General features: G+C 37.2%; 2 protein-coding genes across 3 annotated transcripts; both read left to right on the forward strand.

Annotated features, from left to right (window-relative positions):
• Positions 1 to 22,696: 22,696 nt before the first annotated feature.
• Positions 22,697 to 38,654, forward strand: ppp5c (protein phosphatase 5, catalytic subunit). Its single transcript, XM_030152854.1, has 13 exons — positions 22,697 to 22,796; positions 25,632 to 25,873; positions 28,616 to 28,763; positions 29,109 to 29,230; positions 31,801 to 31,866; positions 32,146 to 32,244; positions 33,493 to 33,598; positions 33,681 to 33,823; positions 34,938 to 35,025; positions 35,122 to 35,162; positions 35,506 to 35,684; positions 35,775 to 35,856; positions 38,356 to 38,654. The coding sequence occupies exons 1-13, from the start codon at positions 22,700 to 22,702 to the stop codon at positions 38,416 to 38,418; spliced, it is 1,476 nt and encodes a 491-aa protein (XP_030008714.1). The 5' UTR covers positions 22,697 to 22,699; the 3' UTR covers positions 38,419 to 38,654.
• A 6,134-nt stretch (positions 38,655 to 44,788) lies between these two features.
• On the forward strand, positions 44,789 to 59,870 carry LOC115432277 (THAP domain-containing protein 5-like). 2 transcript variants are annotated; one of them, XM_030153173.1, is made up of 6 exons: positions 44,789 to 44,953; positions 51,175 to 51,358; positions 53,391 to 53,600; positions 56,116 to 56,609; positions 57,454 to 57,640; positions 59,285 to 59,870. In XM_030153173.1, exons 1-6 carry the CDS (start codon positions 44,871 to 44,873, stop codon positions 59,390 to 59,392), a joined length of 1,266 nt encoding a protein of 421 aa, XP_030009033.1. In that variant the 5' UTR covers positions 44,789 to 44,870; the 3' UTR covers positions 59,393 to 59,870. The 2 variants fall into 2 exon arrangements, with proteins under 2 accessions (XP_030009033.1, XP_030009034.1); XM_030153174.1 differs by having other exon boundaries at positions 53,391 to 53,593; positions 56,121 to 56,609.
• The last annotated feature ends 1,078 nt before the right edge of the window (positions 59,871 to 60,948 follow it).

Consider the following 60,948-nt stretch of genomic DNA (forward strand, 5'->3'; position numbering starts at 1 on the left):
CATATGATGTGAAAATGCCCATAAATGTAAGCAAAAATGTTCAAAAGCCAATATGTAGCATAGTTCAGAAAGTTGAACTGACTGAGCAAAATGACTATGATTTTTGGATTCAGCACACCAAAATTATCCTAAATCAGCTCAAAAAACTTAAACAATAAATTTGTTGTTGACCAGTGTAATTCGGCTTTGTTCAACCTGTCGGCTCAACCACGTGCAGCCACATCGAGTGTGGTCCTCGTACGGTTGCAGATACACCCGCTGTAAATTGGTACAAAGCAGCCGTCTGCAGTAAAGAGTACCTAGATCTGACACTGCCTCCCTTCCCTGGCCACCCAAGTGTACAGGATGTGAACTAATACCTTACAGTGAAGAATCATTCTCCCTAGAGATAAAAAAAAAGAGCTAATAGATGAGTCTGGAAGTCACCCAAAGGTCTGTCAGTAGAGTTAATGCTAACTGACAGGAAAGTCCAAATGGTAAGAGCAACAGGAAGAGGAAACTCTCCCCCACAACATCCTGGATGGCCCGTCTATGTGTGACTGGATATTTTCAGACACAGGTTTTTTAGTCTGTATTTGTACTTCACAGCTGGTATTGACATGGCAGCGTTTTATGTCTCATTACTGACTCAAAAAGTGTCTGTGTTTCAGTTTCAGGGGTGTTTAAAGTGTTTGTGAGCAGCGGTTGGGAAAGTTGTGTTGTTGCCCTGGCAGATATTTACAGTCGCTCCTGAATACTTGTGACATGGTTGTCTGTCTGCCTCCTGTTTGTTTGTTATTGCCGTCTCACCACATCAGATCTCAGTTACTTATTCACGCCACTTGAGACCGTTTGGCCCCAACGGAGAAAACTGGGGTGGTTTCCTCAACAATCTTTCTTCACCTTGTTTTTGCCCGAGCCCTGTTGAGGTCTTCCTTCCCTTTTAAGTCCCGTAGTCATCTAATGGTCAGAGTTTGAGCACCCAGACATCCTGAGTCACTTATGATGCGGGTTCCTTTCTGTGGGAAAACCTGACCATGTGCGCCGTCCTCGATCGTTCATTGCTCATAAACAGTAGGAGCGCAGCCCGAGATGTAAAATAAACTAGCCGCCACAACATGTCGACACCGCCGTTAACTACCGTGAAAACAACAACCGCACTGGCAGATGAAAGGGCTGCAGAGGGTCACACGACGGCGCTGCCTGTGCACTGCTGTCCCTTTGATAGATAATCCCAGGGCTCTGTCTTGTTTTATGAGCTTAACTGTTAGGGTGCTGCCATCAAAGTGTGGCATGGGGCAGAGCCTGTCATTAAACCGGTCTTAGTCCAGTGTTTTTCAACCTTGGGGTCGGGACTGCACGTGGGGTCGCCTGGAATTCAAACTGGGGTCGCCTGAAATTTCTAGTAATTGATAAAAAGAAAAAGAAAAACTTACTAATAAAAAATATATAGTGAGTTGACAGAGACAATCCCAATCCATAAAAGACATGACAAACTGTGAGTCTGAAACTGCAGCACTGTGGTTCTGTTTATCTGTCAAATGTTCATTGTGGTCGGTTTCAGATGCTGCAGCTCTTTCATAATTCATAGTTTGAATTATTGTTTGTCCAGTATTAATTGTCAGCCTTGTAAATCCAAGCTGGACTGACTGCACATATCCTGACCATGGAAAATCAAATTCTCCCTTTATGCAGTACACTCTCAAAAACAGAGGTACGAGATCAGAACATTTATGTACCTGTAAGTACATTTTTTATTTAAGAATGTTCTCTCCAAAGTACAGTATTGGTCTTTAGGAGGCCCTGTCATTAAACTAGTCTTAGTCCAGCGTTTTTCAACCTTGGGGTCGGGACTCCACGTGGGGTCGCCTGAAATTTCTAGTAATTTATAAGAAGAAAAATAAAAACTTACTAATAAAAAATATATGGTGAGTTGACAGAGACAATCCCAATCCATAAAAAACATGACAAACTGTGGGTCTGAAACTGCAGCACTGTGGTTCTGTTTATCTGTCAAATGTTCATTGTGGTCGGTTTCAGATGCTGCAGCTCTTTCATAATTCATAGTTTGAGTTCTTGTTTGTTCAGTATTAATTGTCAGCCTTGGAAATCCAAGCTGGACTGACTGCACATATCCTGACCATGGAAAATCAAATTCTCCCTTTATGCAGTACACTCTCAAAAACAGAGGTACGAGATCAGAACATTTATGTACCTGTAAGTACATTTTTTATTTAAGAATGTTCTCTCCAAAGTACAGTATTGGTCTTTAGGAGGCCCTGTCATTAAACTAGTCTTAGTCCAGCGTTTTTCAACCTTGGGGTCGGGACTCCACGTGGGGTCGCCTGAAATTTCTAGTAATTTATAAGAAGAAAAATAAAAACTTACTAATAAAAAATATATGGTGAGTTGACAGAGACAATCCTAATCCATAAAAAACATGACAAACTGTGAGTCTGAAACTGCAGCACTGTGGTTCTATTTATCTGTCAAATGTTCATTGTGGTCGGTTTCAGATGCTGCAGCTCTTTCATAATTCATAGTTTGAGTTCTTGTTTGTTCAGTATTAATTGTCAGCCTTGGAAATCCAAGCTGGACTGACTGTACATATCCTGACCATGGAAAATCAAATTCTCCCTTTGTCCAGTACACTCTCAAAAATAGAGGTACAAGATCAGAACATTTATGTACCTGTAAGTACATTTTTTAAGACTGTTCTCTCCAAAGTACAATATTGGTCTTTAGGAGGCCCTGTCATTAAACTAGTCTTAGTCCAGTGTTTTTCAACCTTGGGGTCGGGACTGCACGTGGGGTCGCCTGGAATTCAAACTGGGGTCGCCTGAAATTTCTAGTAATTGATAAAAACAAAAAGAAAAATTTACTAATAAAAAATATATGGTGAGTTGACAGAGACAATCCCAATCCATAAAAAACATGACAAACTGTGAGTCTGAAACTGCAGCACTGTGGTTCTGTTTATCTGTCAAATGTTCATTGTGGTCAGTTTCAGATGCTGCAGCTCTTTCATAATTCATAGTTTGAGTTCTTGTTTGTTCAGTATTAATTGTCAGCCTTGTAAATCCAAGCTGGACTGACTGTACATATCCTGACCAAGGAAAATCAAATTCTCCCTTTGTGCAGTACACTCTCAAAAATAGAGGTACAAGATCAGAACATTTATGTACCTATAAGTACATTTTTTAAGAATGTTCTCTCCAAAGTACAATATTAGTCTTTAGGAGGCCAGAATTGCACCTTTAGACTATGAAAAAGGGTCCAATATTATGTGAAGTACAAATTTGTACTATAAGATACCCTGCAGCGTTAAAAACTGTGTGTAGACCATGAGAATAGACTATAGGCTAGGAGAACTGAACAGTAGGCCTAATTATAGTTAAAACATTAGACTTAGCGCATTATTTATTATATATCATACTGTAATTACTCTATATTATATTTAATAATAATTTGTGTTTTAATTTAATAGCCCAATTAGCTCAATGATAATAGCCTAATCATTTATTTAGGTTATTAGAACCTCTGATTATTGCCATAATCTCTGTTTCATCAAGTTTTGATTCACACCTCCATGTCTTGATGTCGTAGGTTGCCTATGCCGTTTTTTTTTTCTCCATTAGGCCACCAGTTCAAACTTTAAACATCATGGCATTATCAACGATACCAGAGTCTTCTTTCTATGTAAAGTACTTATGGTACAAAAATGGACCATTTCAAAAAGGTACAAAAATGTCTGTCAAAAAAGTACACCCCCAGCGACCAGCATTTGTACCCTTTTAGGTACAAGCTGGTACCTCTGTTTTTGAGTGTGTAATCTACACCTGGTTTTTCTGCCTCCGTCCATAATAATATACATTATATAGACTAAATGTCAGCTAAAATTAACGTTTATTTGGAACATAGTATAGCAAACTATTACACAATCAAAAACAAATTAATTTTAGCCCAAAAAAAAAAAGTCACCATTTTGAATGTCTGGGGTTGCCAGAAATTTGTGATGTTAAAATGGGGTCACGAACCAAAAAAGGTTTGAAACCACTGTCTTAGTCACTAGTTAAAGGAGGAAAAATAGGACCAATAGACCTGGGTTTTACCGGCATGTTCTATCATGACTCACAATACTCTCACTAACAAGTTGATTTTACCAGGTTGTCAATGTCAGAGTCCTGTGGTGTTGATGTCGGAGATCAATCTCCCAATAGAAGTTGGTGAAATTTTCACTGGAGGAGAGCTCAACTAATTCAATAAAAGTCCATATATGCCTTCCTATCAGTGATGAAGAGTAACTATATTGATATCTCTAACCATTTTGATTTTATCAGCCTTTAAAATATGGACCATTATGAGTAAAGGCAAATTTTTTTATGTTTCTTTTTTTGACATTTAGTTTTTATTCGTTATTTATATTTTGGCATACAGAACAAACAGAACATAACAAACAACAGTCGGCAACAGATATAAACATAATCTAATAACAAAGAAATTCAGGTTACATCAGCGAAATAACGATCAAGTTACACAATTAAATGTTGAGAGCAGCAGTCTACACTTCATTCCACAGGACTGTGAGACAAACCACACATCAACTGTCCTTAAAGAAATCGATCCATTTGTTCCACCTTCTCATGTAAAGTGTAGCTCGCAGCTTCAGCATAAATGTCAATCTCTCCATTTTGTGAATTTCATCTACTATTTTTATCCAGTCCTCTAGCACCGGTGGATCAAGTGGAAGCCATTTTCAAGTGATTGTTTTTTTTTTGCTGCAGCACCAAAAATTTTTAAGAGGTATTTGTCATTTATTGTCAAGTCGTCAGGAAGATCTCCTAACAAAAGTGGAAGAGTGGGTTGTTGTAATTAAAAATCCATAAAAAAATTTTTGTTATGTTTCAAAAAAATTTTTTAAATCTACATTTCTCAAAATTCTCAAATCAAATGTTATTTATATTATATATATACAGTGGCCAAGTCACAACACAAATTATCAGATGGCACCATATTTAGAGCTGGTCTAACCCAGACTCTCAGCTCAAACTCTTAATACTATTGCTGCGTTCCAGGCCAGTTTTTGAGCCCATAAGTCACAACTTCAAACCATGACTCACGACTTTGTAACGTTCCAGGCAAGTCACGCCAAACTGCTTGAGCACAGGGAATTGTGGTATCTAGATGTAAACAAACCAGCATGGTGGACCGTACTTCATGCTCATTTACAATCATTTCTATTGCCAAAGCTGCTTGTTTTTTGCTTATTTTAGGGAAACAGAGGAGGAAAAACGGCGCATAAGGCAAGAGAAGCTGTTCTACCTTTTAATTAATGTTATTTGTATATTTGGATACATATTTGGTTATTAATTTATTCTTGTCCTCAATGGACTGAAAACTAGCTAATGCTAGAGCAGCTGCTGATTATGCAGAACATTTGCAGATAAATAACGTCAGAGCAATACCTTGTTTTAATAAACAATTTGCATAAACACTGCATCCATGGGGGCCTACATTGTCATTTCACAGGCTATGTGATGTCAGAGCTCGGAACTGGGAGTACGTTGATCTAGTACAAGTTCATGGGTGGGAGGTCACAGGTTTGACTGACATTCCAGTGCATTTTCACTGGTAGAAGGTTGGAAAAACACGAGTTAAGGGTCGCCTGGAACGCAGCATACGAACAAACTTGGCAGACATTGTCCCAAGGATGCTACATATAAAAATTAAATTAATCCGACCAGTTTCGTTGGAGAAAATGTTTGAAGAAATTGCTAACGAAGATGATGGCAACAAAGACGATGATGGCGAAGACAACGCCAAACGCAGCACCTTCACAATAGCTCATTTCCTGTTGGCCGGTGTGGCTGTTACCCTGCTTTCAACCAAGGAAGCTCCAGAGTTGAATCAGAGATGATGTTTAATGTAAAACATGCTTCAAAGAACATAAAAACCTTCTCTGAGTCACGAAAATTGGGTCCATATCTGAACAAACAGCTATAACTGGTTAGATCAGGGCTGGGATTATCATGACCAAAAAGATCGACAAAAGCAGTTAAAAAACAGCTGGAGTTTAACGAAACCAAAGAGGAAGAAAAACCAGAGAGACATCTCAGACATTGAAACGGTATTAAACAGTCGATCAAATGATTAAGTTGTTTATGAAGAAAATACGTACATTTATGAGTTTCTTTCGTCACACTGTTGCACTTTTTTGCTGTGTTTCCCTCCATCTTGCTGATAATTTGAACAGAATTATGGGAGATTTCTCCCACCCCTCCATCTGTAGTGTGGTCCTGAAAAATCTCCACTTCGAGGCCCAACCAGCCTTCCCCCTTAGCCCTTCCCCTCCAACTCATTGAGAATCGGGACACCCCCACCCCTTCATGTGAATGTGCAAAATGGAGGGGGAGGGGTAAGGGGGAGGGGCCAAGGGGTGAATTGGGATTTGACCTTAGTATTTGTGTTTCATGATACTGTCTCATGTTACTTGTTTTATTTGCTCTATACATTGATTATTATTTTATATTATTTTATGCTTGTATGTATTTGAACCTATAATAATAATAATAATAATAATAATAATAATAATAATAAGAAGAAGAAGAAGAAGAAGAAGAAGAAGAAGAAGATCTATATTTATATAGCACCTTTAAAAATGAAGTTTACAAAATGCTTTGACAGACAAAGCAGAAGGGCACAACAGCAGGATACAGGATGCATGTAAAGACACTAAAACAGAAACAAAACAATAAAAGTGATACGTACAGCAAATGCAAAAACATGACACTTCGAATAAATTAAGTGAATCGGAGTAAAGAGGGCAAGGATAACATGATGCTGTCAAATCAATGTAAAAATGACAGAGTGAGATAAAACAACATCATGTACGAGAATATAAATCAGAAACTAAACAGGATGAAATTCAAATTTAAAAAAAATTGAATTAAAATTAAAAAGGGACAGACGTCACATAAAGGCAAGTCTATAAAAATGTGTTTTAAGAAGTGATTTAAAAGACGGGTTAAGTGTCTTGGAGAATTTTGAAAAGACATTTTATTATTACTAGCGGCATTGTACCCATGGTGCCATTGTATGATAACGCCTTCCCGTGGTGCAACAGCGGCATTGCACCCGTACACCCTCCCGTGCTGCAACATTGGGACATCGATTGGACAAACACACGCCAGACACAGAAACGTCCATTATAGTAGGATTATTATTAATATTATTACTATTAATATTATATAAAGTTGGTTTTCCAGAAGCAAACCACTTCTTTAAAGGTCCAGGAGTTGAATCTGAACCCACACTAGAACCATCCCAGTACCAGCATTAGATTCATGTTCTCTTAAACAGGCAAATTAAATCCTGTCGTCTTTTAAATGAACACTGGAAATCCACTGTTGCCAAAAATAAAATGAACTGTGACTGGGTAAGATTCCACTGTAAACTGTATAAAGAAGTGGACAGAGCTACCGTGACGTCACCCCTTGGGTTTTGGACGCTTGTTCTGTGGAGTTATGACTGTCACCATGTTGGCGTTTTGGATCCAGAAGTGACCATACCCAGACGAGTGAGTAAAGTTTATTTATACAGCACTTTCACAGAAGAAAATCACAAAAATACAGTCACCAGTGTTTGTCCTCGAAGATACATCTGATCCACGGTTGTTTTCTGTTGGATCCCACGTCCTCTCGGGTGGCGAGTGTTTGCCATTCATGATGGAGTGACATCACAGGGCGATTCAGAGCATTTGGGGTGGTCACTGTCTATAAATATCAGACCCAGGGTGTTCCTCTTCACCCACCAGTACGCTACAACCTTTTCACCCAGACGTTTACAGCCTTTTGATTCACTGTGTCTATTCTACATCCCTCGCAGTCTGACATACTTTATCTATCTACATTCCTCTCTGAGAGCGCCTGTCTTTTTCTCTACTGCTCTCAGACGTCGGTCTATTTGCCTGAATTCCTCATTTCCTGTTTGGGGTGTGTATCCGATTCCCTTGTTCTTGTGCCCAACACACATCAAACACTAAAGCTGCAGAAAACGACAAAAAGAGGCAGAACGGACGATACGCAGAAAGCATATAAATGAGGCTGTGATGGCAAAATAGATGGGAATGGGAGAGGGAGGTGTCTGGAGAAAATTAGGATGAACACGACAGAGCAGAGTGGAAGGGAAAATCCTGACTGATGACACGACACAGACACAGTGAAAGGAAAACAGAGTAGGAAATACAAAGTGGTTAATTATCATCCAATCCACAGATACAGCCAAATAAGGCCAGACTCGTGCCAAACGCTGAGCTCACGCTGCAACATCGTTTTTCATCTTAATCTAATTTTAAGGAATCTGGGCTTGTTTTCACTTCCCCCGGCAATTTGTTTTTATTTATTCTAATTATCTGTTTAGACAGTCATTTTCGAAATTTCCTTTAACAAGCCTTCGGTGCCACTCGATCACAAAGGGGGGTTGGGGGTTTGACGAGTATGAGCCATTAAAAAAACTCCCCCATCCCAAGTCAGGGAGGGATTCCAATTAATCTGTGTGTGGCCTCGCACCGAATGGAGGAACAGTTTTAGTGGATAATGCAACAGCCTTATGGGGGATGTTATAGGAACGGTATGGTACTAAATATTTTAACATTAAAACATCTGGAAATACAGTATATGGCACAGGTGTCAAACATGCGGCCCGGGGGCCAAAACTGGCCCGCCAAAGGGTCCAATCTGCCCTCTAGGAGGAATTTATGAAATGCAAAAATTACACTGAAAATATGAATAATCAAGGATGTTAAAATCATTTTAGGTCAATTCAATCTAAAGTGGATCAGACTAGTAAAATATTATCATAATAACCCCCCTTATCGACTGATCAGCTGTAGCGAGTACCACATTACGTTCTAGTTGTTGTTGATTTGACCAAACAATGAAACTGTGACTGTTTTTACTCGGCAAGAAACAACGTCGATTTTAACTGAATGGGTAAAACTGCAAATTTTCCTCTTTGTTTTAGTATGAAAAAAGTAAAAACAAATTTTTTAAAAAGTTACATTTACAGACTATGCTTTAACAAAAAATATGAATATCCTGAACAAATATGAACAATCTGAAATGTCTTAAGAGAAATCTGTGGAATTTTAACAATATTCTGCCTGTTACTAAATCTTTAAGTTGTGATGCACATGTATAAATGACCAACTTAGGTGTAATATTGTTAACATTGCACTTTTTTTCTGAATAATTTTCAGGTTGTTCATATTTATTCATGTTAGGTTAAGTACAGTTCGTAGGTGTAAACATTTTCATAATGGAATTTTACTTTTTTCAGTCAAAAACATAGAGAAAACTTTGGAGTTGACATTATTTATCAGTTCTTATCCTATTATTTATATCATTTTACTGGTGCGGCCAACTTCAGATCATATTCGGCTGTATGTGGCCCCTGAACTGAAATGAGTTTGACACCCCTGGTATATGGGTTTATATTATATATTTGATTGACATTATATGAAGTATTTCATCTGAAATATGGAATTTTGTTCATTGTTTTGCTTTTTTTTTTTTTTTTTTTTTTTTTTTTACTACATACAGTCGTGGAAAAAATTATTAGACCATCAAAAGTCGTCACAAACAATGGTTATGCAATCAAGTACTAACTCCTGTGTGTATCATGTGACTAAAACAGACAGAAAAGAAAACATGGAATGCCTAAAAGCACTGTTTTTGTCAGTACAATGGTACAGTTTTGGTATGGTACTTAACATTTTACCATTAAAAATCCGGAAATACAGTATATGGGCTTATGTTATATATTTTATTGACATTATGTGAAGTATTTCCTCTGAAATATGGAATTTTGTTCAATGTATTGCTGTTTTTTCCGCTACTTACAGTCGCAGAAAAAATTGTTAGACCATCAAAAGTCATCAAAAAACATGGTTAAGCAATCCAGTACCAACTCCTGTGTGTATCATGTGACTAAAACAGACAGAAAAGAAAACATGGAATGCCTAAAAGCGTTGTTTTTGTCAGTACAATGCCATAAATATTGATGTAAGAACTGAAGTGATTTTGGTTATTATCAAGAAAACATGGAAAATGGATAGATATCAGCTCTGAAATTAAACTACTATGAGATATTTTTGTTGTTACTATTGTATTTGTCCAAACAAATTTATTAAAATAAATAAGAAATTGAAGAAAACAAGGGGTGGTCTAATAATTTTTTATGCAACTGTAGCTTTGAAATTTTCATTAATTTAGACATACAACTAAATATCTTTGGTTTTTGATTCAGTTTTGCTGTTATTTGTAACTGAAAGACCACTTATATGATTTTATTTTGAGGAAATGAGTAGTTTGGATTAATGGTTTTAGTTTTATTTTTGTCTTACTGTGACTTATGGGCTGCTTTCACTTCTTGTTTTGCCCAGACTTTCCAGTTTGAACCAAGTTTTTATGTGTGAAACCTCCTCCAGTCCATGGTCTCAACCAAAGACATGGTTTCAGTCTGGATTAAACTGAATCATTCAGACTTTTGGACCAGTCACAGGAAATTAGATCAGTAACTGAAGACACTGACCCCCATAGACCTAGATGGAAATACTTAATATCTTCTAAATGACTAAACTTATCATTCTATGTAAATAATTGGTGCAAATTACAGTTTGTCATCTTTTCATGGTCATCAGGTATGACCCATTTGGACGTTCAGAGGCTCCGTTGTGAACGTAGAAACACTGTAATCTTGTACAACATTGACTCATCAGTAAAAGCGGTGAAGTTTGATAAATGACAGTGGATGGAGATTAAGCTAATGATAGATTTTTCTTAAAAATGACGTTTTCTTCCTTTTTTTCTGTTTTTGATGTAATAACCTTTGAATGTACTCTGAGCCTTAATCAACATCTACATGATCAGTGAATTAAATAAAAGAAAATGCACGACTTTCACTGAAAAAAATCAAAGTACAGAGGATCATATGATAATAAATGGTGATAAATCACTCATAGCAAAATAGCGAAATGATCACTTGGGAACTGCAACAAAAGTAGCACTAGGTCTTTATGAGTTAAGTGGTGTTGTTTCTTTTTTTTTCTTAGTTTTTGAGAACTTTACTTTACTTTACTCTACCTACTGGGAGACTCCTCGCAGTAGAAATAATCAGTGGTGCATTTAATCATCATATGGGCCTGTAAGAAAAGGAAATGTAAATACTGATTGTTCAAAGAGTCACTTTGACAGTCAGGTCATTTCTGTTCTGTTTTAACTCATAAAGACCCAGAGCTACTTTTGCATCGGTTCCCAAATGAAGTTTTCTCTCTATTTAACCTTTCTGATTTAACACCATTTATTAAAATATTATACTCTGTATTTTGCATTTTTCACAATAAATCACGCATTTTCCCCTTTTTTATTTATTATATTCATTTAGATGTTCATGAAAACTCAGAGTAAATCCAAAGGTCATTATATCACAACAGAGGAAACTGAAGAAAAAATAACTTTTCCAGTAAATTATATCATTAACTGAACATAAACCCAGTGTGTCCATCCACTGTCATTGATCCAACTCCATGGGTTTTACTGGTGAATCAATGTTGTAGAAGATGACGGTGTTTCCATGGTAACTACAGAGGCTCTGAACGTCCAAATGGGTCATACCTGATGACCATGAAAAGATGAAAAACTGTATTTTACACTAAATATTTACATGGATTGAAAGGATTACTGAATCAATAATCCATAAGGACCCAGTGTCACTTTTGTGGCAGTTCCCAAATGATTCTCTCTCTCTCTCTCTCTCTCTCTCTTTATATATATATATATATATATATATATATATATATATATATATATATATATATATATATATATACATATATATATATACACACACACACACACACACACACACACACATATATAATATATATATACACACACACACACACACACACACACACACACACACACATATATATATATATATATATATATATATATATATATATATATATTTTTTTTTTTTTTTTTTTTTTTTTTTTTTTGTCTCTAACTTTCCTTAAGTGATTTATCACCATTCATTGATTGTAATATTATCTTCTGTATTTTGTGTTTTTTCAGTGAAAATTTGGTATTATTATAATCTGGTATTATATTTAATTCACTGTTTGTGTAAATGTTCATTATAGCTCAGAATAAAGTTGAGGGTTTTTAAATCAAAAACAGAGAAAACTAATGAAAAAGTAACTTTTTCAGCAAATCTATCACAAACTGAACATAAACCCAATGTGTCCATCCACTGTCATTGATCCAACTCCATGGGTTTTACTGGTGAACCAATGTTGTATAAGATGACAGTGTTTCCATGGTAACTACGGAGCCTCTGAATGTCCAAAATGGGTCATATCTGATGACCATGAAAAGATGAAAAACTGCATTTTACACCAATTATTTACATGTATTGATAGGATTAGTGGATCAACAGGTGTTAAACAGTTTAGATCAGTAGATGGTTTTAGTCAGTGGTGGATGTTTGGATCTTCATGGGTTAAAAAAACATAAAAGAAGGAGTTCTCCCAAAAAGAGTAGTTTTCTAGGCCCAGACAAAAAAAAAAGTCTGTCTCTGTCTCTATAAAAAAAATAAAAAGTCTCATACTGCAGCAGATTTCTTTGCAGGCAAGGGTAACAAGGAGGGTAACAAGCTTACTTTATGCTTAAAACATCCCTGCGAGAGATGTAAACAGACGCTCAACAAAATATAAACACAATTGCTTTCTATACCCTCCTCCAGCCCTCACCTCCAGCCTCCATGGATACAAGTCCAAGAAACACAGGGGGAAAAAAACAGTTGAGGTTTTAATGTGGAAAGGTAAAGGCAGCGGCAGACGTTTCAGGTAGGTATGCATCACGTTTCTTTTTCCACTTACATGGACTTTCCGACTCCTCACTCCCCCTGCAGTGCAAGTGAACATGCAATGTGTCATTTCAGGATGTTGATTTGCACGCCGCCTGATGGATACTCATTATTAGTGATCAACTGGAGGCTCTTCTGGGATACGGAGGGATGACTTTGTAAGGCCGGTGTATCATGTGAGCAATCCCCGCGATTTACAGATGACTCAGGACGTCTATCAGCAAAAACCAGCAGCTTAGAGGAAGTAAATGTCTAAACCTAGAGTAAGCAACGCAACCGGGAAAGAAGAAACAGAAGAGGAAGAGGATGAGTTTTAGTTTTCTGGATTTATCTTTTATTTTGGTTAAAGTCCTTAAAGCTCCTGCTCGTTACAAAAACATATGGTTCAAATAAGCGCGACCCCCCACAGACCCCCCGAAGCCAAGCTCTCATTAGTGAATTATTTGCACAGAGAGCAGCAGAGGAGGGGAAATGAGACTCCGGCAAGGAAATATTGGCAAAGTCTGACATGACAGTTAAAGGGGAGGAGCCTACGAGTCAACAGACGGCGTTCAAAACATTCCGGGCCCAACAGTGTTACATACAGGGTCATAAATAGTAAGAAGGTCTGGATTAGGCCTGTGTAACATATACTGGACTCGCTCAGAGGCCTCATCATTCATTGGCTCTGGGCCCAGGAATGTCACTCACTTTCCCTCTGACCTTCATCTGTCTCTTTCTCTGGTTGCTCGTATATCTCCTGGCTCCTCCGTTTGTGTTTGTTTTAACTTTCTCAGGACCCCTCCGAAGCCCACGCTCATGCATCGTGCACCCAAGAGGACAGCAATTTCCCTCCTCCGCCTTCGCAAAACAGCGAAATTTCTCTCTACCTCTGTTTCCCTCCCACACAGCGTCTCTCCCACTCACTGTCTGCGCTCATACGGGGCTCGGACTGGAACTGTCAGCTCATTCCTGCCCCCCTGTTATTCCCTCCAGTGCTACTACTAAAACCATCACGGGGGCTAGACGTGTTATGGCTGACGGCGAGGTACGAGTCATCGGTAATCTTGCTAAGAGAAAGTGAACTCACACTTTGAGGTTAGTTTGTGTTCAGCAGGGGTCACAGTGAGTCACCGGCTGCTCGGCCTCCTACTCTTTTACTGTGGGATGTCACTAATGAGTCAGGCCCACAGACTGGACTGGGCCGTATCCTTTGTGTCACACGCTACTCCTAAATGTCACTTATTCCTCTTGAACTTCTAACCCTAACCATTTAAAAACCCAAACACGCCAAACCACAAACCATTATCTTAACCCTTTAATGTCATCACCGAGAAAAAAGAAATGGAGACTTTGCCTTGATTTTTTTTTTCTATTGTTGGGGCAATAAGAACAAGGCAAGGCAAGTTTATTTGTATAGCACATTTCAGCAACAAGGCAATTCAAGGTGCTTCACACCGGACATTGAAATACAACGACAGGGAAAAAGAAACATTTAAAACATTATAAAAGAAACATGTAAAAGGTGATTAAAAACAGCAAGTAAGAAAACAACACAGAAAATCCCCAACAAATAAATAAATAAATAAATAAAAACATATATTAAAGTAAGAGTTGCAGTGCAGAGTTTCAAAAGAGAATATAAAATTTAAAAAGTCAAAAGCCTTTTAGTCAAAAGCAGCAGTGAACAGGTGAGTCTTTAACCTGGACTTAAAAGAACTCAGACTCTCAGCAGACCTGATATTTTCTGGTAGTTTGTTCCAGATATACAGAGCATAGAAACTGAATGCTGATTCTCCATGTTTAGTTCTGACTTTGGGAACACAGAGCAGACCTGCACCAGACCACCTGAGTGGTCTGGATGGTTCATACTGAACCAGAAGGTCTCTGATGGATTTTGGGCCTAAACCATTCAGTGCTTTATATGCTAGCAAGAGAATTTTAAAGTCTATTCTCTGAGAGACAGGGAGCCAGTGTAGAGACCTCAGAACTGGACTGATGTGGTCCACTCTCTTGGTCTTAGTGAGGACTGGAGCAGCAGCATTCTGGATCAGCTGCAGTTGTCGGATAGACTTTTTAGGCAGATTTTTTAGAACACTGTTTTTACATATCACTCATATAGATGTAGATTAGGGCTGCTGGTATTGTTAAAAAACTGACATTGCGATTTTTTTTTAACCCTGTGATATATATTGGAGGATATAGTACAGTGGTTCCCAACCTTTTTTGGCTCATGACCCCATTTTAACATCACAAATTTCTGGCGACTCCAGACATTCAAAACTGAGACATTTTTCTCTTGGAGATGTCTTAGCGGGGCCAGGTGGGTGAAGAAATCTTTCCATTCTCTGTTCAGTCCGGTTTCGACTGTGCCCGGGCAGGTTGAAGCGTACAGTTACATGTGGGCGGTTACATGATCGGGTCAATCAAGATATGCCGTCTCAGATGTTTTATCCTGCATTTTATTTGAACTTGATTTTTATTAGGAAAAATGTGTGGTGTTTTAATTAGAATGAAATATATATAAATTAGAATGAAATATATACTGAATCATTAAAAAGATCATTCAAAAATATTTTTATCTTACAATATTACTTTTTTTTTTTTTATCAATTACTGGAAATTTCAGGCGACCCCATATGAATTCCAGGCGATCCCACATGGAGTCCCGACCCAAAGGTTGAAAAACACTGATATAATAGCTGTGTGGTGCCGACATAAATGGTCAAGCAAATTAGTTGTGTTTCCTCTCGTTGTGTCAACAGGTGTAAGGCACTGCCGACACAGAACACGTGTTTCAACATCATCCTTCTTGTAGTCGAAATAATTCCAGATAACTGACTTTGCTTTTCTTTTTAGCACCAAGTCTTCATTTTCGGTGATTTTCTCTTGTTCGTTGCTCGTTTTTCAATGTTGTTACCAGCGACTCCCTCCATGTGCAGGGGCGTGGTCTGCTTCGGCAAACTGATTAAGATTGATTGTGATTGGTTGATTGCTGTGTGCAGTGTGTGTCAGGTACCCAGGTTGAAATTAGATGAGAACATGGTGAGTTCGTTTGCCTCATTGCAGGACCGGTGATGTGACTTTTGCGCACACGCACATTGCAATGACAATGCTCAGACGATATATTGTACCGCTCTAATGTAGATGTAGATGTAGATTAGGGCTGCACAATACTGGAAAAAACTGACTTAGCGATTTTTTTTAACCCTGCGATATATATTGCGATATGAAAAAATACTTAGCATGATATAGTAGCTGTGTGGTACCGACATAAATGGTCGAACAAACTAGTTGTGTTTCCTCTCGTTGTGTCAACAGGTGTAAGGCACTGCCAACACAGAACACGTGTTTCAACATCATCCTTCTTGTGGTCGAAATAATTCCAGATAACTGACTTTGCTTTGCTTTTTAGCACCAAGTCTTCATTTTCGGTGATTTTCTCTTGTCCGTTGCTCGTTTTTCAATGTTGTTACCAGCGACTCCCTCCATGTGCAGGGGTGTGGTCTGCTTCGGCAAACTGATTAAGATTGATTGTGATTGGTGGATCGCTGTGTGCAGTGTGTGTCAGATACCCAGGTTGAAATTAGATGAGAACATGTAGAGTTTGTTTGCCTCATTGCAGGACTGGTGATGCGACTATTGTGCACACGCACATTGCGATGATGATGCTCTAACGATATGTTGTGCAGCTCTATTGCTGATGTAGATGTAGATGTAGAAAGACTTTATCCCAGTGGTTCTCAACCTTTTTTGGCTCGTGACCCCATTTTAACATCACAAATTTCTGGTGACCCCAAATGTTTAAAACAAAGACTTTTTTTTTGTTTTGCTAAAATTAAATTTTTTTGATCATGTAATAGTTTGCTATACTATGCTGCAAATAAACATTAATTTTAGACAACATTTAGTCTATATAATGCACCTTTTTGGTGTTTGCTTCTCAGTTTCTCTTGGACATGTCTTAGCAGGGCCAGGTGGGCGAAGACCTCTTTCCATTCTCTGTTTGATCCAGTTTTCTGACTGCGACTGTGTTGAAGCATAATAACACATGCGGTCACATGATCGAGTCAATCAAGATATGCCCTCTCAGATATTACATCCTGCATTTTATTTGAACTTGATTTTTATTAGGAAAAGTGTGTGGTGTTTTAATTAGAATGACATTTATATATTGAATCATTAAAATTTTTTTTATTAGTAACTGCTAAATATTTTATCAATAACTAGAAATTTCAGATGACCCCAAGGTTGAAAAAAATGGGAAGTGGGCTCTGTGAGTCTTGGGCATCACACCAAATCCAGAAAGAGCTGACTGCTGCAGTTTGGCGTATTTATGGAAGTGAAAACGGCAAGTTGATAGGACCAATATTTTGGAGATATTAGTAATTTTGGAATACAATAGCCTTACAATAGCCTTGCCAAGAATCATAGAATTGAAGTGTGTTACCTAGCAACAGATAAACTATAGGGCAACATTGCCATGGTGTCAAATTTCATGTGCAGAACCAAACATGCCAGCTGAGAGGGTATTCAACTGAAAATGCCAGTGGAATTTACCAATAAAGTAAAGAAATGAACTATATCAGAGGTAAGTTTATTATCTACCACATCTAGAACCCATGGTTCCCCAGAGGTCAACGCCCTAGTTTTGAACATACAGTCGCGGAAAAACTTATTAGACCATCAAAAGTCATCAAAAACAATGGTTATGCAATCAAGTACTAACTCTTGTGTGTATCATGTGACTAAAACAGAAAGAAAAGAAAACATGGAATGCCTAAAATCACTGTTTTTGGCAATACAATACCATAGTTCCCTGATCTCAATTACAGGTTAAAAAAAAAAAAAAAAAAGAAAGAAAAGAATAAACATCTGTGGCCTGATATGTAATCTGCACTTCTACAAGTTTAATGCATTCAACTATATTTAGGAATTTCAATAGTTTTAGAGCTAAAGCGTTATTATGTAAAGTCAGTCACTGCAGGTGTGTGTCTTACTTTTACGGCACAATGGAAATTTTCATAGAAACTTTCAAGCACAACAAAAAGAGAACATTTACACATAAAAGGTTCTTCTCCAATTAATGGTTCCTATCCACTGAAACTCTAAAGGGCTAATGTGAAAAGGAGGTGTTTTATTTGAGGAAAAGCACTTTCAATTATTCATTTCTATTTATCAAAACAGAAGAAATTAGACACAAAGACCCGTTCTACTGCATATTTCCTTAAAATAGAGACCTGGCATCCTCATCAACTGAAAGAATAAATACCCTGGCAACTATTTGAGGGACTGCAGTACAAGTAACATAATATCATAATATTTAACATTCTTTTGCATTTAGCTGTACTAGCTAAAAACTTATACATTAATAACACTGGTCAACAACAAATTTATTGTTTAAGTCTTTTGAGCTGATTTAGGATCATTTTGGTGTGCTGAATTCAAAAATCACATTAATTTTGCTCAATCAGGTCAACTTTCTGAACTATGCTACATATTGGCTTTTGAACATTTTTGCTTACATTTATGGGCATTTTCACATCATATGATACAAAATTCTTTCATATTTCTTGCAATAAACGAGTTCTGAAGATTTTACTTTTGCCAATTTATGATTAATAGTTTTTTGAATATTACAGGTGAATGAAATGGCTTCGACCAGAAGATCTTGCAAAAATAAGCCTGACGTATTCTGCTACATCTGCGGTGAATACACCATTGTACCTAACAGGAATCAAGTCACAAGTTTCATAAAGTGTGCTTACCAATCTTATTCTGGTATTAATTATTATATTTTGTGAGAAGATCAAATTTTTCAAAATCAAATTAGCAAAAAAACCTGACCTGATTGAGAAAAACAGATGTCATTTTTGGATTTAGCGGTGCAAAATGGTCCTAATTCAATTGAAAAAACCTAGACAACTTGCAAAAAACATTTTTTTGTAACTGTAATCAAACTGATTCAACCTTTTCTTCCAATATATAATAGAATAACATTAAATGTATGATGTTAAAGGTTCAATATGTAAAATTAGAGCACGCTATGCTAATGTGAACTTTCCTTTGTCATCTGTTTTAACTTCTGACCTGGTTGTTTGTGTATTAGTTAACTCAGGCTTTAAGATAATATCATATTTTTTTTGACATATTCGTCCTAAATTCCCTTAAACCATTCAAGCTTGACTTTAAAATCAGAATTTGCCATTGACGCCATGGAAATTGATACACTAAAAATTGTATTTCTCCTCACTTTGAGATATTTCAGTCCATAATGTAACGAAAATTTAAAACATAAAGAAAAAGTAAGAAAAACTTTTCTCTGTTCGAAGATCTGTTCCATCATCGCAACATTTCAACATGTTTTGATCAATGTTTTAGCACTTCAACAACAGCTGATTAATGTTATGAACAGCAGTGGCAAAATGGCGACGTAACAAAAATAGCAAATAATCCAAAATAAACTGTTACTTCAGGTAATAACAAGATTTTCCAGTAAAATTAGTCATGAATAACCCAAATACTGTGATGAACATAGTAGAAGAAGTGCAGCTCTGTTTCTTTTTTCATTCTAAAATGGCTGTAATGATTTTTCACAGATGACAACAAGGAATAATTTGTTCTTCTCATCAGCCTATCTATCTGCTGTACTACCAGCCATGAAAAAACTACTGAAAAAAATAAAGTTCATCTGTATCTGTATGTTTTAACTCTTTTCAAAATGTCTGGGTAAACCTGGCAAACGATGCAACAGTGTTTGCTCTGACAGAATATATCCAATCTAATCCAATCCAACTTTATTTGTAGGGCACTTTAAAACAACCACAGTGGACCGAAGTGCTGCACAGAAGAATAATTAAAACCAAAATAGAAGAACGAAATACAAAATACATTAACCCTTTCATGCACAAATTATGAGAACTTTAGGCAAGATTTTTTCTTGAATGTTTTTATTCCCCCTTAGGCATGAAAAAAACAATGTGATTGATTTTTTTTTTTTTCTTCATGGAGTTACAAAAATGTCCATGCATTTAATTTTTGAAGTAAAGAAAAATGTGTTTAAAACCCAATATCAGAAAGTACAGAAGAGAATTAGAGCCACTGGAAAAAATTCAATAAACTAGGGTCCAAAATATATTTCTTCTTCTTATTTTTTTTTTTTTTTAAAAGTCAGAATTCTGAAATTGAAGTCAGAATTCTGAGAAAAAAGTCAGCATTTGGGGAAAAAAGTTAGAATTATGAGATTAGTCAGAATTCTGAAAAATAAAGTCAGAATTCTGAGAAAAATTTCAGAATTCTGAGATTAAAGTCAGAATTCTGGAAAAAAAAAAAAAAAAAAAAAAAAGGCAGAATTCGGAGTTTAAAGTCAGAATTCAGACTTTTTTCCCAGAATAATAAATAAAAAATATTACACCTTTTTTATTTTCCAGTGGCCCTAATCCTCTTGTGTAAGAAAGTGATATGAAAACAATAAAATAAAAACATTTTTAATGCTGCTAATCTGATGTTTTCTCACATTTTAACACATTCTTATGCTAGTTATTACTCATTTCATGGAGATAACATGCAAAAAAACCTTTGTGTCTAACAAGAAACAAGTGGTTTACACTCAAACATGTTAGTGCAGACCAGGTTTATCAAGAACAGCCAAGTTACAGTAATGGTCTGAATGTCAATGTATGAGATGATGCGTAAGTGTCCACTGTGTTGGCTAATATGGAACTAAAACAACAAAACCCATGAATATACAAGAGAACAGCTGGAGAATAAATGTCCACTGTAGTGACCAGTATGCATGAAAGGGTTAAAAGACATAGAACAGAAGAATAAATAAAATCAAAATAAAAGGATAAAATACAAGAAAAGATTCAAAAACATAAAAAGCCATACAATTAAAAACAGCAAAAAGTAAGAATATATGAGAAAAAAGGTGTTTCTATTTCCCTGTAATGCACATTTACTGTAAAAACACCTGCAGTTTGGATAAAAATTGTGTTTTCTTGCAAAAGTCATGAAAAGCTTTTGCTCCTTCCATAAACATTTCCCAATCATTAAATATGTTTATGTAAAAGTACCAGGCACAACACACCTAAACCACATTTTTCAATTACAGATTGTGACTCAGAATATGCTCTATAAAAGGCATGAGCAGGACATTATTAAAGGTTTTTACAGTCTTGACGTTTCCTTTCTGGTGCAGACAGTCATTTAAGATATCTGAGACTGGAATACGTGTAAATTTTCCAACTTAAGGTTGCGTGATGTTTGCACAAACCACTTCTTTGAGGCTGGGGTGTGTCAGAAGCCGATATGGGAGTGAGTAAAGTTGTGAAGATGTGCACCTGTGCTGTTTGTCCCCTCTTTGACATATCTGTGGTTGCAGCAGGCCGATGTTGGTGCACAGAGGAGGCAGGGAACTTCCTCTGCAACATCCTCACGCCTCAGGGTACATGGAAGACGACCAAATTAATCACGACTGAGGTTGCACTTCTGTTTTATATGGGCCTTCTTTTTAATTAAGTGGAATTTCAGCTCGGTTCAGTCAGAGAGGTAGAGGTTTGCGGACAGGTCTCAAATTAAGGTCTTCTCATTCCAGAGAAGCCAGAGAAAACTGACTCCCACGAGAATCATTTTCCTAATCGTCACCTAATGATTCAGTTGTAACACATTAGTCACCATCTAAATATTTTTCTGGTTAACCTCACATCGTAATAGTTCTCTCAATCTCAAATGGTTGGCTACAAACTCATGATTTCGTTCATTTTGCAACATGTCAGAGAAGGTCTGCACTGACACCTGCTGGTTCATATAAAGAAGACTCACAGCCATTTTTTTTTTTTTCAAATTTTCCTTTATTGCTCTGTGCAACAGGCAAATATTTACATGTGTCAAATACCTTTTATCAGCTACAAATATACTGAAAGGAAGGGTAAACAAAAACACAGGACTGTTAAAAAAAAAACCCTAAGCAATAGAAAAACTATGTTCTAACTTCACACAATTGACACTAACACAATAATCTTTAATAAGTAGCATAAATACTTAAAATGGCCAATTTCTCCAAAGACTGAAGACACACTGTTTAAAATCATTATTGAAATATTGTTATATTGTATTAATAAATTTGATTGTTTTCTGACTGCGTGATGACAAAAGCTATTAAAAAATACTCTTTTTTTTCTCCCTGAAACTATATGTCATATATGACATTCACAACACATTTTATGAAGCACACAGGTTGAATTTTTGAAGATCTTGAGGGGAAATGTCTTGATTTTGTGATTTAGGAATTTTTCTTTATTTTTAGGAAGCAAATCCTTGATCAGTTTAATTAATTCAATATATTATTAAGCCCAAATTGACACTTTTATACCTACATAAGTCTATAACTGCTGAGCATCTTTTATTCATGTTTAGTTAGAGTTAGTTAAAGAACTGACTAAACTTAATATTTAATAAATAAAATTACACCATTAAACACATCAGTTTCTACAATTTTAGCACATATTCAAACTTGCTGGTATCATCACAATTATGAAAGAATATATTCCATCCAACTGTCTGCATACACAACTTCTATAACTTTATCTGTCCTGGACGAGGGATTTTCCTGATTTTCGAATTAACTGAACTGACTTGAATTTATTAATGCAGATTTAAAAAAATGTTGCTTTCAGTTTTAACTAGATTTAGAATTAAAAACTTATGTTTCATCTTTGTTAAAGCTCCCTGTGAGTATTCTTTAATTGTCTTTATTTAAAATAAATGTCGTTTCAAGCGCATAATATTTGCGACCTTTACGACAGTCGAGTCAATGGCGCGCCTGTCGGAATACGGCAGTGACAAGAAGATGGCGGAGGGAGGTAATGATGCTGAGCTACTCAAGGAGAAGGCGAATAAGTACTTTAAAGGTAATTTGCCATTACTGTCACCACACTGGGTTATAACAGAATTTTATAACAGACAAAGGTGTGTCCATGGAGGCGTTATCACGGCGCTGCTATACCCTACAACCGGAGCCGGGAGCTAATGTGAAGCTAGGCTAACACTGCTCCGGCAGCATGCTAGCTTTAAACCCCATTCATTGGATCACACTACGATGAACTGAAACAGCAGTTAGCACGGATAGCTAACGCCAGTTAGCAGCCTATACGCCGCCTGCAGCATCAGCCCATGCCGTCACGCGTGTCGTATATGGTGCACAGCTAATTTCGTTACAAATAGTGTTTCCTTTTTGTTTTAATCGTGTCATTCTCGTGGTATATCATCGTCCCTCTAATTGTTTACATCCAGCCTGTTTGCTAGCCGGTTTAAGCGTGCAGTTTTTACTGAGCTCCTAGAATATTCTGTTAGCCAGCGGGCGCATGTGAGCAAGGCAGATTAGTGTTCAGCTCAGTATTGATTTCTTTAAGCTATTTAAAAAGACACCATTGCCCTGTTACAGAGATGTGATGGCATATACCAATAAAAGCTAACCCGTGTACAAATAACCTCAGTGACAGCAGCCAAGTTGTGGATAACTGAGAAATCAACAAATAGCACGACCTTACAAAGGTCTAGCAGGACGATTCACAACACATATTTCCCTCAGATGATATTCCAAAAAAAAAAAAAACCTGAAGTACTTCTTTACCCAACCGGATAAAAATAATCCAATATGGATCACAAAAAATATAAATTTCAATTGATATTTCATGTCGCCTCTAACGAGCCAAATGCGTCATTTCCCGTCACTTAGAAAAAGTGATATCACCATGTTTTTCACACTCCAGATGGGTTCAGTTTTTTATCCATCTGGTTAGAAGAGACTTTGAAGGCAAGATAAAACTTGAGGTGTTGGTTGATATGTTATTTTTATGGTCATCTGTGACTGTGGACATGACATGACAAGCTAATGAGAAGCCATATTGAAAGTAGCAGCAACAGGTTAATAACTACTTCTGTTTCAGTTCTACATCTCAAATGTTTGCTGATTTTTAAGAACTTTACAAAATCATGTAGTTGGTGGAACTAGACTCAGAATGGGACAAAGATACACTTGAGATCTCTTCTAAAATCTCAGTTTAATTTTATGGCCATCTCATGGTCATTTATTCACGTATTTAATCATGTTTTTGGCTCTATCTATCTATCTATCTATCTATCTATCTATCTATCTATCTATCTATCTATCTATCTATCTATCTTATATCATGACGCTTTACATATAGAGGTGGTCGAAACCAGACTCTCAAGCCGATTTATAGAACCAACAGAATCCTCCAGGAGTAAACACTTGTGACTGGTGTCAGTGGAAGGAAAAACTTCCTTTGAACAGGCAGAAACCTGGAGCGGACCCTGACTCCTGGAGGATGGATGTCTGCCTTGACCAGTTGGGGTTAAAGAGAGAGGGGAGAAGGGGGGGAAGTGGGGGGAGACACATGGAACTACTAACTAACTATATGTTTTTTTTTTCTAATTGTAAATAACTCCGTTTTTAAATGTAGCCTTCTATATAAAAAAAAAAGCTGGCTTCCTCTTATTTTTGTTATTATATTAGCAGCAGTATTGGTAGTATCAGTAGTCATTATCATTAGAAGTGTAACTTAACATATTTGACACCAATATAAGAGGTTTCGTATCAGGATAAGTCATTTCTTTCTTGTGAGTTTCTGCGTGTAAACTTTAGACCTTATGCCTCAGGACAGAATACCAGACTTTTACAGCTTGGGTGTGATTGCCAAGAGACTGGACTACCAAGTATTGCAAAATTCCTGGTATTGTTTCAGTACTTTCAACATTAAGGGAGTAAATCTCAGCTTATCAACAGCTTCTACACATTTTAATAATGTATTATGTTAACTGATAATTTCAAAACAGGGACATAGTTAAAACATTTTTATACTGTTGAACTGCTTTGAGTCTAAAAATTGAAAATGAGCTGAAAAATAACTGATTTGTGTGAGTATTTTGACTTTTTGTCAAAACAGGAAACTGGTTCAGAGAAGTAAACTGTGTGGGAAGTGAAATTGAAACCAAGATATCAGTGTAGAACATATCTGATCTTCTTTACCCTGTTATATAGTAGATCTCCTCATGCTAAGTCATGCGTCTGCTCTGACTCCTCATGCTGTTAAGCCTGTTAATGTCCACATGAGGAGCCTCTTATGTGGAAATCCCAAACCTCACTGTGCAGGAAGTTCATTAAAAGAATAATCAACATTAATTACACCACAAGGCCGTTCCACTCACACTCAGGGACTTTCTGTATACTCCTGGGGAAATTACTGACATGCTGCTATAAGGACAATTCCTGTTCTCCAGTAGCAACACTACATCTACGGTGCAATTCAACACTTAAACTGTTACTATATCACTTTCACAGAGTAATCAGCTCTAGTTAAATGCACCTTTTAATTTTCTAACTTGCACGTTGTCTATTTTATGCTTTATATTTTTTCGGTTTTGTCACAATAGTTTATTCATGTTCTTATACCGTAAATTTGCACACTGTATTGTTCTGAGTACCCTAATTTCATTGACCGTCTCATGACAATCAAGTCTTTTCTAATTTTGGGTTTTACAGGAGTATTACAACTTATCCTGAAAATTTAGTTAAAATGAAAAGTACCACAACAGAAAATACAACAGACCAACACTGAACTTTAATGGACATCCACATGCTCTTGATTTTCTAAATACACTACTGATGATTGCATGCGCTATTTAACCATCCATAACCTTTTTTTGTTTTTGTTTTTTTGCAGAGAAAGACTATGAAAATGCAATCAAGTACTACACAGAGGCCCTGGAGCTCAATCCATCCAATGCCATCTACTACAGCAACCGGAGCCTGGCGTACCTGCGCACAGAGTGCTATGGCTACGCCCTGGCTGATGCTACGAAGGCCCTGGAGATAGACAAGAACTACATTAAAGGATATTACCGCCGTGCCACGTCCAACATGGCACTGGGAAAGTTTAAGGCTGCGCTTAAGGACTATGAGACGGTAAGAACTGCTTAGAAATATCAAGCATCACCTAAAACAGATTAAAGTCAATCAGAGGATCAGATGTAATCAAGTGACTTTTCAGTTGTCAGACTTTTTGGTTTTGCTCAGAATTTTTAACAAATGCTTGATGTAAAAGTGACTGTTTGATGTAGATAGACTTTATTGATACTAAAGTGGGAAATTGTCTGTAGTTATAATGACTACCACGAGAGAGTACACAGAATAGGCATTATTGTATTAAAGCGACAAATAACAGCTCATTGGCTTTCACAGGCATAAACTAAGTAATTTAGTTTCAATTCCAATCTTAGACAATTATGCAATAAATCAATTTTCTGCTCAAAGGAGTGAAAGGCATTTCACATGCAAAGGTAGATCAAATTAAATACTTGCTACTTAGGTCTGCAATTTAATAAACAACTATTTGCTTGAGAAATAAATATGCATATGGTCACCCCAACGCTTCAAAAACAAGCTACAGCCAAGATCTTGTTCCTAACTTTGTAAGTACACTGAGTATTTCCAATTTTGTCTTGAAAATATGATGAAAAATAAGAGTTATTTTTCAGCCTCTCTGAATCCCAAGGAAAACCCTGTAAAATGCAGTAAAAGGTGTAATGTAGCCGACAGAGCTGAATGTTTCCCCTTTTTCTTTCTCTTAGCACCACAAGGTTCTCGGGTTCCATCTGTTGATCTGTCACAATGCGTTAGGCTCGTCATGTTGCTTTAACAGCCCAAAGAAGGGATTATCCTTTTATCCAGTCATGATGCCTAGTAGATCCAGTTTGAATGCTCTCATACCACAGCTAAATTTGTATCCATTGTTGGTTGTGCTGCCGTCTTAATATGCGGTATAAATATACTAGGGTTGTATCGACAAAGACCTCAACTATAGTGCAAGTAATTGACTGCACCAACAGCGCCGACCACCATGATGACAGAAAATGAGAGATAATCCTAGATTAGCAGAGAAGTTGGAACATTTATAGGATTCTGAAATGTTCAACATGAGTATATTAAAAGTGTATGTGATCAAATTCTTTTTTATCCAGCATGAATTAGTTGATGAAATGTCATCCCTATATGGGTACTTCTATGAAACTGGGTTAATTTTGGTACCTGGCACTTTTCCAGCTTTTTATACCCAATAATAAAAGACAAATTTAGACACCCCCCCCCACACACACCCCCCCCCCAGGATGTACTTAACCCTTTCATGCATGAATTATGAGAACCTTAATCAAGATTTTTTTCCTGAGTGTTTTTATTCCTGTTTCGGCATGAAAAACACAATGCAATTGAATTTTTTTATGAATCTATTTTTCATGTTTCGAGTTACAAAAATGTCCACTCAGCTGGACACCATGCGTTAAATTTTTGAAGCAAAGACACATATATTTAAAACCCATCATCATAAAGTGATATATTGTGTGAAAACTATGAAATAAAAACATTTTTAATGCAGCTAATCTGATGTTTTCTCACATTTTGTCATACTCTAATACTAGTTTTTACTCATTTCATGGAGATAATACATAAAAAAAAAAAAAAAAAATGTTTGAGAAAATGAGCTGTTAAAGTAATGATCTGAATATCAGTGTAGATGATGCATGAGCGTCCACTGTGTTGGTTGAGATCCGGTAAGGTTAAAATCTTTAGCTTTTTTACATTAAACAGTCATCTTGATTGGAAACTGCAAAATGCAAGTTTTTTCAGATACATTTTTAAAATAATTTTCATTTATTTATTTTTTTAATGGAATGTCCTTTGCAATGCACTGCATTTAAAAAAAAAAAAAAGAAAACTGTCAAACTTTAGTCCCCTACAGAGGACAAAAATGCATTGCTGGGTCTCAGGGGGACATGGAATTAAAACAACTAAACCCATGAATATACATGAGCACAGCTGGAGAATATCTGTCCACTGTAGTGACCGCTATGCATGAAAGGGTTAATGATGACCTCAGACAAATGCAAAAAAAATATACTCTTACTCTGAGCCATCCCAAAATTAATGGATTTTTAATAAAATATTGAGGTCAAAAATAGGACCAAAATAAGGATAATTAAAGCTACCTTGGTGTCAGTGCATTTGATCTGGATAACATGGCTGTAAATGGTCTTATATACCTCTATAAATAAAGACACTGTGTTAAATGTGTCGATTCTAGTGGTTTTTCCTAATCCAGACATGCCGGTTTTTCATGAATCTCAGTCTCATTCCAGATTTCACACGTAACCCATCGTGTCCACTCACATTACATACAGAACCCGCCCATTTAAACACAAATTAATTGTGAGTGATTTTGCAACAGTGGTCATTTTTGTGAAACACTCTATCTTGCATAATTAGATCGATTCCCAAAATGTACGTGTGAGAGAATAAAGAGATATTCAAAAAACTAGTAGCGCAGAATTTTTGTGTCCTTTTTACTGTGTTACATGCTGATTTTTGTATAAAAATAATACAAAAAATATGTTTTATCTCAGTAAATATTTATTTTTAAAGTAGACCCAAAGTGCTTCCAAACTTGTTTCACAACGTTAGTCTACATCTGGTTTGAATTTTTAGCCCCATGTCCTGTTTTTAGGACCAGTTTCATAGCAGCACCCACATGTATTTGTTACATTTAGTTTCAGTTTTCTGTGGCTTTGGTGATATTTTTTTCTTTCCTACCTTGATGCCAGTCAATGATTTACCAGTTTTAATTACTGTGCTGTTTTCCTCTTCTGATGACAGGTAGTGAGGGTTCGACCAAACGACAAGGATGCAACGATGAAGTATCAGGAATGTAGTAAGATTGTAAAACAGAAGGCTTTTGAGAGAGCGATCGCCAGCGATGAGACGAAGAAATCTGTTGTTGATTCTCTGGATATTGAAAATATGAGTAAGTTGTGTTATTGTACATACACATAACAAATGCCAGACTATAGCGATGTAGTCATGGCTCATCTTTACAGTTTGTTAAACACCAAATGATGCTTCTCAGAGACATATTCATTTTTAACGATACTCATTCATCTAGTATCTACTGAGGCAGATGTACTCGAGGACATGGTTTAAAATGTACCGTATTGATGAAGCTTGATAGTACATGTATAATATTCTCTGCAGATATCAAGTTTGTGCTTGTGAAGCAAGATCTAATGACCACAAAATGCATTGTGTGACTCATCTGATCCATTCTGTGCGTCTTATCTTTGATCTGAAAATAAAATGGCTTTTATTGCAGCGATTGAGGATGACTACGTGGGCCCCAAACTCGAAGATGGGAAGGTCACATTGACGTTCATGAAGGAGATGATGGATTGGTTCCAAGACCAGAAGAAACTGCACAGAAAGTGTGCTTATCAGGTATATAGAGCTGTTTAGGTCCAATACCTTTGAGTCTAAGGCTTAGACTGTATGTACAGATGGACGATGCAATGCTGTTTCCTGTCATTCTGGAAATTCACATGTTGCGTCTCCAACAGACTCTGCAGCAAAACTGTGTGTAGAGACATGAACATGACGTCCGCCCACCGTCCAGCTGCCTGATTTAATTTCCTTTTACATATCTAACACAGTCTTGAGAGAAAATGTTCATTAAAGCTGCATTTTTCCACCTAATAACTTTCAAAAATAAGAAAACATACTGACATGTCTCAAGTCAGAAACCACCTTTGGGAAAATTTTATTGGATGTGTACTTTTTCGTTTGGCACAATAATTTCTCTGTCATTTACATTTATCGAAATGCACAGTAAATGCCTCTTGTCCACTGATAGTATCAGCACAACTTCGCAAATTCACAGCTTTTTTTTTTTTTTTTTAATGTTTCTACTGTGTGAGAATGGGGGCCACCAGGTCACATAGAAAGTCTAGTGTTGCCTTCAGTGAGGTTCCAAATGAGATAAAACACCAGACTGAATTAAAATCATGCAGATCACACATTGGCCGATCCAGAAGTGTGATTTCGTCACAATTCGTGTGTCATGTGTAAATGCAGAAGAACAAGCAGAGCTAGAATGAAATCTTCGAGAATACCTGAGCAAGATTTCAACTAGGTTCTATTTGAGAAATCAGTCACAGAATAAAGAGTATATTCTCACCTGAAAAAATATTAATATAATGGAAACATTTGGGAAATTACAACTTATTTTTGCATGTTGTCATTTTCTCTCATTTTTTGTCATTTAAGTTTTTATTGTTTTTTTTTCATATTTTCAGTCATTTACAAAAAGGAAAAAACAGTGAAAACAAAGACAAAAAGGAAGAAAAACCCAAAACAACCAGTAACTTAAAAAGGCAGCTGCAACGCCCCCCCCAGCACCCCCACAATTCTTATACACATGTATACATACACGTACAGCATGTACATAAACACAAACATACACACATATTGTCCACTAACCCCCCTCCTGTACCTTCTCTAAGATGTTGCCCCTATAATATGAGCCGTAAACGCTAACCATATTTGACAACTTTTATTTCAAACCTTATCCACCCTTGCAATCGTAGTTTCAAAGGCAGCAGTCTGTGTCATGAGTTTAAGCCACTCTGTAAACTCTGGCCTGTGTTGTCTTTTTCTAATGTGTCCTTGCTTGTAGCTGCACCCACACTGAACATGATGTCACAGTAGTTTGTGCTGTGTTTCTATGACAACCAGCTGCTCAGTATATACAGTATGTGCAGTGGGAATACATACCCTCGGTGGTAAATATTCTATTTATTCCCAGTAAACGATCACATTCAGTATGTGACAGGGGTCTGTACATCCATCTTTATGTAAAGTCTATGTGTAATAGACTCATTAACAGTCATTGTGTGTCATTAGCATATGTTTGTGTCCTGAAATGGAGTCTAGTTTTGTGTTTCGAGCTGGTCATTTGTTAACATTTGGTGAAGGCTTTTATAAATTAATATTAGCCAGTGTTACTGTTGTAGAGGAACGGAAAAGAGTTATTTAAGAACTTTAGGAGTATTTTTACAAGATCGACAATCCACATCCTTGACATGAATCTGTGTACAAGCTGTGATCATGGATTTACAGGGTGGGGAAGCAAAATTTACAATATTTTGAGGCAGGGATTGAAAGACAGTGTATGACCAATTAGTTTATTGAAAGTCATGAGAATTTATTTGCCACAAGAAAATTGACATAATAGAAAATGTTTTTATTCTATGTGTCCTCCTTCTTTCTCAATAACTGCCTTCACACGCTTCCTGAAACTTGCGCAAGTGTTCCTCAAATATTCGGGTGACAGCTTCTCCCATTTTTCTTTAATAGTATCTTCCAGACTTTCTCCTAATAGTTTTGCTCATAGTCATTCTCTTCTTTACATTATAAACAGTCTTTATGGACACTCTAACGGTCTTGTTGTCTACCTCAAGTTCAATTACCATTTTTCTCATGGATTTGGTTGGATCCTTTAGGATTTTGGATTTGAGAGCTTTAATAAAAGCTTTGGTACGTTTTTTGTTGCTTCCTCCACTTCCAGACTTTCTCGTAATAGTTTTGCTCATAGTCATTCTCTTCTTTCCATTATAAACAGTCTTTATGGACACTCCAACTATTTTTGAAATCTCCTTTGGTGTGACGAGTGCATTCAGCAAATCACACACTCTTTGACGTTTGCTTTCCTGATTACTCATATGGGCAAAAGTTTCTGAAAAGGTATGGATAATAGTGTTAGGTATGATTATGACATCAATATATGTTTGGTTTCAAAACAATTGATGTAGTGCCGGCTGAGAAAAAACAACTAAATGTTCATTGGAAATTTTGCTTCCCCACCCTGTAAGCAACCAAGTCACATAACAAACCACCATATCCTAGTGCAAACGTGACACACCCACATGCAAATCTTCTATTTACATATGGAGCCTTTAAAGGACATGAAACTAGACAAACAAATAATGAATTTCACTTTGATTTTCTTTCAGATTTTGGTACAAGTTAAAGACGTTCTATCAAAGCTACCAAGTCTTGTGGAAATCACGCTAAAAGAGGTGAGAACTTGGCTAATTTAGTACATATTTAAAAGCGAATGTGCATCTGTTTTCATTCATCATGGTACAAACACAAACCCTCTTCTTTATTTCTAACTTTACTAGTTTTACTACTGTTATAATACTGTTACTATTGATATAATTAACCACTTTTAACTTTAATACAAAGTAAAAAAAAAAAATCATAAAATTACATAAACACATGGTTTATAATTATAACTAAAATGAGGTGTTATCAATAGTGGTTGGACTTGTTAACACTTTGTCTCTTTTCCACAGTCAGAAAAAATAACTATTTGTGGTGACACCCACGGGCAATACTACGATCTCCTCAACATCTTCAAGTTGAATGGCTTACCTTCAGAGACCAACCCCTATGTATCCTTTACTCTGTAGTTTGTTCAGTGTATTCATCCTCATTTCTGCCAGTTTATCTTTAAACTACTTCTTCATTATGCAAACTTCAGCACAGTCTTTTGATAAATTGTCTTTGTCTTCAAATCCTTCTCCGATGAAATTACTGGTGGGATTCGTTTAAAACTTTATAAGTATCTTCCTTGGAACAATGTCTACAAAGTTTGTTCGCAGTTTTGATATATTTTTATTTCTATGACAAAACGATTACAATACCCCTTGGCCAACCTGTGGCCGAAGGGGTATTGTAATCGTTTTGTCGTCTGTCTGTCCGTCTGTTTATTCAATTACTTAATCGCATTATCTGAAGAATGCTTTGAGATATTTGCTCCAAATTTATACAGTGGATGCGTCTTGGCATGGAGCAGAAGCCTGTTGAACATATGTCACCTGCTTTTTCAAGGTCAAATGGAGACATGACCCCTTTTTTGGGGTGATATGTTTGCTTGAAACAGACGTGCAGTTATAATATCTGAGTACTTCAGCGTAAATATACGTGTAATAAGTTTTACACAAAGACAGTCTAATCTAAATTATAGGGCAGTAACTTTCAACAGAATCTTCCACTATATTTGGCCAGAGGGTATTAAAAGCGCACAGTACGTTATGTTTTACTTTTTAATGAATTTTTGAAATATTAGAAATTTGCCTTTACTTGTAATGGTCCATATTTTGATGCTTATAACATGGAAATGGTTAGAGATATCAATATAGTTCCTATTGAGCACTGATAGGAAGTCATATATGAACTTTGATTTAATTAGTTGAGTTCTCCAGTGAAAGTACCACCCACTGCTTTTGGGAGATTGATCTCCTTCATCAACACCACAGGATACAGAACCTGACAACCTCGCAAATTCAACTTGTCATTGATTCTTGATAGAACATGCTCTCTCCAGACATCCTATTTCTTATGGACTGTATAATTTATTTTTACTAAGTCATGTAAAATTGCAGGAGTACAGTATAAGCTCATCTTCTTCCACCTTCATTTCAGACACACTGTTATTAAAGAGCCTCAATGAAATAGTTGTAGATTGTGTTACTGTTTTTTTTTTTTTTTTTATTAACTTATTGCCTTCAATATTCTGAGTGTTCCAGTTAAATTTATTTCTTTTTGCCTTTTGTTCACCTTTATATTTTATTCCTACTTCTGTTTGAAGTAAAGTTTGTCGTTATAGCAGCATAGAATTCCTTAACCGCTGCCTTCAGCTTTTCAACGGTGACTTCGTGGATCGCGGCTCTTTCTCCCTCGAGGTCATTCTCACGCTCTTCGGCTTCAAGCTCCTCTTCCCTGACAACTTCCACTTGCTCAGAGGTGAGAGCTCTATCGCACCATTTTACAGAGTCTGCGGATGAATGTTTATGACCGTAACAATGACAACTGTGTCGACCCGCAGGTAACCACGAGACGGACAACATGAACCAGATGTACGGGTTCGAAGGGGAGGTTAAAGCCAAGTACACAGCCCAGATGTTCCAGCTGTTCAGCGAGGTCTTCCAGTGGCTGCCTCTTGCACAGTGCATCAACAACAAAGTATTGGTGAGTGGTTACAAATCTGAGCTGAAGGGATCTAATGTTACACAAATAATCATCCATGATCACTCACCCATCCATTAAAGTCTCATTTCAGCTCATTTATGCTTTTTGGGGGTTTGTATATCCTCCAGTTGGCTGGTCATTCTTATTACATGACTGCCTTGTTGTAATTATTAGGGCTAACCACAATTATTTTGCATGATCATTTCCATTCAGCTGCATAGAGACATCAGAGTGAAGCAGAAATGTAATGTTACATCACTATTTCCGCTTAATTTTCTAGTGTTTTAGGTTTGATTGGTGCTTTTAAAGGAGAAATGTGTAGTATTTCTATTTGCAATTGTTGAAAAAAAAACAAAAACTTAAAATTATCATCAGTGTTTAGAATAAAGATCTGAGAAGATACCAATGTATTGGAGTGCAGAGATATGAACTGTATTTATTTACACCAATCAACAGGGGGATTTATTGACCAAAGCATCAGAAAGTGACCAGATGGAAGGGAAACAAAAGAAACCAGTAGTCATTTTAGAAATTCTGCTTCTTCTGTGTAGGGATGTCACAATACCAAAAATTCAGGAATCAATACCAATACCACTAAAATTACACAATTCTTGATACCAAAGTCGATACCACGGTGAAAATTTTCTTTTAAAAAGAATCATAAGAACCCATAATCTTAAACAAGAAATACTTTAAGTATTTGCATATAAAGGAATATTGCTATTGCCTCTAACTCTCTCATCTAGTGCACTGTCAGCCACAGTTTACTGCTTTTACTGAGTGGTATCACATGGGATGGCTCTGTATGCATGCAACTGGTCTGTGCGTAACCTCATCTACTTTACTCTACCGTAAGCCATGCTGGTTAAAATAGAAGCGCTCCACCACTGGCTGTAGGTCCGGGTCCATATGGGATGACTTCTGGGTCCTGACCCGGTCCGCCTGTTTGTGACCACTGGTATGGTTTCTTGTTGCCCAAATGGGCCAGGCTGTAAAAACTGGGTTGGACCATTGGACCAGTGCCAGTGTCAAGCCCTGATAATATCACATGCCAGATGTTTAATGTTAAAATGTGTGTTGACCCTGTTATTGTGACCCTGGTCTCTGGTCTCAGATAATGCACGGTGGACTGTTCAGTGAAGACGGAGTCACATTGGACGATCTCAGGAAGATTGACAGGAACAGACAGCCTCCAGACTCAGGTCAGCCTTCACCTGTTCAAACTGTCCAGTATAAACCAGTCTGTCGATGATGGAAAGCGCATGTTTTAATGCTTTATTCTGGTCTTACCTTCACAGGTCCTATGTGTGACCTTCTCTGGTCAGATCCACAACCCCAGGTTAGTGTTCACCGACCCACTGCCACTCATCATACAGCATTCTCACAGTCAGAATATGAAGAAAATAGTCGAAAGATTTGCAAAAGTCATGGAATGTTATAATAATGAATTAGATTTATATAGCGCTTTTCTATAATGCATACTCAAATTCATACACTAGTGTGAGTAGGAGCACTGATGTAAATCTTGTTTCTGTTTTATCTTCTCACCAAATACTGAACAGAAATCATATAATTGACCTTTGAAAAGTCTTTTAACCCTGATTATCTGCGCAACATCCACCGGTTTATGTCTCTGCTTCTGTTCTGATCTGTATTTGACTCCGCCCCTTTTCCCACCACAGAACGGCCGGTCGATCAGTAAACGGGGCGTGAGCTGTCAGTTCGGGCCGGACGTGACGGAGCGCTTCCTGGAACAGAACAAGCTGGACTTCATCGTGCGGAGTCATGAGGTCAAAGCTGAGGGCTACGAGGTCACTCACTCAGGGAAGTGCATCACCGTGTTCTCAGCACCCAACTACTGGTACGTACTCACACCGGCCCATGGGCGGAGTCCGCTGTTACCATGGCTACTCACTGTCACTGTAACCCTTTCCTTTTCCTCTCCCTCTAGTGATCAGATGGGAAACAAAGGAGCTTATATCCACCTCAGGGGATCTGATCTTAAGCCAGAATTTCACCAGTTCACTGCTGTGGTCAGTATCCAGTCTGTGTATGTGATGAATACTAAGACTAATGGAAACACAGAGGGGAACGTCTTTAGAATGATCTGAGCTGAATATTTATTTAGTCTGGGGCATCAGGTCAGTCATGTGGTGTGAAACCCACGAGACCAGATTCACTATATGGACAAAAGTATTGGGACATGTTGAATTCAGGTGTTTCTTTTCTAACGGGTCTGGGATACAAAACAATAATGACAAATGACATAATATAGTTTTATTTTGGGATAAATATGATTGCATTGGTTAGTTTTGCTTGAATTCTTATCTTTGCTTCTTAACTTTTAACATAATTTTTCTCAACATTGATTTTGTTTTCTATCCATGACTGATTTTAAATGTTCTACCTCTAAATTTCTACAATATTTTTCATGCTCTGACTGTAAATAATGATGTTTCTGCCACAACTAACCATCTACTTTTTTCACATCTCGTACGGGTGCTTGAAATCCTTGAAAATGCTTGAATTTCAATGTTGTGTTTATAATGCCTGAAAAGGGCTTGAATTTTAGTTTAAGTGCTTGCAGTTGTAACTCTGTGGTTTATTTATTTATCGTTAATATTAACTCAAGCCAAAACTACTCACAGAGAGGTGATACATTTTGAAAAATAAAACTTTATGTCAAAAAAGAGGATTAGCAGGTGTTCTCAGGTCAACTCCAGGTACATTTTTTATCTCAATCTTTGTCTCGATGTGAGTGTGCCTGAAGAACGCCGAGTGGCTTCCCTTTTTTTTTTTTTTTTTTTGGATAATTTAATTTAATTTCTAAACTTTTTGTGATTATGAGACACAATTTTAGATGTTTGTAGCATAATACAATGTATATCATGATGATAAAAAGTGAAAAAAAATAATCATGAGTATATGTATTCCTGTAGATATGTATTTAACCTCAGCGATAAGGTGCTGTGCTGCAAAACCATTTGAATTTGAAAAATGTGTATGAACCCTGCACTTAGGAAGAAAAATCTCCCATTAAACCTGAAGGAAATATTGATGTTTATAAACTATATGGACAAAACTATTGGGACACATCATGTCTACAGCTGTAAGATGTCCTGTTCATGCTGATTTGAGATAAAAACATCAATATTTCATTAAAGTTTAATGGGATATTTTTCTTCCTAAGTGAGATGTGAAGAAAATAGATGATTAGTTGTGGCAGGAAATTATTACTTACAGTCAGAGCATGAAAAATCTTTGAGAAATTTACAGGTAGAACATTTAAAATCATAGTCATGGATTAAAAAAAACTGAATCTATGTTGAGAGAAATTAAGTTAAAAGATAACAAGCAAAGATAATTTAAACTGAACTAACAATGCAATGATATTTATCACAATTTAAAACTATATTATAATATTTGTCGTTATTGTTTTGTACCCCAGAAACACCTGAATTCAACTTGTCCCGATACTTTTGTCCATATAGTGTATTAACAAATCTATTTCATGATTTTAAAAGGGCTCTTATTTGTAAAATATTATAAAATTACTAATGTACAGGGTGGGGAAGCAAAATTTACAATGAACATTTAGTTGTTTTTTCTCAGCAGGCACTACGCCAATTGTTTTGAAACCAAACATATATTGATGTCATAATCATACCTAACACTATTATCCATACCTTTTCAGAAACTTTTGCCCATATGAGTAATCAGGAAAGCAAACGTCAAAGAGTGTGTGATTTGCTGAATGCACTCGTCACACCAAAGGAGATTTCAGAAATAGTTGGAGTGTCCATAAAGACTGTTTATAATGGAAAGAAGAGAATGACTATGAGCAAAACTATTACGAGAAAGTCTGGAAGTGGAGGAAGCAACAAAAAACGTACCAAAGCTTTTAATAAAGCTCTCAAATCCAAAATCCTAAAGGATCCAACCAAATCCATGAGAAAAATGGCAATTGAACTTGAGGTAGACAGCAAGACCGTTAGAAATGCAGTAAAATATGATTTGAAGTTAAAATCTTACACAAGAACACCAAAACACTTGTTGACAACAGCAACAAATCCAACTTTAGCAATTTTTGGGAATCATGTTTATGGCCGCCTTCTAGCCCAGATCTAAACCCTCTGGATTCTGCTATTTGGGGCGTTTTAGAACATGCTACCAATAGAACATCACACAGCAATGTCGACTTTCTTAAAGATACTATTAAAGAAGAATGGGAGAAGTTGTCACCTGAATATTTGAGGAACACTTGCGCAAGTTTCAGGAAGCGTGTGAAGGCAGTTATTGAGAAAGAAGGAGGACACATAGAATAAAAACATTTTCTATTATGTCCATTTTCTTGTGGCAAATAAATTCTCATGACTTTCAATAAACTAATTGGTCATACACTGTCTTTCAATCCCTGCCTCAAAATATTGTAAATTTTGCTTCCCCACCCTGTAAGTGCCTTCAGAGGAGGTTATGAACTCATCAGGTTGATGTTTTTTCTCTAATTATGTCTCCTTTCCTTTTGTTTTCAGCCTCATCCGAATGTCAAGCCCATGGCGTACGCTAACACGCTAATGCAGTTGGGGATGATGTAGAGGCCACGGCGGTCTGTCTGCGACACTGACCACCTCCCATCTGACCCCAACCATCCCGGCCACCTCACTCCTTCCAGCGCTTGGACATGCTCTCCATCAGGCTTCGTCTAAGGGGTCGCTGTCTGTGACAAACGACCACTAGCTGTTAGCGGATAGCGATCACTTAGACCAGCCCGGCTCTTCACCGGGTCCCTACTTTGGTATCATTGGTTAAAACTGGGGAAAAAAAAACAAACCCCGCCCCCTGTTTTCAGTGGTTTCCAACGCTCCATCAGTGGCTAAAACAACCCTGAGAGCCTCCTGGAGCTGCTCGGTTTTAGATATTTGACCGCAGACGGGATCAGACGGCTGTAACGTACCAAAGATCTGAGATGATAATGATTGTTCAGTTTTTACAAGGAGTGACTCAAGACTCCAAACATTGGCGTCGTACCGTCGGCCTGCGTACACAGCTCAGACCGGGGGCGTCAAACTCATTTTAGTTCCACATCCTCCCAATATGATCTGAAGTGGATCCGACCAGTAAAATAATAACATAATAATACATATATATAATGTCAACTCCTAACTTTTGTCTGTGTTTTAGTGTGAAAAAAGTAAAATTATTCTGAAAAACATTTACATCTTCACACTGTCCTTTATAAAATGTGAATAACATGAACCAATATGAAAAAAATCTGATTTCTTAAGATAAATAAGTGCAATTTTAACAACATTATGTCTCGGCTTCTTATTTACATATGCACATTACAAGCTACAAACACACAAAATATGTACTAACATGGATATTATTGTTAAAATGACACTTTTCTTAAGATATTTCAGGTTGTTCATATTTGTTCTCAAGTGGGCCGGAGCAGTCAAATAATATGATAACCCATAAGTAATTTCAAAAATGGTCAAAAAGGTGAGAAATATGAACAGAAATATAAAAAATAAAATGAATAAAATAAACATAAGTATAAAACGTACAAAACAAATTGAGGAACATCAACGAAATGAGGTTAAAATTGCACTTAAGACATTTCAGGTTCATATTCGTTCAGGTTTTTTTGTGAAAGAATAATTTTTAAATGTAAAAATGTTCATGTAATTTTACTTTTTTTAATACTAAACCAAAGAGAAGAATTTGTAGTTGTCATGAATTCTAGGTTATTATGTTTTTTTATTTTTCTGGTCTGATCCACTTTAGATTGAATTGTTCTGAATGCGGAACCTGAACTAAAAATGATTGTTAATATCTTCAGTGTAATTTTTGCATTTCACTAAATTCCTCCCACGGGCCCAGACTGGATCCTTTGGCGGTCCGGTTTTGGCCCGTAGGCCTTCTGTTTGACCCCCGTGGTGAAATGGGTTCAGAGCAGCATGTTTGTCCGTTTCCCTCCAACCATCCCACAGTGTGTGAGTTGACCCGGTTAAGTCTAAACCCACCGACGAGCCCGTTCTGAAACAGGAAAACGGATCCACTCCGGTTCCACACTTCTTCAAGGTGCTGTTTGCCATTAGTGGTGTATTTAGCTGGTTCCAGTCATGTAGCTGTAACATTTGATTTGCACTGCTGCACTGCTTCCTGCGGAGGAAGACGCCGCTGCTCTCCACGTTCTCATCCTCCAGCGTCATCGTGCCACTCACCAGGCAGCTCCCGCACACTCGACTCTAAACTAGCTTTAGTGTAAGGCAAACACTGATGGCACTCCACTCACATCTGTTGAATACTGGTGACTCATTACTCCCCCATGTGGATCTCCTCAGTACACAAAACGTCCAAAATGCGATCCTGTCTTGAAACGCACAGCTGCATTGTCCAACGGCCCTCTCTTTTTAGATAAAGAAATACACTGTTGTGTATGTATATATACTGTATCATTGAAAGATTCCGTGTAATGTTTGGAGAAAATTATTGAATAAAAAAATCAGTCCAGTGATTGTAGAAACATGGCGTCATTTTTATTTAGGCTCAGAGTCCTGAACCGAAAACATGCAGGGACAAGTAAAAAAAAAAAAAAAAAATGTTTGCAGGTATGGGCACGGGTGAAATTAAACGAAATCCAGGCGGGTAGCGGGTAAGGAAGTGAGGAAAAAAAACGATTCATAGATGAAAATAATTTTTTAAGGACATATAATAATGATCCTCTAATTTGACCGTAGTTGATCCACAGCCTGTTTGTTTTATTTTGAAGTGAGCTTCACCTCTGTTTACATCCACCCACAGACAGCACTGAGCAGCACACATTAGAGATTATTGATGGCGTGTGTTTTAGCCAAAAGTAAAGCCCTTAAAAGTGAGTTACTGTGTTGACAATGTGTGTAATCATGGGTCAGGTTGGGTTGCAGGTCTAATGGACGCGAGTAGAAGCAGGTGCGGATTGGACTTGGAAAAAAAAAAAAATGCAGGTAGCGGGTCAGGTTGCGTACTCAGCTGTGCGGGTACAGGTGGGTGTGGGTTTGGAAAAGTGGACCTGTGCAGGACTCTGACTGACCTGATCTTACGTCTTTATTCCTTCATACATCATCATGTGTGAGTTAAAGACCCATGATTTAGGCCCAGTTTACACGACAACACTCTCTGGTGAAAACGACAAAATATTTTGTGCTGTGCTTTTTGTTTAGACGGCAACTGTATTTTTGGGGGTTGAAAACGCAAAGAAGTAAAACCACCTTCCAAAGTGGAAATCTTAAACACCCCACTCTTGCGTCACCGTCTAAAGGGTTGAGTAGAGTTTAAATCACAGGCACGCACCAGTACAGGAAAACATGTTGGATTATTTCTCCTGCGACAGACCTTAAAGTGGTGTTCAGCAATAACTCCACCTCCTTGTCTGTCCGGACAAAATTGTCAATTTTTGAGCGTTGGGTCGCCATGTTCTTTTTCCTGTTTTGTGATTGTATTGTACGCTAGGAAAGAACAGGAAGAGAAGTAGTTCGGTTCTACACAGGTGCTTGGTCTTGGTGCCGGTGATGCCACCTGGCGTCCATACTGCATCGATAAATGGGACATTTCACACACTTTTACGTGTTTGTCTGCATGCAGATTTTCCCTCCTAAACACACGTCCAAATGCAGAATTAAAAGTAAGAACACAATGCCACTTTTATGTTTTTGTTTCAGATCGTTACCGTCTAAACTTACATTCAGTGTTTCCAAAATGTTTTCAGTTCAAAACCAAAATAGGACTTTAGTGTCTCCTCTAAATCTCAAACTTACAAAACACTGAGTCTGTTTGCACGACCGTAAAAGTCTGATCACAGGGAGTAATCCGATAATTGTAATAATCAGATTTGACACATTTACATACTTAAAAAATGTGATAATTGAAAAGCGTGGTTTAGACGCTCCAGTCCATTATCAGATTTCTTTTGGAATATGTACGTTATAACTTCGTGTTGGTAAAAGTCAAGGTAAACTTTATTATCCCCGAGGGGCAATTTGTTCTACAGCCAGCAGTTTCACACGGACAACAAACCAACAATAAATACAATAAATAATCCATTAAAAACAATAGCACCAACATTACAAAGAATTATTCAGCAGAACAATGGCTGACGGAACCAAAGAATTCCTCATCCTATTGGTCCTACATTTAGGAATACTGCATCTGCGACCTGATGGAAGCAACCTGAACTCATCATAAAGGGGATGACTGGGATCATCCAGGACTGACTGAGCCTTCTTCAGAGTCCGCCTCTGGTCCAACACAGTCAGGTCAGTGAGTGTGGTGCCAGCAATTTTTCTGCACACTTTAGTGATGCCCTGCAACCTGTTCCTATTTTTAAGGGTCAGCAGCCCACACCAGCTGATAAAAGAAAAGCTCAACACAGACTCAATAAAACAAGAATAAAACATTTTCATAAAAGTGTTATCCACTTTGAAACTGCAAAGTTTACAGTAAAAATACATCCTCTGCTGAGCCTTTTTACACACAGCATCCACCTGAGATTCAAAAGTTAGCCTGTGGTCCAGCACCATTCCGAGATATTTGTCCTGCTGAACCACCTCAACAGCCTGTCCATTAATGATGACAGGAGAGAAGACTGGAGGATTCTTCCTAAAATCTACAATCATCTGTTTGGTTTTAGACACATTCACATTTAAACAGGACGTGCTCCACCAGTCCGTGAATTCAGACACTACAGGGCCGTGATCAGGGTCATCATCCCTAAGAAGAGACACAATCACTGAGTCGTCTGCAAACTTGAGGACATGCCGCCCCGGGTGTTGAGTTTGACACTCATTGGTGTACAACACAAATAAAAGAGGGGAGAGGACGCACCCCTGTGGCGACCCAGTGGAAGATAAAAGAACATTTGATAAAACATTGTTTACTCTCACATGTTGCGACCTCTCAGATGTTGTTGTCTTCTGCTCCTGTTTGACTACATACCTTCTGTTCTCTGTGATTTTTAATTGTTTACGCACGAACAGACGTAAAAGAATGAAATAAATCAGATTAACTTGTATATGTGCAGGAAAACGTCAGAATATTGAGGAGAAAACCAGGTGTGTTTATCTGATTTCTCATAATCCGATTACTGCTGTTATCTTGGGGGCGGCTGTGGCTCAGGCTCAGGTGGTAGAGCAGGTCGCCCAATAACCGAAGGGTTGGCGGTTCGAATCCCGCTCTGTCCTAGTCAGTTCGTTGTGTCCTTGGGCAAGACACTTCACCCTCCCTGCCTCCAGTACCACCCGCACTAGTGTATGAATGTTCGGTGGTGGTCAGAGGGGCCGTAGGCGCAAATTGGTAGACATGCTTCTGTCAGTCTGCCCCAGGGCAACTGTGGCTACAGATGTAGTTTACCACCACCAGAGTGTGAATGTGAGAGCGAATGAATAATGGGTGAACAATGTAAAGTGCTCTGGGTGTCTAGAAAGGCGCTATATAAATCCAATCCATTATTATTATTATTATTATTATTATTATCTGATAAAACAGATCAGATTGTCCTGTTTACATGATCACTGGAATAGTCTGATAACTACAGAAATCGGATACTGATCGGATTATTAGTGTGAATGTAAACAGTTCCCTTAGATCTGCAATCTGATTGACTTTGGCGTTAAACTGTCAGTCATGTCATTTTTTGTTTCGTTGTCTTACATTTTTAATCATTTCAACTCCTTTGAGTTTTTTCAGTTTTGTTGCATCTTTTACATAGTTTTGTGAAGTTTTCTTTTTTATTTCGTGTATCTATGTTACAAAAGCCTAGTGGCCTCTGTGTGTGTGTGTGTGTGTGTGTGTGTGTGTGTCTGGGGATTCACACAAAATCCGTACAGAGCTGACTGCTGCAGTTTGTCATACTTATGTATTTTAGGTCAAGGAACAAACGAGAGAAAATGGCGAGTTGATAGGACCAATGTTTTAGGAGATTATAGTTATTTTGGAATACAATAGTCTTACAATCACATTGCTATGGCCAGAACACTTTGGTGGTGACTGCTGGACAAATGTGGTACAACATGCACGAATATACAACAGCATAAAAACTACCACATCTAGAATCAGTGGATCCCCACGGGTCAACGCATTAGTTATGTTTTATTTGTTTTATTGCATCTTATCTCGTTTTTATCTAGTTGTGTACTTTAGTCGCCGCTGTTTTTCTTGTTATATCTTTTACAGTGTTTTTGTTGTGTTTTTTTTTTTGCTTCATTTTGTCTAGTTCCATACTGTCTTTGGGTCCTGATCCTAAGTTTGAGACACAGATTCAAGTATAAATACACACATATCTGATAGTTTGTTGTTTAAAGGAGCATTAGAGCCACGTTGAATAATGAATCTAATATAATAAAAATATTTCCAATGGAAGTAAACCTGCAAACTAAAGTAAGGATCTTGTTTTAAAAATGTCATTAGGGCCAGATAGTGTAAAAATAAAGGTAAGAACTGTCAGAAGAGTATATGTGCAAAGTACAGATACATGAAAACAACTCTTGAGTACAGGAAGATGTGTTTATACTGTTTTATATTCCAACTCTTATATTTCAAGGAAAATGCAAAATATTACGAAGGAATTGGTAGTAATTATACGGTAAAATAAGATTTGGTTAATGGAAAAACAATCGTGCAGAGCTACGGAAAAGTTACAAGAGTTGTCATTGTTTCAAGAGTTGTCAAAATTCCGAGTCGCTCTAAACGCCTCATCGGCTGTTATGAATGACAGTTTTTCTTTTTCTGACACGAAAACGAATTAATTCCCTAACTAAAAAATTTGAAAGTATTCTCACTGCCATACCTTTGCTCCAGAAATATTATTAATAATTAAATGATTTTTGTTTAAGTCTTGTCATTTCGTCCTCGTGTCTACGTCGCGCTCATATGACGTCACCACTGTCAACAGCTGACAGTCCTTAGCGTCAGTAATGCGCCGAGCGATGACAAATAAAACACGCGTTTCACCTTGTTGTGAACTACCTGGACCCGTAGACCACATCAGGACCCACAACACCGAGTTGACATGCCCAGATACTGCTGTGTCCCGAACTGCAGGACCGAGTCCGGATCCGGATCTGGGACCGGGACCAGGAAGAGCTTTTACAAGTAAGAAGGTTTAAGATTAGTAAGAAAAGTAACTGTGATGAAACTGAGTCTGCAGGAGTTCACTACATTTACATAAACAGGCTTTTCTACTACAGGTTTGACTGACGACAGGAGTTCGTGTTTTAGTTTTGAGTCAAACCCAGGTGCAGACTGAACCCACATCACATTTACACTGAAGTATTTCACTCCATCAGATGTCCAAACCTGATCTAAATCACATTTGAGTTGGATTTAGTGTCTTCAGAAGTCATGGTTTGTCAGTAGTGATGGGACTTTTGGCTCTTTATGGGAGCCGTTCATTAAAAAGAGCCGTTCAAAAGACAAGGCAAGTTTATTTGTATATATATATATTTTTATTTGTATATTTATTTTCAGCAACAAGGCAATTCAAGGTGCTTCACACAGGACACTGAAATACAACAACAGGGAAAAAGAAACACATTTAAAACATTATAAAAGAAACATGTAAAAGGTGGTTAAAAACAGCAAGTAAGAAAACAACACATAAAATAATAAATAAATAAATAATTAAAAAAAAAAAAAAAAAAAAAAAAAAAAAATATATATATATATATATATATATATATATATATATATATATAATATAACACTGGTCAACAACAAATTTATTGTTTAAGTCTTTTGAGCTGATTTAGGATAATTTTGGTGTGCTGAATCCAAAAATTACATTAATTTTACTCAATCAGGTCAACTTTCTGAACTATGCTACATATTGGCTTTTTAACATTTTTGCTTACATTTATGAGTGTTTTCACATCATATGATACAAAATTCTTTCATATTTCTTGCAATAAACGAGTTCTGAAGATTTTACTTTTGCCAATTTATGATTAATGGTTTTTTTTTAAATATTACAGGTGAATGAAATGGCTTCGACTAGAAGATCTTGCAAAAATAAGCCTGACGTATTCTGCTACATCTGCGGTGAATACATAATAAATAATAAATACATCCTGTTAGAAAATGATTTTTTTTTCTCTTAAAACCTATTTTGGGTGGGAACTATATAAAAAAAAAATCAACTGATAAAGTCACAAAAATGTAATCAATTTTATGAGAAGATCAAATTTTTCAAAATCAAATTAGCAAAAATAAACCTGACCTGATTGAGAAAAACAGATGTCATTTTTGGATTTAGCGGTGCAAAATGGTCCTAATTCAGTTGAAAAAACCTAGACAACTTGCAAAAAACATTTTTTTGTAACCCAGTGTAATAGAATAAATATAATAAAAACATAAAAGACTGACTCTTTTATGTTTTTTGCATTATTTTGAAACACCAGTGTTTTCATGACTAAACAGGCTACATGTGATGATTGACATTACATTTTAAAGGTGTTTAATTGGCGCGGCAGTAAATATTATCTTACCATAAAAAAGAATAGTTGGTTCAAATGTGTGGGCTAAATCCATGACATGAGAGGTGACATTAGGCAAATGCTGGAATTGGACCAAAAACATCACGGTTCATTATGTGGACTAGTCTGTAGTCTAAAAATGAAGAAGAAGATAAAACATTTTCTTATGAAATAACATTTTATTCTCCTCAAAACAAGAACAATAAATGTGTGTATGCCCATCTTTTCTTTCTGAAAAGTGCATCCAAATACTCCTCCTTTTTCTTTGGCTCATTACTCACAGGTGGTCACTCATTCACTCTCAAACTTTTCTCTGGTTTCGACCAGTCTTCCAGCTCCACCTCTTCCAGTATGCTCACCTCACACTTCAAACTGCTGTTTTTTTTTTTTTTTTGCTAACTTCTGCCATGAGACGTGCAAAAAAAAAAAAAAAAAAAATAGAATGGCTCTTTACAAAGACTCGGTTCCCATCGTTTATTTCAAAGAGCCGTTCAAAAGATTCGATTCGTTCGTGAACGTCGCATCACTATTTGTCAGTGAACATGAAAACAGACTGACTTGATCTCATCATGGAGTGAGAATCAGCAACAGAGAAAAACTGATACAAAAGTTTTATTAAATATGATCAGAATTAAACCTGGAAACTGGACAAAAACAAATTTCACTTAATCAAATGTCAAAATCTGATCTAAATCCCTTTTTTTAATTATTGTTTTAGTATAAGGCACAAAACAAACACAGAAATGCTCACAGGCATATTCAGACATTTACATATTGTTTACTGTGCACAGATTGAATGAAAAGTCCAATTTTTTCCAATACTTTACACCAGAGATGTCAAACTCATTTTAGTTCAGGGGCCATATACAGCCTAATATGATATGAAGTGGGCTGGACCAGTAAAATAATATAAATAATAGAATAAGAACTTAGAAATAATGTCATCTCCAAAGTTTTCTCTGTTTTCGAGTGAAAAAAGTACAATTCCATAATGAAAATGTTTATATCTACAAACTGTACTTGAATGTAATATGAGCAAATATGAAGAACCTGAAAATCCTTGAGAAAAATAAGTAAAATTTGAACAATATTACGCCTCAGCTTATCATTTATACATGTGCATCACAACTTACAGATCACAGTGGATCTACAAAAACACAAAACATTTAATAACAGGCAGAATATTGGTAAAATTCCGCATATTTCTCTTAAGACATTTCAGGTTGTTTATATTTGTTCAGGTTATTCACATTTTTTGTAAAAGGCTAGTCTGTAAATGTAAACATCTTTGTGTAATTTTACTTTTTTTTAACACTAAACCAAAGAGGAAAATTTGCAGTTTTCATTATTTATAGGTTATTACGATAGTGTTTTACTGGTCTGATCCACTTTAGATTGAATTGACCAAAAATTATTCTAACATCCTCGATTGTTAATATCTTCATTGTAATTTTTACATTTCACAAATTCATCCCAGGGGCCGGATTGGACCCTTTGGCGGGCCGATTTTGGCCCCTGGGCCGCATGTTTGACACCTGTGCTTTACACCCTTGTGTTGTTGTAGGCGGAGATTGTAGGTAATCATTTCCATTAAATGGATGTGACTGACAATTTTTATCACCGAGGCGATTGAGGGAGGGTCCTATTTTAGCCAATATTTGCTGATGGCTTTTTTCTGAGCAGATATAAGTCACTTTTACATAATTTCTCTGGGGGAATGCAAAAAAACAAAGTAGCCAATGACGTATCAAAATGAACACTAAAAACTGAACACATCAATTAGATCATCTCTCCCCAAAAGCCAACAATACCAGGACAAGAACAGAATACATGTGCTTGATCTGCCTCCAGTGATCCACACTCCCTCCAGCAAGAAAACTGAACTCCAAAAAAAAAGTGTTTTTCATACAGGTCTTATAAAGAAGCAGACCAAACTTTTCCAACAAAATCCCTCCAGGATAGTGAGTTTGTTGAACAGATCTCATTTTGGTATTTCCTCTTACAGGTCTCTTCCCCCACTGATTGATCTAGATCACATTTGAGTTGGGTTTAGTGTCTTCATAAGTCATGGTTTGTCTGTGAACATGAAAACAGACTGACTCGATCTCATCATGGAGTGAGAATCAGCAACAGAAAAAACTGACACGAAGGTTTTATTAAATAAGATTAGAATTAAACCTGGAAACTGGACAAAAACATTAACCACAGTAGAGATGGACTCAGACAGACCTGAGCAGAAGTCTCAAACATTTATTTCTATTTATTCATTTCTCAGTCTCTCTATTCCAGTGGTTCTCAGTCTTTTTCTGTCGGGCCCCCCTTTGGAGCACGAAAAATCTCCAAGCCCCCCTCAACCCCAGCAACATTGTACCTGTGGTGCAATTATTACTTTTATTGAAAGAAACATCAATATTGTAAGAATACTTTTTGCTTTTCCTTGAATAATTTGTTGTGCAAATTAAAAATAACGTAGATTTTTGATTGAACAATACAAATGAACTCAACAAAACTGCTCCCTGAGACATTCTTTTTCAAAATAAAAATAAGAAATGTGTAATTATCTTACAACTATGACAATAAGGTACTTTTTTTTTTTTAGAACAATAAACACATTTTGGTAACAAAGATGAACATTTTAACAATATCAGTGGCTGCAATGAGCCTGTTTCCATTGCACATCTCAGAACATTAAAGTGCAAACTGTACAAACTGTGCAAAACCAGAAACATGTCACATTTTTCTTTTCCAGTCCTTGTCCATTGTCCAAACCTAAACTCTTGGTCTAGTCTAGTCACAGATCACCATGGCAGTAGATTTGTTTGTTGTATGTCCCTAAAATGAGTCCAGGGTGCTCCAACGCTAAAACATTAGTTCCATCTGCTACATGTTCGAACCTGAAGAAAAAATAAACACCTAGGAATGATCCCATGCCCCCCCTGGAAAGCCTTTGCGCCCACCCGGGGGGGCCCGCCCCACTTGTTGAGAAACACTGCTCTATTCAGATCCAAAAACAAAAAAAATCTGAATTAAATGTCTTTTATGGGTAAAAATCAATGTTCAGTGTCACATTTAACAAACACAGGATTATTCCAGTAAATCTAATGTAATAAAACAGGTCTAGACATGTTCAGAGGGAGGTCACAGTTAATAGAGTCGCAGAAAAAATGATTAGACCATCAAAAGTCATCAAAAACAATAGTTATGCAATCCAGTACTAACTCCTGTGTGTATCATGTGACTAAAACAGACAGAAAAGAAAACATGGAATCCCTAAAAGCACTGTTTTTGTCAGTACAATGCCATAGATATTGATGTAAGAACTGAAGTGATTTTGGTTATTATCAAGAAAACATGGAACATGGATAGATATCAGCTCTGAAATGAAACTCTTTCAAGCTATTTTTGTTGTTATCATTATATTTGTCCAAACAAGTGTACCTTTAGTTGTACCAGGCATTAAAATGAACAAGAAATTGAAGAAAACAAGGATGGTCTAATAATTTTTTCCACAACCGTATTTGACGTTTTGGTCTGAAATGTTTGCTTTAATTCTGTTTTCTGTTTATTCTGGTTGAATCTGGATTCTGACAAAAGCACATTTAGTTTTTAGAACCTGATAAAACATCAGATTTAACAGTCGATGCTTTTCCATTTTAACCTTCACACGATGGAACCAAGGTTATTATCGTTAATGAAAACTAACGAAATGACATAAACTAGTATTGTAAAAAACATTTTTGTTAACTGAAATAAATAAAAACTATAATTAAAAGAAAAAATGATAACTAACTGAAACTGCATTGTGTGCTTATAAAACTAAAACGTATAAAAATTATGGATAAAAGTCCCTTCGTTTTCATCTTTGTCAGTATCGGATTGCTATGAAATCGATTTATTTCCCTCGAATAATTTTAGCTGCTGGCACCATATGACATTTAACGGTCCGTCACTTCTGGTCATTTGTCGTTTCTAGTCGTCTTCTGGTCCTCACTCTACCTGGAAACATGAGACTAAAGTTGGGAGAAAGCAGCAGAGTCCTGTCTGGGATTTATTTGAATACGACGGTGAAGAAGAGAAAAGACATGAAAAAACTAAAACTAAGCATTTAGAAAATAACAAATGCTAATAAAAACTAGCAAACCTGCTCTAAAAATGAATTAAAACTAACTTAATTAGAGAAAAAAATTCTAAACTCAATAAAACTAAACTATAATAAAAAATCCAAAACTATTAGAACCTTGGATGGAACACAGATCCAGGATCAGGTTTCTGTGTTAAATGTGATCCTCTAGGACCGCTTCATGATCAGACTGAACCAGAATCCAGGACTGAGGACGGGGACGGGTTCAGAGACACAAAGTACAGGTTTAACAGGTTTATGAACGTCCACCACTGGACTCAGATGGACTCCAGAACCGGTCCTCAGCCTCCAGAGTAAACCCAACCCATGACCTGGTTGAGTTTCTGAGACCGTGGTCCTGTTCAGATTCAGACCCTGAACTGACCTGAGTCCTGAGTGATGTGGTTGGAGGTGGACGGCTGTGGACGCTCAGGACGCGTCTCCAGTTTCTATGGAAATAAAAGCGCCTGGAACGCAGAACAGACTCCGAGTTCAGCTTTAACAAACTGGATTTAACGCTTCTCTGTAGATTTAGTGACGTAGACTGAACCCACGGTGTCCAGGAAATCCACCAGGGTCTGTTTGATCTGGTTTAGGTCTGATGTGGTCACAGAAAATCCCTCAGTAGATTCAGTTCAGACTCGGGTCCAGTTCTTGTGTAGTTGTTTGGTGTTGGATCCACAGTCTCTGATCTGGTCCCACATGTGGTCTCGGTGTCCCAGGTTCCCCCTCCACGACCCGGACCGGCTGCAGCTGTGGCTGAGGAACATGGGCCGCCAGAACTGGACCCCGTCTCGACACCAGTACATCTGCCACAAACATTTTGGACCGTCCAGCTTCAAGGTGCGATGGGGGATCCGGTACCTGGAGAACGACGCCGTGCCCACGCTTTTCCAGGAGGGAGAGGTAAGAACCCAACGGAACACATGGACCAGAGAAGGCCTCATCTGGACCCAACCCATGTGGATCTGAACACACGGACCCTGGACTCACATTCACTCACATTTTAAAGCAAATGCCACAAATTGTACCTTTGTCTTTAACCCTTTCGTGCACACTGGTGACTACAGTTCTTCTCCAGCTGTTCTCTTGTATATTCATGGGTTTTGTTTTATTTGCATTTCAGCCGACACAGTGGAGGCATGTGCATCATCCTATAGACTGTAATTCAGACAATTACTGCAAATTTGCTGTTCTTGATAAACCTGATCTGCACTAACATGTTTGAGTGTAAATCAGTTGGTGATTGTTATTAGACTGTAATTAACAGTTTTCTTAGTCTAAAAGTTTTTTGGTTTTTTTTTGCATATTATCTTCATAAAGTGAGTAATAACTAATATTAGAGTATGTTAATATGTGAGAAAACATCAGATTAGCTGCATGAAAAACTGTTTTTATTTCATAGTTTTCACACAGTATGTCACTTTCTTTCTTTTTTTTTTTTAAATTCTCTTTTTATTGAAAGAAAATTTTCTTTTCATACATTGAAAAAACAAACAAAAACACAAACTATGTACATCCAGAGAGTGGTTGTAAAAAAACAAAACAAAACAAAAACATTTACAGCAGCTCATTATGGTCCTGTCATACAAGATCTCAAAGTAAAGAATCAATGCAAAAATAAAGATAAACAAAAAACACAAAAACATATTTCCTTCAGATGATTTGGGGTTCATATTTATGCATTCATCTCAGCAGAATCAGATCTCAGAGGCTTCACATATCTCACCCATCCCTCCCAGTGTCGCACAAAAACATCCATTTTCAAATTTACAGTGAAGGTTATTCTTTCCATCCTATAAATTCCCATGGTTATGTCTGTCCAATTATTTATTGTCGGTTCTTCTTGTGTCATCCATCGTTTAGTTATTGCTTTTTTTCCTGCAGCTAGTAATATACCGAAAAGGTATCTGTTTATGTTTTTGACCTCTGGAGAAATGCATCCCAAATACATTGTTTTGAAATCAAAAGGTAAATAGATATTAAGAATGATTTGTATGGCTTTATGTATTTCTTTCCAATAATGGTTAATTTTTGGGCATTCCCAGAATATGTGAAAATGATGTGCAATGTGGCAGCTACAATTCCTCCAGCATTGTGAATTCCCATTTGTGTAGTGTGACTTATGGCTAGGGGTAATAAAAAAACCAGTTACGTTTTTCCAACAGAATTCTTTCCATAAATGAGACTTTGTACTTTTCCATTGAAATTGGCAGATGTTTTGCCATTCTTCATCAAGTATATCATTTCCTGATGATGGGTTTTAATGCCAGGGGTGTCAAACATAAGGCCTGTGGACCAAAACTGGCCCATTGAAGGGTCCAAACTGGTCCCAAAGTGAAACAAAAACAATGACACTGAAGAAATGAACAGTGGAGGATGTTGAACTGGTTTAAGTTCAGCGTCCAAATACAGACCAGTAGGATCTGCAGCAGGTTGGACCAGTAAAATAAAAAAATAATAAAATAAAAACATAAAAATAATGATAAATCCAATTTATTCTCTTTGTTTTAATGTGAAAAATTGTAAAAGTAAAATCACATTATGAAAGTGTTTACATTTACAAAGTATTCTTTTAATAAAAATGCAAACGACCTCTAAACAACCTGACATTTCTAAAGAAAAATAAGTGTAATTTGATCAATATTCTGCCTGTTACTAAATGTTTTGTGTATTTGTAGATCCACTGTGATCTGAGTTATAATCCACATGTGTAAACGATAAAACTGAGACATAATATTGTTCTAAAAAATTTCAGGTTCACATTTATTTTGTGAAAGAATACTTTATAATTCTAAACCTGTTCATGATGTAATTTTACTATTTTGTACTAAAACATTGTCAGTACTTGTTTGTTTTTCTGTTTTTCTTTTCTGGCCGATCCGGATCAGACCTGATGGACTTGAACTCTAATCCTCATGTTCCTCTTTCCTTCTAGAAACGAAAAGCGTCTGAACACGGTGAAAGAAAAGCCAAGCGGTTACGGGCCGACGGGAACCAAAGCGTAACAGCGTCACATGACCGGACGGCGGCGGCACTCCACCTGTATGAGGTCACCGTGGCCCCGTTGGAGCAGAGCCCGACCGGACTCCTGGAGCCGAGTGAAGCAGCAGAGTGGGACGACTGTGTCCAGGCATCAGGAGTGGGGGTGTGTACTGGCAAGAATGTGGAGATACCACACGATCACGATACTGTTAAGGCGAAATTTTTGGTTTCTGTTTCTTTTCTTTAAACAATTATTTCTTGGAAAAATGTAATTCCACCAGAAATATGCACAAATACTGAACACATTTTTATTTGATCAGAACACGATTTAATGCTTTAATCACAAAACTGTCCTGTGTAAAAACTTAAAGTGCAGGATTTGTATAAATAAATATTATAACATACAGCTTTACCTGTACAAAAAAACACAAAATAAATAAAATTATATTTGACAATCATTACAGTTTAAGATCCTGCTCAAATGTTCATATTCTAAAGGCTGTTAACAGAATGAATAGTGGACAGTCCCTGAGTCATCCGACATCAGAACAGTATTTTTATGGGATTCCAACAACTGAACTAACATCTGCCTCTTTCAGACGATAAAAAGTGCTTTTAGGAAGTTTGAAATAACCGTTACTTAACAAAACAGCGTTAGCAATTAAAAAAAAAAAAAAACTACATGTATGACCTGCAATATCACAATACTAGAGTAAAATATCCATGTGAATATAGAAATAAAAGAGTAAAATACCCATGTGAATATAGAAATAAAAGAGTAAAATACCCATGTGAATATAGAAATAAAAGAGTAAAATACCCATGTGAAAAAAGAAATAAGAGTAAAATACCCATGTGAAAAAAGAAATAAAAGAGTAAAATACCCATGTGAATATAGAAATAAAAGAGTAAAATACCCATGTGAATATAGAAATAAGAGTAAAATACCCATGTGAATATAGAAATAAGAGTAAAATACCCATGTGAATATAGAAATAAAAGAGTAAAATACCCATGTGAAAAAAGAAATAAGAGTAAAATACCCATGTGAATATAGAAATAAGAGTAAAATACCCATGTGAATATAGAAATAAGAGTAAAATACCCATGTGAATATAGAAATAAAAGAGTAAAATACCCATGTGAAAAAAGAAATAAGAGTAAAATACCCATGTGAATATAGAAATAAAAGAGTAAAATACCCATGTGAATATAGAAATAAAAGAGTAAAATACCCATGTGAAAAAAGAAATAAGAGTAAAATACCCATGTGAAAAAAGAAATAAAAGAGTAAAATACCCATGTGAATATAGAAATAAAAGAGTAAAATACCCATGTGAATATAGAAATAAAAGAGTAAAATACCCATGTGAATATAGAAATAAGAGTAAAATACCCATGTGAATATAGAAATAAGAGTAAAATACCCATGTGAATATAGAAATAAAAGAGTAAAATACCCATGTGAAAAAAGAAATAAGAGTAAAATACCCATGTGAATATAGAAATAAAAGAGTAAAATACCCATGTGAATATAGAAATAAAAGAGTAAAATACCCATGTGAAAAAAGAAATAAGAGTAAAATACCCATGTGAAAAAAGAAATAAAAGAGTAAAATACCCATGTGAATATAGAAATAAAAGAGTAAAATACCCATGTGAATATAGAAATAAGAGTAAAATACCCATGTGAATATAGAAATAAAAGAGTAAAATACCCATGTGAAAAAAGAAATAAGAGTAAAATACCCATGTGAATATAGAAATAAGAGTAAAATACCCATGTGAATATAGAAATAAGAGTAAAATACCCATGTGAATATAGAAATAAAAGAGTAAAATACCCATGTGAAAAAAGAAATAAGAGTAAAATACCCATGTGAATATAGAAATAAAAGAGTAAAATACCCATGTGAAAAAAGAAATAAGAGTAAAATACCCATGTGAATATAGAAATAAGGGTAAAATACCCATGTGAAAAAAGAAATAAAAGAGTAAAATACCCATGTGAATATAGAAATAAAAGAGTAAAATACCCATGTGAATATAGAAATAAGAGTAAAATACCCATGTGAATATAGAAATAAAAGAGTAAAATACCCATGTGAATATAGAAATAAGAGTAAAATACCCATGTGAATATAGAAATAAAAGAGTAAAATACCCATGTGAAAAAAGAAATAAGAGTAAAATACCCATGTGAATATAGAAATAAGAGTAAAATACCCATGTGAATATAGAAATAAGAGTAAAATACCCATGTGAATATAGAAATAAAAGAGTAAAATACCCATGTGAAAAAAGAAATAAGAGTAAAATACCCATGTGAATATAGAAATAAAAGAGTAAAATACCCATGTGAATATAGAAATAAAAGAGTAAAATACCCATGTGAATATAGAAATAAGAGTAAACATTCAACATTTCCTAAAATTTCATGAATATTCATCCATAACTTTTTGAGTTATGTTGCTAACAAACAAAAAAAACACACAAACACACATGCACGCACACAAACACACAAAGCGAAGTGATCACAAGACCTCCTGGCAGAGGTGAAAACAAAAATGAACCTCTGCCATGTCTGTGTTTGAATAAATACCTAAAAATATCGACACAGTATCGTGAAATTAAATATCGTGATATATCACAGAACTCATATTTTCCTCCACCTCTAGTCTGCAGACGGACGCTGGATGGAGGCGGAGCTCCCGTTGACTTTATTCCAGACTGTGGAGGATTTCAGCGACGGAGACGAGTACGAGGTGGTGCTGATGTCTGAAGGACAGGAGGACCAGCTGGTGGACGGGATCACCGCCGCCATTTTAACGCAGGTCCACGGGTCCACGGCTGAAGATGTCACCGCAGACGAGTTGGCCGCCGCCCACCCAGACGAGCGGCCCAGAGTCATCGCCTACTTCGAGACCATCCCCAACGTGTTACCGTGTGAAGCGCAGGTGGTCTTCTCCCCGGAGACGGTGGTGTCGTCTTCCCTGAGCTCCGAGCCCATCACATCCACGCTGCCCATCGTGTCCAAACATGTCCCACCTTCACCCACGTCCCTCAAGATGAAGGTGAAGAGAGTGGATGCAGAGGAAGAGGAGGAGGAGGAGGAGGAGGAAGAGGAGGACGGTGGCTTTGAGTGTCCGGGTCGGCAGCTGGAGGAGCACTGGTGAGTCCAGACCCGGGTTCATGGAGGACCATGGACCCAGACCAGCCCTGATGGTTCAGACACAGTGTGACCCACAGTCCAAGTCCAGACCAGTGGTTCTGCAGTGTTTTCATGTTTAACCCTTTATGGTTCAGTCACAGAAATACTGTGAAATTCAACACTTCAGCCTTAGTGAGTTATTGGTGTGTTTCAGTTGGTTGATTATTTTGGTCATTTTATTAATTATTTTGATAATTTTTGTTCGTTTTGCTGATTATTTTGGTAATTTTTCATTTTGTTGAGGACAGAACAAGACTGTATTACTTTTGTGAAAAATTTCAAATTTTCTTTATGTTATATAGAAAATCAAGGTCAATGAAGTTACCATATTTGGTTCCTTACAAAAAAAAATTCTGAGAAGTAAATATGAAAAATCCAAGAAAAACACATAAGGTGAAAGGAACATGTATTTTAGGACATCACACCAACATCAGTGCTGATCCCGCCTCCTGTCCACATCCACATGATCCCTTTGAACATCCTTCCTTACATTAGTACCATTACTTCATGGTACTGAACAAAGCAGGTCCACTCACTGTTCATGCAGAGGTGGACCTTACAGACCCTGGAGACCACATTGGACCTGAGATTGTTGACTCACTGTCCTCACTGGAACTGTCTTGCACTGTATTCTGAAATGATAAAAAATAGTCATTTGCCCGATAAAGGGTTAAAGGTTCAGTTTTTGTCAGTGGACTGGACTTAGGTTCTGTCTGGTTCTGTGTCCAGACTCAAACATCAGTAGAAACACTTGATCTGTGGATGCCTTAGTGGTATCTCCTCACGGTTGGTGTTCCGTCCTCAGCTACCACAGGAACAGTGTGAGTCGTCGTCAGCTGGAGGCCATCGTGTCGGAGCTGCAGAAGAAGGTGAAGGTCCTGCAGCAGAGACACCGCCGGCACCTGGAGAAGCTCCTGGGCCTGGAGAACACGGTGAACCAGCTGAGACAGAGCAACCTGCTGAACCAGGAGAGACTGCAGCTGCTGCAGGGGGTCAGTGCACACACACACACACACACGCACACACACACACACACACACACACACACACACACTAGGGCTGCATAATTAATCGTTAAAAGATGGCGATCTCTATTCACACATGAATGCGATCTCATTTCTAAACACGGACGATTCTTAAGCTTTTTACTTCACGGCTGCATCACAAATAAATGCCCACAAACGCAGAACCGCCTCCACCTCTTCCCTCAACCAATGGTAAAGCGTCTTTACAACACATGCTGCTGCTGTCGGCTGCAGGTGAGTGAAGAAAGAGTGAATTACAGCAGAGGAACGTCTGCGGTAAAGAGAGGGAAATGGATGAAAACCCCAGTGGGAGTGGGGAGTCACCCACCTGAACTTCTGCCCAATTAAGGTTCACTTTCGGCGGTGTTGATCTCATGTCGGTCTTGTTTTCTGTCGTCCAGATCCGAGTGTGTTTTCATTTTCACTTCTCTGACTTCTGCTGCTGTTCTTCTTCTCCTTTTCTTTTCTTTGCGGGTGAGGAGGACTCGGCCTTTAACCAAGAATCAAAAGTCTTGCGCTCGACAAAAATTTTATATTAAAAATATTCCATTGTGCTGCTGCCAAATTTCTTTGCGCTGCAAACTTTCTCAGATCAGCTGATGTCGCTTAGCAACCAGGACCATAAGTGCAGGAAAAAGGTAAATGAACATAAAGTTTCACTTTCACTTCTGTGGGGAACGGACCGCACCGCCCCGTACCCCCATTAACCGACATACGTGCGGGTAACCGGCTGAAACACACACGCATGCACCCCCCGCCGAACCACGCACGTGCAAACCCCTCCCCCCCATTACACACAGCCACACCAACAGAAAACAGCGAACACTGCATAAGACTACTGGCAGAGTGACATGAACGACACAAACCAGAGGAAAAAGAACCCATTTTCCTTGACAGCGGTGCAGGAAACATTTTGCGACAAAAATCGTGCCAGAGAATCGTGATCTCAATTCTAAGCAAAAGAATCGTGCAGCCCTAATACACACACACACACACACACACACACACTAGGGCTGCACGATATTGGAAAAAAACTGAAATTGCGATTTTTTTTTTTTTTTTTTTTTTTTTTAACCCTGCGATATATATTGTGATATGAAAAACTATTCAGGAGGATATAATAGCTGTGTGGTGCCGACGTAAATGGTTGAATAAATGAGTTGTGTTTCCTGTCGTTGTGGTGACAGAACACGTTTCAGTTTCATTCTTCTTGTAGCTGAAATAATTCCAGATAACTGACGTTGCTTTTCTTTTCGGCTCCAAGTCTTCGTTTTCGGTGATTTTCTCTTGTTCGTTGCTCATTTTTCAATGTTGTTACCAGCGACTCACTCCATGTGCAGGGGCGTGGTCTGCTTCGGCAAACTGATGAAGAACGATTGTGATTGGTGGATCGCTGTGTGCAGTGTGTGTCAGGTACCCAGGCTGAACTTAGATGAGAACACACTGAGTTCATTTGCCTCCTACACTGCAGAACCTGCGATGTGACTATTGCGCACACGTACGTTGTGATGACGATGCTCAGACGATACATTGTGCAGCTCTACCACCCACCCACCGTCCTGTACACATCAGTGAGTCAACGCTGACGTGGCGTCTCCTCCTTTTCCTCAGGCCGACGCCCAGACCAGCCCAGCGGTGCCCGACGTCGCCCAGACCGTGGACGTCTACTCCGAAGAAGAGGACGACGACACGTATCTGTGCACTTCAGAGGAGAGATGAGACCTAAACATCTGTGTGTGTGTGAGAGTGTGTGTGTGTGTGTGTGTGTGTGTGTGATTCCTGCTTCTGTGGTTCTGTCAGAAGTGAATTAAACTCTGACCCTGGTGTCGTCTGATCTACTGTGAGTTTTGCACTAATATGGACGATCATTTGGGCCGATGTTGAATGTATTTTTCCAGTTTGTAAAACTTCCTCTGTGACTGAATGTTCTCCAGATCTTCTCTGAATGTGTGTTTGGTGTCGTTTTTCTGTCTGCGACACGAGAACCAAACATGAACCGACCAGTGACATGATTGAACCACTGAGCCTGTTTACATGATTAGAAAAACCTGATAACTGTATTCATCAGATCTGACGCCTTTACATGTATTTAAATGGGTCATCTTTATCTAAACCCACTTTTATTAGTCTGTGGTTCATTTATTTGTGTATTTGGACCCTAATAGTTCATACAGTTTGAATTTGAACCCTCCAGGTGCTGCAAAGCTATCTTTATATTCATTTCGCTAACAATTGAGTGGATTTCTATAACCTGCTTTAATTCCTGCTTAATTTGTTACATTTTATAACGAGTTACATCCCGACATTTGCACATATAAGGTCCAGACTTCCGACGGACATTTCTCAGAGTACGCCATAATTGTTTATCACACGGGAAAAAATCTAAATCTTACCAAGATAATTTTCACTTGTTTCATTGGTAGATTTTTTTTTTTTTTGCTTGAATTAAGCAAAATTGAATTGAATTAAGCAAAAAAATCTGCCAATGGAACAAGTGAAAATTATCTCGGTAAGATTTCTTAAAATAACATTTTCAAGATCTATTGTCTAAAAATAAGTTCTTATATCTCACTGAAAAGTTACTCTTTAGGTGATTATGTCTTATTTTAAGTGTGATGAGATATTTGGACTAAAAATGAGAAAAATACACTTGGAACCCTTGAGCCTGTTTACATGATTAGAAAACCCCGATAACTGTGTTAATCAGATAATTGTAATAATCAGATCTGACGCGTTGACATTTTTTGTATTTATTTCGTTCCAGGACAGTGTGTATTCTTGGCATTAGTTGCAAAGAACAAGATGCATGCACCAGATTTTAGCAGAGAAGCTAATTTCCATCTTTGGTCCTGGACAAACCACCAACATAATAAAACATCACAGATTTGGAAGTACTGATAAATTAGAAGAAAACTGTTAGATAATTACAGATGTGGGGAAGTATGCGGAGGCTGAATAGTTACAGCCAAATACATAAAAGGGGCTGACATTCTAAAAGTACAATAACATTTCCTGAAATAAGATATGAAAGAATGAAGAAGAGAGAGAAGGAAATAATAATAAACAGAACATTTCACACACTTTTGCGTGTCGGTCTGCATGCAGATTTCCCCCCAAAATGCACGTCTAAAATTAAAAGTGAGAACACAATGCCACTTTTGCGTTTTTGGTTCAGATTGTTACCATCTAAACAGTGTTTCCAAAATATTTTCACTTCAAAACCAAAAACAGGACTTTAGTGTCTACTCTGAATCTGAAACTTACAAAACACTGAG

Source organism: Sphaeramia orbicularis, chromosome 13 (assembly GCF_902148855.1).
Source record: "Sphaeramia orbicularis chromosome 13, fSphaOr1.1, whole genome shotgun sequence".
Lineage (NCBI taxonomy): Eukaryota > Metazoa > Chordata > Actinopteri > Kurtiformes > Apogonidae > Sphaeramia > Sphaeramia orbicularis.

Coding starts and splice junctions, on each gene's coding strand:
- ppp5c (XM_030152854.1), top strand. CDS start 22,700: ATGGCGCGCCTGTCGGAATACGGCAGTGACAAGAAGATGGCGGAGGGA. Junction 29,231..31,800: donor ACAGAAAGTGTGCTTATCAG/GTATATAGAGCT, acceptor ATTTTCTTTCAG/ATTTTGGTACAAGTTAAAGA. Junction 35,685..35,774: donor TTCTCAGCACCCAACTACTG/GTACGTACTCAC, acceptor CTCTCCCTCTAG/TGATCAGATGGGAAACAAAG.
- LOC115432277 (XM_030153173.1), top strand. CDS start 44,871: ATGCCCAGATACTGCTGTGTCCCGAACTGCAGGACCGAGTCCGGATCC. Junction 51,359..53,390: donor CGCTTTTCCAGGAGGGAGAG/GTAAGAACCCAA, acceptor CTTTCCTTCTAG/AAACGAAAAGCGTCTGAACA. Junction 53,601..56,115: donor TCCAGGCATCAGGAGTGGGG/GTGTGTACTGGC, acceptor CTCCACCTCTAG/TCTGCAGACGGACGCTGGAT.